This window comes from Emys orbicularis, chromosome 8, assembly GCF_028017835.1.
Source record: "Emys orbicularis isolate rEmyOrb1 chromosome 8, rEmyOrb1.hap1, whole genome shotgun sequence".
Lineage (NCBI taxonomy): Eukaryota > Metazoa > Chordata > Testudines > Emydidae > Emys > Emys orbicularis.
Window position 1 is genome coordinate 65766786 of NC_088690.1, and position 57649 is coordinate 65824434.

The following is a 57649-nucleotide window of genomic DNA, read 5'->3' on the forward strand; positions in this document are numbered from 1 at the left end:
GTAGCTAGAATGCAGGAAGTGGGGAGAACACACATCTATAGCTTTGACAGCAGTAGGGGAGTGGAAGGACAATAGTGAGGGAAACACACAGCTCTTGTATACGGGCTGAGCTCTGCAGGTCCTAGCACCTGCGATGCACAGCCCTTATTGCCTAATCTACCCTTTTCAAATTTACATCCCTATGCATCTTACAGCTGCCCTTTCTCAACAGTGGCACTGGAGAACTAGCATGTTTCCTCTGAGCCCCTCCTACATTCAGCTTTCTATGTACACACTCCTCTGCTATTACACACCCATGTTTAAGATTTTTAGGGAGAGGAGGGGTGGCTGTGATTTTTGCGTCCCTGTACAGATGCCACAGTGGGAAGGTAAATATGCACATTAGCTCTGAGAATCACAGATAGTCGCCTACTGAGCAGTTAAAGAGGCTTCGTGTGTTTCCAAGCAGTGGTGCTGGAACTTTTAGAGTGGGGGTGACGTGTGTTCACGCCCCCCGCTGCTCCCTAGAGCTGGGCCATGGCTCCGGGAGGGGGAAATGTGGACAGTGGTAAGGGGACCAAGGCTGGGGGTGGTTGTGGAGCTCTGGGTGCGAGGCTGGGAGCGGAGCCCTGCGTAAAACCTCGGGGTGTTGCAGTACTGCCCCCCCTCCCCCGCATCTTTAGTTCCCACGCCTATGTTCCCAAGAGGAGGATGTGTTCCTTCAGTCAAGTTAAAAGTAACACAAATGCAGGCACACTTCTAATGCAGTTCTTCAGTCATCAGGGCATCAAACTGATCATATTTAAAAATCATCGATCTAGCTTTGGTGTAATAAGACAGCGGAAAGCTGATCTCCTGTGGATTCCTGATAACCTATGAGCACTTTCAGTACTTAGACCCCCCCACTACAGACAGGAAACCAGCATGTTTTTCAAATATTCTCCTGCCTCCTGTCACGCTCTGGCATTCTGCAAATCAGAAAATGCATTCCCCCCCCCGCCCCGAAAGCCACAAAAGATTCACCAGGAGTTCCACGCTTACAGTCAAAAATAGGTTTAGTGGAATGTCTTTAGTCACAGCTGTAAGCAGCAATACTGAAAACACTTAGCTTGCACATCTCCATGACAGTACAGAAAGTCTCTTGGTTTGTAGAACCTAATTTTTTTTAAAAAAACATGAGACAGTGACATCCTTGCAATTATTCACAGAATGGTTAGATTCCCTTTAACATAATGCTACTTTCCTCCTCCTTCACTTGCATGAAACAACTGAGCTCCTACCTTCGGCAGTTGGCAGTAGGAAACTGTGTTTAAATTATAAATAACCTCATTACTACTTAACTATATATACAAATAAAATGTATTAGCAAGTAGCTAGTTCCAAACGGGGATTCCTGGAATATAGCAAAAAATAGGGTTTGGACATTCAACCTTGTTATAAATCAATGTATATGAAAAAGGGTCATTTGGCAGTTCTCAGAATGCCCTAGTTAGAACTGGCTACTTGCCTCTTTCATCATCTTGAAAAAAATCACCTCAGCTATATACATATGTTTCATTTAAATTACACAGCAGCTTTTATCATCCCAGAGCCGCTTCCACAGAGATCTCCAGCCATCAAGTCAAGTGTGGTATTTCAGGATGATAGGTACTGTAAGAGAGGTAAAAAACAAAACAAGTCTTTAAAACCATACATATACAAACCTAGTATCGATCAGTATCAGAGCTGCAGAAGAGAAAAGGAAAAGGTTACTCGCCTTGTGCAGTGACTGTGGTTCTTCGAGATATGTCCACCTATGGGTGCTCCATTTCTGGTGTGCATGCGCCTTGCAAGGCCTTGATCAGAGATTTTCTGTTAACAATGTCTGTTCAGTCCACATATGCACTCTATACAACCTTGTGCCGCGCTCTGAGTGTGTATAGGGCTGCACGGGCGAACTACCCTCATTTCCTTCTGTATCCGAACGTCCAACAAAAACGGGGAGGAAGGAGGGCAGGAATGGAGCACCGATAGGGAAACGTCTCCAAAAACCACAGTTAATGCACAAGGTGATGAACCTTTTTATCTTCAAGTGGTGTCCCAATGGGTGCTCCATTAGGTGGCTCCCGAGCAGTATCCTCACCAGGAGCAGGGGGCTTCAGAATCCAGTCCAAGACTGAAGACGGTACAGCAGAACCAAGCACTGCATCAGATCTGATGGCATGGACCAAGGCATAGTGTTCAGAAGAGGCATGCACTAGGGTCCACTTAGCAGCTCTGCAAATCTCAGACACAGGAATGTTTCTGAGTAATGCTGTGGAAGTTGCTTGTGATATGGTAGTATTATCCTTTGGCGTGGCAAAACACAAGCCGTATCATAGCAAGCGGTAATACACCCAGAGATCATCTTGAAAGTCTCTGTAAAGAGATCTTGGACCCCTTTGATCTTTCTGCAATGAAGACAAGTATAGGTGATTTCCAAAGTTGCTTGGTTCAATCCAGATAAGAGGCCAATGCTCATTGTACATCTACTGTATGAAGGGAAGTCCCCCGCTCAGATTTATGTGGGTTAGGAAAAGGTACCAGTTGATGAATAGACTGGTTAAGATGGAAATCTAACAGCACCTTAGGTAAGAACTTTGGGTGTGGTTGTAGGGAGACCTTGTCTTTGAAAAATATTGTAAATGCGGGGTCTGCCATCAAGGTTCCAGTTTCTCCAACCCTACGGGCTGATGCAATAGATACTATAAAGGCCATCTTCATAGATAAGTGAAACAAGGAGTAGGTTGCCATAGGTTCAAATGGAGGTCCCATAAGGTATCAGAGTACCAGATTGAGATCCCAAGTCACAGTAGGATCCTAAACCTAGGGATAAAGATTCCCTAGACCTTTAATAAATCTGAAGGACATAGGGTGCGCAAAAATAGAAACCCCTCTGGTGGGGAATGAAATGCTGATATCGCAGTGAGATGAACCTTTGAGATAAATTATAAACCCTATTTTTAAAATCCAGCAAATAATCCAAGATGGTTGACAGTGGAGACGATTCAGTGGAGATGCACAAGGGGAGTGATGGTGACACCAGTGGTTGAAACTTCTTCTGTTTCTGAAGATAAGTAATTCGAGTTGACTCCCTTCTACTGTTCAGAAGTAAAAACAGTAGACTTCTACAGTACAATCAAAAAAGCTAACAGAATGTTAGGAACCATTGGGAGATAGATAATAAGAGAGAAAATATCATAATGCCACTATAGAAATCCATGGTATGCCCAAACCTTGTATACCACATACAGTTCTGGTTGCCCCATCTCAAAAAAAAAGAAAAAAGATACATTAGAATTTAAAAAGTACAGAGAAGGGCAATAAAAATGATTTGGGGTGTGGAACAGCTTCCATACAAGGAGAGATTAAAAAGACTGGGACCGTTCATCTTAGAAAAGAGACAACTCAGAATACCATAGAAGTCTACAAAATCATGAATGGTATGGAGAAAATGAATAAGGAAGTGTTATTTACCCCCTTCACAGAACCCAATGAAATTAATAGGCAGCAGGTTTAAAACAAACAAAAGGAAGTACTTCTTCACACAATGCACAGTCAACCTCTGGAATTCACTGCCAGGGGATGTTGTAAAGGCCAAAAGTATAACTGGATTCAAAAAGATTTAGGTAAGTTCCTGGAGCATAGGTCCATCAGTGGTTATTAGCCAAGATGGTCAGGGACGCAACCTCATGTTCTGGGTGTCCCTAAACCTCCAACTGCCAGAAGCTGAGACTGGACGACAGGAAATGGATCACTCAATAAATTGCCCTGTTCAGCGGGAAGCACCTGGCATTGGTCACTGTCAGAAGACAGGATACAGAGCTAGATGGACCATTAGTCTGATCCAGTATGGCCATTCTTATGTTCTTATAATTAGTAATATGTGTATTCCTGTTCAGCAGGTGAATTCTAATCCCATGAACCATCTAGGAGACATGCTTGTTTACAAGCATCGTCCACCAGGGAATTAGGTGGGGGTTGGAAAACAAAAATTCCCAGTCCTTCGGGAAACATTTTATTTTTTAACCGCCCCCTTACAAGTTGGCAGTATGGTGGCAGGAGTTTGCCACACATTTGCTGGATCCAGGAATGCTTCATTAATGGGTAGCGCAACCCAAGTGAGTGTTGCCAACTGCAGAACTTCCAGGAGCTTGTGATGTGAGTGTAACTTCCTTGAGAGGTATCTAGAGGGTGTCCACCACCCTCTTCACAAGGTTCTGGAATCGACTAACAGCGTCAGTCATCGATGGTGGAGGCACGTCTGTCTCAACAGGAGACAAAGAAAATAGGGGCCTGAGTGGTAGTCTTTTTGTTCGCCCTAGCCTCTTGTCATCAAAGGCCTCCTTGTGTTCGGGGTTTGGTGGAGGAGGCCATGGGACTCTAGTTTTCTGGTGTGGTGGAGCCAGAGATCTGGCAAATTGCTGCTGATACACTGCCCAAGGATCCCAGTATGGCCAGTAGGGAGGCCCATATGGGAGAAGGATTGGTACCCAGGACTGATCCCACCATCCCAGACATGGGCAAGGGGCTTTGTCAAAGTATGGGTTCCAGTAATGGAGACTCCTGCACTGATAAGGAGAAGACTGAATGTCTCCTTCATCCTCTGCAACATCCTCCAGTGGGCCCAGTAGAAAAGGGTAGAGAATCCTGCGGTACCAGGAAGCACTCATCATCCAGAGACTGGCATCTTGGTACCGAGAGTCATTTGGAACCCATAAGCAGCAGGGACTCTGGTTCGTCTAACACTGACATGTCGCTGAAGTAATGGAATTCCTGCGGTACTGAGTGGGTCAGTGCTGATGCAGCAGTTGGCTTGGGCGGTACTGTAGGTTTGTAGCATGTAGGCACCAGGGCTGAAGATGTGTACTTTGATTTTGTCAGTACCAACAGAGCCAAATGGGAATGCACTGCTGGCAAGTTTGAAATAGACAGTGCCGATCTGGAGGCAGACGATACTGGGGCCTTGCCAGTGCCGTGTTTCTCTGAAGTGATCTGGAATGTCCCTGCTCCACTAGTACCACAGGAGGAATCTTTCACCTCCATGGTACTGAGTCGAGAGTCAAGACCTCCGATACTGTAGACCTAGCACAAGATCAGGACTTCTTGGGAGCTGGCTGTTTGGTGGGAGACCAAGCTCCTTCCTCTTCAGAGCCTTCCCTGAATCCCCTGAGATCTTCCCCCTCTTAGGCGAGCCATTAGTTGAAGTCAAAGGGGCACTGGATCTGTCTGGAGACAGATGTACGGGGCAGATGTCTCCAGACCTGACTTGGAAGTGAGTCAAAGGGAGCACTACACCAGTAGCAGCTTCAGTTTGGTTCCCCATTCTTCTGAGCTTTAGATTTTAGAGCCAGGTGACAGTTACACCTTTGGGAGATGTGGGATTCTCCCAAGCAACAGATACATTTAGAGAGGCTGTCGCTGATCGGGATAGCCTACTGACAAGAGAGGCAGTGTTTGAAACCTGGTGAGCCAGGCATGCCCCCAGCCAGGCCAAATAAGTTCCCCAGAAAAAATGGGAGAGGAAAAACTGAAACCTCTCACAGCTATCTAACTAATTCTGTACTAACAGCAACTAACCCTAACTAGGAACACTACATTAACTAAACAACTTCAAAACACGCTGAGACGGGCACGAGGTGGATATGCTAGGGCTCTTTGTCAGGCCAAGGCAGCCAGAGTGGTGCCCCCGCGCAGCCCTATATACCCTTGGCATGCAGCACAAAGTTGTATAGAGTGCATGTGTCGGCCAAACGGACACTGCTAATGGAAAACCTCTGATCCAGGACTAGGGAGGTGCATGTGCACCTCAAGTGTCGTACCCACACAGACAGTACTTGCAGAAGAACCAGATTTCCTTAGTCAACCAAGGGACCGCAAGTAAAAATATATTTCCTTGTTCAAATGGATGAAAATGGCACAGGCTCTTGTCCCTGTAGCATTTGTGCAGGATGCAAATTGAATCCATTTCCAACTCCCCAAACCAAACCTGATGGGATTGTCCATCAGTGTCACTCCAGTCGCTACCATTCCAGCTGTTGGCTCTAACTCTTTCACTTCCTGACTGCATTTCAGCAGGATGAGATAGTCCCTAAGGATATTAGGTTTTTGCTTACTACCAAGGCAGGGCCTTGCATAAAGCTACACCTGTACCACTGCTCCTACATGGATGGGAGAATTTTCTCCCAAGATCAGCAGCAAGGAAGGGCCTTGCTGTTGTGCTGGCCTCCTGGGGTCCCTTGTTAAAACTCGGCCATCCATCTCAAAGGAAGGGTGGAATGACTTCTCTGCCTCAGAGCAGCGCTCTCTCTGGTTATTGTTTATGTCACTGTAGTGCCTAGAGCTCCCATTGCACTAGGTGCTATAGAAAACACACAGGACAGGGAGTTTACACTCTAAATAGACACGACAGGCTAAGAGTGGGAGGGGAAACAAAGGCACGGAGAGGGAAGTGACTTGCCCAAGGTCACACAGCAAGGCTGGTGACAAGGTTTGGAATAGAACCCAGCTCTGAGTCCCAAGCGTATACTCAAGCCACTGGCCCACACTGCCTGCCAGAGATTATTATACAAGCCCCTTTTGAAGGGAGCTTTGTCTCAGAATAGACAAATTGCCATAGATTACAGGTATTTTCAAACATTTTCTGAGAGAAGGTACCTCAGACCCTTTGGGTCTTCAGTCCATCTCCCTTCAGACTTTGCAAGCTGATCACGGTGCTATGCACTGAGTTTCCAGGAATAGGGTATCTCTTTTGTTGAGAAAGTGCAACTCCATCTCCTGCCTTGGTAATGGTTATTAGAAGGTCTTTGTTTAAACAAGAAGAAATTTCCTACACACATGCCTGTAATCCCAGCATGGCAGGGGTTCAGCACAGGCAAGGGGAGCCCTTGGTTAAAATATTGGCTGCATGTGACTGAACATCCCTAAGGAGCAAGACTTGGGGTCACTGGCAATTTCTGTTCAAGTGCTACTGATCAGGTCACATGTGGATGGCAAGGAAGTTCTAAGTGTCAATTTTAACATTATTTACAGCAAACACAATGTTTCAATGTAAAAATAAAATCACCAACCATGCAGGGAAGGGTTGTCAATACTTACTGATGATCACTAGCAAGAGGATGACAGCAACCAAAGCTACAAGGGCCTTCATCTGCCAGAAGAGCGCAAAGAGAGGGAGGAATTACCTTCCTGACATGAGACCACATGTTTGGCTTGTTCTAAATTAAATGAATCACCTCCCTGTTTAGATACAGGACAAGGTATCTGTTCCCCTATCCCAGGATACTGTTGATGCCACTCCACAGACCAGATGGAAGGGAGTGTATTTCAAACAAATCACTTTAGCTGACACCAATTCCTAAACCAGCTCTCTGGTGTCTCTTGGTTTAGAAAGCAGAAAATAGAGGGGAGTTTGGGGTAAGCTGCATACCTGATTTGGAAAAAAACACCCCAATATATCAACACAAGAGTGTGTATAGATGTGATCATATACAACATCTATCAGCACTAGAAAAATGTTCCCTGATACCTCAAACGCCGAGGCCAAAAATTTTCAAGCCTAGGTACCTAAAGTAAGACTCTCCCAAGTAACAGTATCCTGACAGAGCAATGCATGCTGGTACTCATGGTCTCTGCTGGCCTCAGCTCTGGATTCAAGATAAGAGTGGCTGCAATATGCCCCATTTTCATACAAGCTAGATACAAATCTCAGATTCTGGCAATCTTCTCACGTTACTCTTAATAGGACCAAATTTTAAGAACGTGCATTAAGAAATCCACTCCTTCCCCTCTCCATTTACTCACCTTGCACCCTCGCCACCACATCTGTCTTCGAAGCTGTTTGGATCGGTTGCTGAACGCTGTTGCATTGTCTGATAAACTTTCTGCATCACATGGAGAGAGAAAAGAATTAAAGGCATAGCAGCATGGGCACATCTAGAAGCACAAACACACCAGAAAAAAAGGACTCCGGTTCTGCAAATTCACTTATTCTTAAACCATAAACTAGGCAACCAGGGAATATACACAATTGCCAAGTGCTTCTGCATAATTATATTGAAATTCAGCATGCTGTGTTTCATCAACATGCTGAAATTCACTAGCAACACAGTAGAACTTTGCCAACACAAACTAATGACTAGGAGACCGATTATAAATGGTGAATGTATTTTACAAATTGTAAGTGAACAGACAAGAAAAAAAATGGTCTTTGTCAGTTTGCATAAGAGTAGTTTAATTGTGGCAACACCATAAGTATACTAGAAACTATAAAAGTCATGGAAATCAGCATTACAAGACATGATTGTAGTGTTCTGCAATTAAGCCTTTCTCCTGAAACACAAGGTGAAATTCCCAAGAATTTACAGTAATGAGAATTTTCAGCTCTGCAGAATAGCAGAACAAGAATGAGTGAGGTTCCACGGTAACTTGTAAGGGTCCCAAATACATTATAGCATATAAAGTCAAGTCTTTTATAAGTGGACCCTTCAGGTTAAAAACACAATAGGCTGAAAGAGGGAGAATTAAATTTAAGTTGAAATATCCAGTAGGACTACTAAAAAAAAAGCAAAGTGCTGCTGCAAGTGACCAGCTCAAGCCAGCAACAGATGAGGGGTATAGAAATCTAGAAGGTATGTTAAGAGAACAGCCATGACATGATGGAGACTTACCCCTAGCTGGGAATGATACTAACTGGGGAGGTGTTGCAAACATCAGCAAGGTCAGAAAAACTATACAAAGGGACCTACAGAGGTTAAACATCTAGACAGCAAATAAAATGAAGTTTAAGCTGGCAAAATGCAAAGCCAATACATCGGGGGAATACTAATCTGAAATGCAGCTATTCGGGGGAGGGAGGATCTCTTTCAAGACTCCTGCCTCCCTAGAGAAAGGGTAGGGGCAGAGAGCCGGTAAACAAGAACGTACAGTTCCAATTTAAGGACAATGAAAGTCAATGCAGAGGTATCAAGGGCAGATTTACAAAGGTATTTAGGCACCTTGCTGCATCTTTAGGCACCTAAATATCTTAGTAAATCTGGTCCCAAGTCATGACCCAAGTTGATAACAGTGTTTTATATAGGACTCTGGTGAGATCGCATATGGAGCACAGCACACAGGCTGAATACCAGCAGGCTGCCAAGTCTTTACTCCTGGGAGAATTCTGCGCCACTGCGCATGTGCAGAATTCATGTCCCCCACAGATTTCTTTGTTCCCCAGCAGAAAAATGACTTTCTGACGGGTAAGCAAAGGGAAGACACAACAGCGGTCATGTGACCCTCCCCCGGAGTATGTTTTGGGTGCCCAGGACAGCCAGCAGAGAGGTAAATCACTGTGGGGCAGGGGGCGGGACTGGGGAAGGCCTAGCTGGTGGCTCCTACCCTGCGCCAGGCTCAGCTGCTAGTCCTGGCTGGGTGGGGGAGGACAGGACTTTCTCTTTCCCTGCACGGCATCCAGGGCTGGGTCAGACCCACCCCCAGATTTCTCCCCAGGCTGCAGGAAGCTCTGCAAACTCCCTCGCCTCCCCCTCTCCCCCGCTTCCTGCACCCATCACTCCTCAGCTACAGGGGGAGGGATCACTGTACGGGGAACTGCTCCCCCATCCGCCCAACCCCCTGCATCCAGACCCCCTCATACCCAGACCCTCCCACCGAGCCTCAGCCCCCCAGAATCCCACCTGCTGAGCCCCACTCCCCCTGCACCTGGACCACCCTGATGAGTCACCTGCACCCCCAATCCACTGAGCCCCAACCAGCTGCACTTGGATCCCCACCCCACTGAGCCCCACTCCCTCAGCATCTGGACCCCCCCACGGAACTCCCCACACCCAGACCCCCCTGCAGAGCTCTCTCTCTCTCTCTCTCTCTCTCTCTCTCTCTCTCACACACACACACACACACACACACACCCCTGCTGAGCCCCAACCACCTTCACCTGGACCCCCTTGCAGAATCCCATTACCATTGTACCCAGAACCCCCCAACAAACCTCCAGATCCAGATCCCCCCCACACCCAGATCCCCCATTGAGCTTCCCCACACAGAACTCTCACCCTACACCTGGATCCCCCCACACTAAGCCCCTCCACACTTGGAGCCTGCCTGCTCACACCTAGTGCACCTGGCACAGATGGGCAGGGCCCTGGGGTATTTCTGGGGCAGGCCCAGTCCTTGCGCTGTTTCAGGGTCAGGAGCAGCCTCACTGCTGAGTCCGCGTCCCGGGGGGAGCTGCAGAGTGATCTTCTACCTCTGTGCAGCCAATGGCCTGTGCTCCACAATGCCATGCTGGAGCCCCCACATTTATTTGACAAATAAAATTTGCAGAATTTTAAAAAGTGCACAGAATTGTTTATTTTTTGGCGCAAAATCCCCTCAGGAGTAACAAGTGGAGGGAACATAAAGAGCAACTACCCCAAGTAAGGGGATGGAAGGAGCGATGGACGAGGAATATTTAGAGAACTATTCCTGGGCTGTAAAGAGATGAAGTCGGAGGAGGAAAATGATACGCGGCAAGTTATAAGCACCAAGGGAAAGAAAATGTTTAAGGAGGCTCAAGGAAGTACAGGGATGAAAGTGGAAAAGGGGACACTTGGCTTCCCAACAGACAGACAGTAAGATTGGCAGTCTCAGGCTGGAAACAGCCTCCCAATGGAAGTGGTGTATCCATGGAGACACTTCAAATAGACGTTTGTCCAGATTAGGATATTGTAGGAAACAATCATGCCCTGGGCCCATGAGAAAATGTGCTTTAGCAGGCCATCGTCTCGCTCTGATTTCCAGAATCTGCTGTCATGAAATGGAATCAATCTAACACCATTGCCCGGCAGAGAGGGATGAGGTGAACAGCAAAATAGCCACAATCACCAGGGGAAAGAAGAGGACTTTCAATCCCTTCACTAAGGTTATTCACAGTGGTGTTTTAAAGCTGCCTAGAGGAGCATGCTGTTCCCCAGGACTCAACATGAGGGAGGGGAGGCAGGAAGAGAGTTCTAGAATATTATTAAGTATTCCCACCTGATTTATCCTGTAAGTCATCCAGTCTCTCTCCTCTTTCAATCACCTTGGTGATGTTCTCCTGCATGACGTCAATGACTTCATCCACCTGGTTCTGGACACTAGAGGAAAGTAAAGCCATTAGAAATCACACAGGCCTAACAGTAGCGGGTGTTATGGACTCTATATTCCATTACCGGTGCTTTGGTGAAAGCTGTTTGCACTGAAAGAATGAGCAGCAGTTCACCAATGATACAGACAGACCCAATAGCGGAAAGGTCATTGCGACATTTGAGAAAGTCTGTGGTGGGCAGGATTAACCCTGCGTGTGATGCTGTTCCAGGAGATAGGTGGGTTCTCTCCATAGCGTCATTTACTCTACAACACTTTCTCATCCTCACCCCACGCTCAGGCCAACTGCCTGGAAAGTTGGAGCAATATGTTTATAGATGAGGAATAGTCTTGGTCCATGAACTCAAGGGTGATTTTTCCTGGCTAAGGATATTAGCACTTTATTCTCCGAGGAAAAGGAAGGAGCTTTAATAGCATTTTGTTGCTCTTGCAGTTCCTGCCATATTGTGCTGTTTGACTTTTCTAATCCAGCTTCAGATCTCTCAACATCAAGAGTTTGAGCTAGAACCTAGCTCTGGTTTCCCTGCATTAGCCTCCAGGTCTCCTTCAGGACTCACTCCACACTGCAGAGGGGTATGGAAGTGGCTCAGTCTCTTAGATTGGGATTTTTAAAAAGGGGTTTACGGAACTATGTACCCAGCTCGCTGAAAGTCAGTGTGAGTTGAGTGTCCATCTGCCTTTGTCTTCCTATCAAAAGGAGAGCAATGAAATGGAAGATCTGAAAGCATTCTCAATACCAGAGTCACTTTTTCAAACAATGTTGGGAGAATTAATTAAATCTCTTCTATCTTTGCTATTGTTGGGGTGCTGTGATTTGGCAGGGACTGAGGACATCTGTTAGTTAAGTGTGGCCTTTTAAAGATCTTGTCAAAGATGCGGTCACTATGTCCTTTCTGGAGTGCTAAACCTCAACACAGGGTTGTTAAATAGCCTGGGGATGAAAGCATCAGGAGGGTGTTTCCCCAAGGAAGTCTGCAACTGTATTTGAAGAATCAGTTGCATTTGCCCAAAATGTGTTCAAACAAATTTCAAAGGAACAGATGAAGTAAATTAAGATGAACTATCATATCCCAGCTTCTGAATTCCATATCAGAGGTTAGTCAACAATACAGGTAGTTATTTTGCTGCACAGTAACCAGGTTCAAATCCCTAAGGCTACTGCAAATTCAGAAGTTAACGGACAATGCCATAAAATAACACTCAAAAGCCACATATAACAAAAGTACTTGACTACATTTTGGAGATAATGCACGTTTGTCTTTACTGGAGATGGAAATCAGAAACAGCTTAGGGCCCCTGCAATATAATAAGAACGGCTATACTAGGTCAGACCAAAGGTGCATCCAGACCAGTATCCTGTCTACCGACAGTGGCCAATGCCAGGTGCCCCAGAGGGAGTGAACCTAACAGGTAATGATCAAGTGATCTCTCTCCTGCCATCCATCTCCACCCTCTGACAAACAGAGGCTAGGGACACCATTCCTTACCCATCCTGGCTAATAGCCATTAATGGACTTAAACTCCATGAATTTATCTAGTTCTCTTTTAAACCCTGTTATAGTCCTAGCCTTCACAACCTCCTCAGGCAAGGAGTTCCACAGGTTGATTGTGCGCTGTGTGAAGAAGTCATATGAAATGTACTGGCCTCATGGGACAATGGCAAGAACAGTTGTCTCTGAGGCAGTCAAAGCTAAGCATTGGACAAAACCACCGTTTTCTTCAATGCAAGTAGGTTCTAGGCTCTTACTCTGGTAAGATTATTTTGTTCAGTTTCTTCAACTCATAAAATGCATGGATTGAATATATATCAAATGCCTTGCGTATACTGAATCTGCATAGTTTGAAAAGCTGATGTAAACATGAGAAGGAGAAAAACTCTAGCCATTCCCACATATTCTTGGATATACGTGTCATGTACTAATGGAAAAGGTCCAATGCTTTCCCTATGGCAAAAGATATATCAAAGAACATTTCCAATAGCTAATAATTCACGCTTCCTTAGCAACTACAATCTGAGAATCTCAAAACACCTACCACCAATGATTTCATCCCTGAAACACGGCCATGGGATAGGAAAGTATTATCCCTCCCCATTTCACAGATGGAGAAACTCAGAAAAGTGACTTGCCTCAAGTCGCAGAGCCAGGAATAGGCCTAATAATAATGATGCCACCTAGCTAGCACGTATACAGTGCTTTCCATCAGTAGAGCTCAAAAACATTTTACAAAAGAGTTATCATCATCCCCACTTTGCAGATGGGGAAACTGAGGCACAGAGAGGTGAAGTGACATGCCCATGGTCACCCAGAAGACCAGTGGCAGAGCCAAAAAATAGAATCTAGGTCTCCCAAATCCCAATCCAGTGGTCTTTCTGATAGCCCACTCTGCCACTAGTTTACACTCACCTAATTTTTCTGTCTCCTGAGACCATACGTTCCTCTCATCAAAGCAGAAGATATTATGTAGACAGTTATGCATGGGGCACGTATAAGAACTCCTATTATAATAAACCGCAGATTTGAAAAAAAATCAGGGTTCAGAATAAATGAAGAAAGAGCTTTGGGGGTCTGCAGCTCAAGCAGTCTTACAATCTGAAAGGGATTTAAAATATACAGCATACAGATAGAGAAGCTGTCACCAAAACTGCTCCAGATGCGAAAGGCCTAGAGATGCAACTGCAACTATTAAATCAGAAGTTTCAAACATTTCGAGATGAATAGCGAAAGCCAAGCCAGCACCACAACAATTGTAGGGCTGATCTTCAAAGGCACAAATGTCCCTTGGGTGTCACACTTCTGGGGGCTTTCAATAGGAACTGGGCAGCTAACTGCCTTTTGTGCCTTTGAAAATCTCCCCCTACACGTGCTCATTGCTCCAAAACAGAAAAGAGGGAATCCAGTAAAAAACAGAATAGCAGCACTTGGCTTTTCAAACCTCTATTAATAAAAAACTGGAAACACGGCCATGGGTGGTCACTAATTAAATAGAGAGGGCTACGCGTCTGTCTTGGCATTTCATGCCAGGCTTCGCAAACCACTGCAGCCACACTTTTGTAGTTCCCGTCATCAGCAGACCCCTCTGAAGCAAACTGCTGGCTTAACATTGAGCTGGAGAGGCTGTATTTTTATATGGACGAAAACCAGGCACAAAGCATTATTCTACTGTCGCACAAAAAATAAACTAGCCCTTTCCTGCAGCATATCATAAATTCAGCATGAATTGTTCTGCTACAGGTAGAAGCCTGACTCCCCACAGCTGCTTGAAATCTTCCGCTACAGAAGGGCAGGAAGAGCTGCTAAATCTATTGTTTGTCAACCATTCCCTATTTTGATGAAACTGGCCTGGATACTCACCCAGTGTTTCATCAGCTGCCTCTTAAATAAAGAAAACAATATATGACTCATGACCAAGGCAATCTTAACAGACTTTTTTTTTTTTTTTTTAAACTTCACATTCCTAAACGAAACATGGTAGTAGAAGAAGTGCCAGCTATTCCAAACAGACCATCTTCAAATACCGGATCTACTAAACATATCAGAATCACTTCCAGTGAATTCATTTTCTTCCTTTATCATGACGTGCTGAGACTACCCAGGGGCCAGCAGATGCACTCGTTTTACACTGGATGCACACACCCAAATACTCATATAATTAAAACAGTGATTCACGACCAGCACCTAAACAAAAAGGAGTCATGTTGTCACAAAGCATAGGCAGTAGGACTTCTGGTGTCACTATAAGCCCTGGACAAACTTGGGTGACTCACAGGCAATTACTGCTTCCAAGCATAAGATGGGTGATGAGAGAAGAAAAACAATCACTGGAAAATTAAAAATGAAGGGGCCGATCCCGCTAGCCCTCTGTTTACCAAACTCTCACGGTTTCACATGCGGCGGGCGAGCAGACTCAGGGCTAACATTTGAGACACATTTACTTTGCTTCGCAGTATGTGGATGTACTTAAAATTATTCACTGGCTTTAAAGTAATGAAAAGTCCTCCCAATGACAGGTCTGTAACCAAATTCTCTTGGTTCAAACCACCAGCAGGAATGTATATGGGATGCAAGCGATGTTACATTAGAGTCAGAAAGGAGAGGATCCAACGTGAGGGAAGGTGTTCAAGGAAATCCATGCTATGTACAAGACTCAAAGCATCAGTCATACACATCGACCTCTGAAAAAGGTCTGTATTAAATGGCTATGCAGCTCCAGAGGACTAAAAGTTGGACACTTCATATCTCAGCATCCCAGTGTCCTCTGATTGCAGATAAAAGCTATGCATTGGGTGCTCCAGATCATTATTTATTTGTATTATAGTTACGTCTCAAGGCTCCAATCGTCATCAAGCCTCCATTGTGCTAAGCATGGTACACATGCATGGTCAGAGAGAGCCCCTGCCCCAAGGAACAATCTATATAGACAAGACAAAGTGCAGTAGAAAGGAAGGATTATTTATCCCCATTTTACAGACAGGAAATGGAAACACAGATTAAGGGGCTGTCTATGCCACAAGCCAAGGGATGATTGTAGCCCAGGGAGGCATACCCATGCTAGCTTTAATCTAGCTAGCACAGGGAACCGCTGAAGACAACATGGTGGCACTGGCTGGGAACTAGATGACACACCCGCCAGGGACCATGGTTACCTTCTCTGGTTCCTCACCTGTGCTAAAGCCCATGCCACCACATCTTCATTACTATTATTACCTGTACTAGCTAGATTAAAGCTAGCCCAATTATGCCTACATTCATTTGCAGAGTACACCTACCTTAAGTGACTAACCTAAGGTCACAGAGTCTGGGACTGACCCAGGAATTAAACCCAGACCTTGAACCCCACTCCAGTCCCTTAACCACAAGACCAACCTTTCTCACTGCCAGCCAAAGAGGCCTCTCTAGTACGGGAGTTAAAGATCACAAAGGTCTATTCACAGTGCAATTTTGGAGCAAATTTACATTTTCAACTAGTTCTATCTGCTTGAGGTTGGAAATTCAAGCAATATTGAAAACAAAACATTTTTCATTTTATCAGAGTCCACTCCCCTGCCAAGTAAGAAATGTATTTACAGGGAGAGAACTACTGGCTTTTCAATAATTTTGCTCCTGGGTCTGCATCCTGCCAGGTTTCCAAGTGGAAAAAATTGAATTCATCCTTGCCAGGAAAGTGAGTAAAACAAAAGCAGACACATGTCTCCCATGGCCCCACTTTAGACTAATGACTACAAAGATGCTGGTTTTAAGAAGGACAGAACATCACACAAACCAGAACACCAGCAATGAGATCACTCTCAGCTTAATTCCATTTAGTGTCTGCTTTAATGGTCTACCGAGTTCTGAAGGAAAGGAACCTATCTTTCCCTTTTAGATCCACTGGGCTATGAACTGACTAATATTAGGTGCAATTCATACTTCCAGGCTAAAAAAAGGTGCCACATTCTTCAAGTGGCAGAGACGAGTGACAAAGACACCATGCTACCAACGTGACCTGGGCGGCCTCTCCATGCCTGTTTTGGGGAATAGTCAGTTTTCCAGCAGGCAGCATTGGCCACACATCCCCTCCTACTCTCAGTGATGTGTTGTACAGCTGGATGTTATCACTGAGGTCCCATGTACTCTGTGGCACATTAGACCTCTGATGCAGCCACTTGGAAGGCAGGGAATGAATATGAAACAGTTATGCCATTAACAAAGCAGACGTCTTTTATGCATTTTGACATTACGTTATTTCGCACAGCCTCCAATATGGCTCACGTTTTCATATTGACAACGCAAAACTACACTGCAGAAGTCGTTGGGGGCAGAAGGAATATGACTGGAGGGTTTCTAGAGCTAAGAAAGGGGCAGTTGGAACCTTAGAGCACTAGGGGATGGGGGGATGTATGGCCCATTTGGGGTTGCAGGAGAAACATATTTGCTGCATGCTTCTGAAAAAATGATCAGTAGTGAAACAGTTCATGTTGATCATTGAATGGCCATTCTCAGGTTTCAGAATCAACACAACTGCAATCAGTGAGGCAATTTGCACCTCTCTTTAGGCCTGCAGACACTAGAAAGGTTAACACCCATATTACAGCAATGGTGCTTTTGCACAATTGGTTGCAATAACAGAAAGGAATCAAAGAGTCAAGGTGGGAGAGGTAATATCTTTTACTGCACCAACTTCTGTTGGTGAGAGAGACAAGCTTTCCAGCTCTTCTTCAGGTCAAGGGCTCTGTGCAGCTGGAAAGCACGTCTCTCTCACCAACAGAAGTTGGTCCAATAAAAGCTATTACCTCCCCCACCTTGTCTCTCTAATACCCTGAGAGCAACATGGCTACAACATTGCAAACAGAAAAGACTCAGATGATTTTACCCCTGCGTCATAAAAACCTGCCTTGAACAATTTTTTCATGATCCATTGATAAATGACTGAGTCCTCTTTACAGTAGTAGTCAAACACTGGTAGAGCTCTGCTATGGCTGTAATATGAGTGCTAAAGTTCCTACTGAAGATGCACTCTAGGAGCAATTGTTTCGAACTTTGCATATTCAGAAAGACAAATGCTACACTGGTTTCTGTTCGATTTAAATTTTTAAGGTCAGCTTCACAAGGCTAGAATCAGTCATTGTCTCAATGAAAGCCTCGATTCTGGAGCACAATTTGGCAGCAATCTCCAGAGCTGCAGAATCCACTGGGCCGAGCTCATTAGCATAACTAAGAAATCTGCTTAATGTCAACTTCTGTGAGTGAATTGTAGTGAGGTACTGTGAAAGGTGAAACAGCCACAAGTGTGATACATTTATCTCCACTGACTATAAATGTTGTAACACATTGGGGGAGGTTTTCTAAAGTACCTAAGGGATTTAGGATCACACATCTCATTGCCTTAAATGGGACTTCTGCTCCTAACTCCCTTAGGTGCTTTTTAAAATCCCACCCAGCTCGAGTATCTCATGGGCTTACCCTTGGATTATTCCAGTAAACAAAATTCTAAGTAATATTAATAACCCTCCTGCCCCCCAAAATGGTTGGAAGGCTAGCCTTAAACACATATGCTTCCAGCTTGTCTACCATCAAGCGGCAGTAGGTACCTGCAAACAGCTGGTGCATAGGATCCAATACCTAACTGAGACAACTGACTGACATTCCCCCCCCCCCCCCCCCCCGTGTAAACCTGTTTTAATGTTTAATACTGGTGAGAAGTGCCAATCTCAGAGCCCCGGATTCCAGTGCCATTTCTGCAGAATAGGTATGGTACATGGGCACTGGTACATGCTTCCCCACCCGTTCATCAATGCACCTGAAAAGGTGACTTGCAAAAGGGAACACAGCGTTAGGGTTATACCCTTTTTAGCTTCTGTTGATGTAGAAAGGCAACATGAAAAGTCTGGGGGTTGTCCAATTCTGCTCGTTCTCTACAATCAGTGACCGTCTCCTAAAAAAAGAAGTACCAAAAGTGCATTCCAGCACTATCGCTTCTAAGTGATAGTACCCGAAGGACTAAAACACCCAGATAAATGCTGTAAGAGCATTCTGCAACGTTTCAGCATGACTCAAGCCCTGGTTACATTAGATATTCATCCCTTCTCTAGCTAGAAGATGCTCTTATGATTTGAGAGTTAGCACAATGACGATGATGAGGGCCAAGGCCCTAGGGTAAACCACATTTATTTATTGGAACAAATGGTTGTGCAGTGTCTAGCCTTCATAATCGTGTTGTTAACTTGAGTTAAATTAGTGACCAAATAACTCAAGTTAAAGCAGGAGCATAAACTCTAGTCTAGACTCTAAGACTTTCTTTCTAGAGTGAAAGCTAAGCAATGGAGAGGGAAGGGATTTTTAGTCAGACCACTCAAAAGTTTTTTTAAATGCCAATGACTCAACCTTGCTCCTTCAGCTCAGGCATTAAGAGCTCACAGTAGTCACTCCAAGACCACTCAAAAGTCCTCCAAGCAAAACTAGGGAAACTAGACATTCCTGATATTTCTGAGGTTCAAAATACCTTCCAGGCCTCCTTCACAAGTACATCATAAATATTGGCAAAAGGGCACAAACCCAATTTAAAAACAATCCTGTGCCAGTCACCTTGAACCCTGAGCTATGCAAGAGCATAGCTTAGGCTATGCAGCCCATTCCACCTTCACCTTTCTGTTAAAACCACCAGTTAGAGGCAAATGTAAAGTGGACACCCGCCTACTAGCATCAGTCAGATTCACCAACTCACTGAACAGTAGTGAGAAGCCAATGATTTCCATGGAGTTTTTTTCCAGAACTAATAGGAATGTGCTGAATACAAAGGAGCGAACAGTTACGTAAGGAGCAGCAAACCACAGAGGAACAGGAGGAAATTCCTTTGGTCCACCCCACAAACGCAGGCAGATATCCGAGCGAGTGTAAGAGGCCCAACTGGGCTGTTTCCCAGTGTAAAGGGTACGAACTCCCCTTCAGCAAGCTGGAAACTGGGCTGGGAAGAAGTGACTCCACCAGCCGCTTCTTATTGTAAAGCATGACCTCGAACGCGCCCATGCTGCACCTGGGTGAGCAGACGCCCTAAATCTTTCCTTTCCCCTACACCTGACAACATGTTTATGCCTTTGACGTCCCTCACCTCAACTAATAGGACTCTCCTGCCCCTCTGCTCTACCTTACAGGTCACTGCTAGAGTCTCCTTCCCCTCTTTGGGAACCCTCACCAATTCCCCTTACCTCTCACGTTCAAGGCCCTCCACAACTTTTTTCCATCTCTGCTCCGACTCCCCCATTACTCCTCCTTACCTACTCCCTTTGCATCCTTCTATCATCTTCTTTCACTCTGCCCCTTTTATCTCCACAGGCTCTCCCGTGTGCCCAACAACCACCCTCTGTTCATCCTTAAAAACATCTCTCTTGCAGCCTTTCAGCAACAATTGAACACCCACTTCCCTCCCCCACAAAAAAACAACCAAGGGGAAATCTGCACCATTGTAAGCTTGCACCTTCCTCTGGCCAGCAGGTACAATATGCATCTAAACCGTTCTGGTGGAGCAGTGACTGTTCCAAGATCATAGATTCCAAGGCCAGCAGGGATTATTGTGATCATCTCATCTGACCTCCTGTATAACACAGGCCAGAGAACTGCCCCAAAATAATTCCCAGAGCAGGTCTTTCAGAAAAACTTCCAAATTTGATTTTAAATTTGCCAGTAATGGAGAATCCACTACGACCCTTGGCAAATTGTCCCAGTGGTTAATTACTCTCAGTTAAAAATTTACACCTTATTTCCAGTCTGAACTTGGGTAACTTCAACTTCCAGCCACTGGATCACGATATACAATATCTGTTCTCCATGTAGGTACTGTACATATAGAGTATAATCAAGTCACCCCTTAATTCTCCCTTTATGTTCCAGACAGCACCGGCACTTACTAAATAAAACAGTACAAATAGAAATGGTGTTCCACTGGAGAATGAAGGGTGGACTACAGATACACAGCAAGCTGCCTAGTATAAGAATATAGATAGACGCAACAACTAACTTGTCTGTGGGAAGCAACATTGAGAGAGAGAGAGACAGGTTGAGAAGAGACATTATGTTTGCCAAACTAGATCACCCCACTGGGATCACATCTCTGGCACTGGCCAAATCTCAAATCTGATGCATATTGGACATTAGCCATGCCACAGAGGTACAAATGTATTGTTTGATGCACAAACATTACAGACTTTTCCCAGTTTCATTTTTCTTCCCATCACAACCTCTGCCTTTATCCTCCATCTCCCACAGAATGCCTCAAAGGAGACTCCTGCCAGGGAGAACAGACTTGATACCCCCTGGCTCCTGTCTGGCTTAACACCCATTCCTGACCAGCTGTTAAAGATACCAGGAAGAGAACAATTCCTGGTTCCCTTGCCTCTAGAGACTACTGATGATCTGGTGCTACTTCCCTTTGTCACAGAAGCACTCTCTTTACTAACACTTGCCACTTTCCAGACACTAGGACTTTCATGAAAGAGGACAACAGATGATGTTCTTTTAATTTAATAATCAGAGACAGCACTGGCAGAGAAGGTAAGATCTCAGTTATCATATTTAGTGACATTAGCTTGTTGCAGGGACTATAATCTGCTTCTACCCTGGCCATACAAACTTGTCTGCCCAGATGATGGTAACTGAAGACTGGCAATTGGGTGAATCTACCTACTTATTTAGTTCTAATTGACTAGCCCAAAGTAATTAGCACTATGGAACATCATGTCACCTTTCCCAATAGCCTGCAAGTAGAATAGCTCATAAGGAGAATCATTTCAAATGCACAATGGAGCCAACTTCACAGTATCTATCTATCAATCTATAGCTCCTAATCTGAACCATGTCCCATCAAAATTTCTATGCTGTGCAGGTGTATGACTCGGGTCTGGCCAGAACTGCTTTTAACCACATGGGATCAATATAGACTAATCTCAGAGAGGCACTGGCTTTTCCTCACATAAAACTAAAGAATAGAGATTCTGAAGCCACAAACTAGATGATCGAATCTGGTTTACACAAAGCTGATTGCCATCTAGATTTCCCCTGTGAAATTTCTATTCTAGCTCTCAAGAGTGAAATGTACAGGAAACACAAACATATTTCAACAAACCGATGGTCCATTTATGACACACATTCTCCAGCTGCGGCCAACCTTTCCCCTCGGTCACTGTGCAACAAATGCTACCATTATAGAGTCGAATAAGCTGGGACTCGCAGTAAACAGAAGCACTGAAACCATTGCCAGGAAATTACTCTAAGAGAAGGGATCTAGTTTTGTTAGTTTCTTCGCTTTTGTTCTGTATAATTGGTGGTTAGAATCCAAATTTTAATTGTTTCCTGTTTGTTCAGCTGTTTTGATCCTATTAAATCTTTCCAGGTCTCCAAAAGGTCACATGCATCTGCTCCCTGTATGATAAACTGAAGTTCAAAGGACTGCCAGGTGCATGAGAAATCTGGGTAGCACTGTACTCCTGAGCAAAAGGATCTACTTGGAACACCAAGGGGGCGGACAGGAGAGGGATAATAAGGCAAAAGATGTGACAAGATTGGATGGGAAAGGCAACAGCAGTGGAGGTACAATAGTGGCTCAAACTGAAAACACTATCTTTACTATTCTGTAAGGAAGTTTTGTTATGAATGTTAAATGGTTACCCAGCAAATGTAACAACAGTTTTCGATAGCACATCAGGCTATAGTGCTACAAACCAATTTGTGCACCCATGCTAGACCGCGATTAACTGTTTGATAACTTGGGAGATGAATTTCCTCTGCTTGAAGGCAGATGGGCTAGGAAATACTGGTGAGAAAAGATTAAGTAGGAGTTGCATTCCCACTGTAAGACTAAGGAGAAACATGTTGGTAACTAGGGGTGACCAGATGGCAAGTGTGAAAAGTCGGGACACTTTTTCGGGGGGGGTGGAGGGGGAGGTGGGCGGGAGAAATAGTTGCATATATAAGACAAAGCCCCTAATATTGGGACAGTCCCAATAATATCTGGACATCTGGTCACCCTACTGGTAACAAAGCAGCACAATTTAAAAATACACACACAAAATGGTATCTGGACTATGGATCCAAACTCTAAGAAACTTACTGCCTGATCTTGTCATTCCTGGGTCCAAACCTTGGTCCTGCAGGTCCCCTCCTGCCAGCACAGAACAGACAGAGTGTTCATGAATCCAATACACACAGGAAAGTCTATCTGACCCAAATGGTTTGGTCTTTCACAGGGTTCACAAAGAGGTGACATTTCAAATTAGGTCAAAGCACGTGCAACAGGAAATGATCCTCCATCAGCAAGAAACTGAACAAGATCCCAACCAGAGGGCCTCTTCCACCCCTAACTGGTGGGCTGCCCCAATTTTATTTGCTTAATCTTAATTTATATTCATTGCTAGTGCTCCCCCTGATCTCACAGCTGCTGAATCAATCATTCCACAGGAATCAGAAACAGATGGCAATGTTTCATTCCAATCAGTTCTACCCGTTAGTAAGAAGGAGCTGCCTTATATTTTCAATTTCCCCAGTTCTGGTTTGAACAGCGATTTGGCCCATGATATATCGTATCCCCCCCACTTACTCCAACACCCACACAATACCCATATAGCTACTCACAAGAAAAAGTCCTCCTCCTCATCAGAATCTTCTTCTAAAAGGTTTCTCTGCAAACACAGAAAAAATGTTAGCTTCAATCACTTAGAAACCAGAGTTTCTCTCTCTCTCATATCCACCATCCTTCTCACCACCGACTGTACATGACTTTGGAACACATCAATGCTCCTTGTTAAATGACCAGAAGGGGTATTCTTCTCAGCCGCAACCCCACCTCCCAGAGGTCGAACTGGAACTCTCTACACCATTACCAGTAAACAAGAGACATTTGCCAGTTCAGTAAATTACAGAGAACTGCTACTCAGGCACTGGGTCAGCTCTCTTGTGGCCAGTTTTAATGGTGAAAATGAAGTCAGTTACAATGGATTTCTATCAATTCCTGTTTCTCTATGTAACGAACCGTCAAAATTCACTTTAAAATAGGACTAAATAAAACTCCTAGGTACTCCAGTCCTTAAAGCACTGCCATATACAGATTAAATCCCAATCAGTTCCCAAAGGGCCCATCTGTAAAACATTACATTCAAACCACACTACCTACTAAAGTCTTTCGAAATCTTATACCTCATGTAATTACCGTATATACTCGTTCATAAGCCGAATTTTTTTTAGTAAAAAAGGGAAGCACCAGAGAAGGGGGTCGGCTTATGAACGGGTATAGAGAGGGAGAGGTGGGACACTGCCCCTCCCCCCAACAAAGGGAGCAAGGAGAGGCAGCAGAGCCAGAAGGGAAGAGGCGGGGGCCAGAGTCTCTCCACAGCTGCTCTCCCCCCAGCCTCCGAAGCAGCTGCAGCTCTGGGGCTGGCAAGCTGCAGCCCTGCCGCTCAGCCCCACCCCCCAGAGCAGGCTGCGGCCATGCCACCCGGCCCTCCGGAGCACGCTGCAGCCGTGCCGCCCGGCCCAGCCAGCTGGAACATGCGGCGGCAGCACCACCCGGTCTGGCCTGCCGGAGCAGCTCCAGCCAGGCCAGAGGCATCCCCCGCAGATAAGGTGGGAAGGGATGGGATGGGGAGAGTGTGGGGGTCCCGAGCTAGGGGTGGGGTCATGTGGGGGTGGTCACAGGGGTTACTCCCGACTCCCAGCTTCTCACCCCAAAAAAATTCCCAACCAGTTGCTGTCCCGGCCCATCAGGGTAAGCAGCTGGCGCGCCGGGACACTTTGTTTACTTAGGTTTACCTCTGTGCCTGCGGACGCTGGAGGTAAACAAACCATCTCGGCCCACCAGCGGCTTTTCCTGATGGCCCGGGAGCCAAAGTTTGCTGATCCCTGAATTATAGGGTCGGTTTACGAATGGGTTATAAACATTTTCCATTTTTACTTATCCATCTTGGGGGGGGGGGGGGGGGGGGGTGTCGGCTTATAAACGAACCAGCTTATGATCGAGTATATACGGTACTTTGTTTTGTCCTACCCACATGGAAGACCATATGCATTTCCATCTCAGAAGATGCTGTGGTTTTTAAATAAACTGTCACCTGATGATATAAAGAATGGAAATGAGGATTAAAGTTAATGGATCCTCTCTCCCACCCCACCAGCAGAGGGGGTTTGGTTGCTAACAGAGAGGATGAACCTTTCCAATTTTCACATTGGAGTTAAGGTTATTAGTGGGTTTTAGGACTAGAATGCTTTGCACTGAGTGACAAGTTCCTATAGTATCCCATACTGTGACTGCCACAAAGATGCACAGGGTGGAGTTGAATTTGACATCTGGATTTTCCTCTTGTTCAGCAACAGGGTCTTGGAGAAGGGAGTACATTTCTGGTAGTGGGGTTATTTTCACACTCTCTTATGTTACATGTTGCACAGTTACCGCAACACTCTTTAGTAATGCTTTTTGGCCTCCATTACAAATCAGTGGATGATCCTCAGACTGACCTTCTAAGTCAGTCTTGAAAAATTCTACTGTACCGAAAGTTCACTTGACAAGTAAAATATCATTAGATTTTATCATCATAGTAAGGAGAGTCAAGTAGATTGGGCACCTGCACTGAGAATTTTCATGACAATCTTGTAAGGTTACTTTAAATATAAGACATTGGCTTGGTTCTTCTTTTAAATAAATATAAATATCTCCTTTTAGGGGCTGTTGGCATGCTTTATCTCCATAACAGATGCTCCAACTCTTCAAGTCTATATCCTTTTTTAGAGTTAAAAAAATAGTTGAGAAGGAAAAAATTCTTTGGGGTTCTCTGTCCCGCACTGGACTCTCAGGTCTCACCCCATCCTCACGATGCTTAGAGATACTGTTCCCCTTGTGTTTGGTTTTAAATTCCCATATTACTAGCGTTGAGGCCCATCTACACTACAGCTTAAACTGCATTTGCTGAACCAGTTTAAACAGAGTCTAGAAATCGTGTTCTAGCCTAGGTATGGACTTTTGTGGTGCAAAAGCACTTCCCCTTGCAGCCAAGTTGTCAATCATCTCACTAGGAGCTATTATGAGCTAAGATAAGCAGTATTTGAGGCTAGAGCCTGGCTTCCAGACTTGGTTTAAACACTGTTTGACCCCCAGCACTGTGGCTAGACAAATCATGTTCAAATCCACTTAATATGTAATAATGATTTAAACCAGTTCAGCACATATATTTCCAAGCCCAGCATAGAGGGGCCTTCGATACAGAAAGTAAATTCCACTGCGATATATAATACACAAAGTATAACTTTACAGGAACATTTTAGACATCATATTTGGGCATGAGTAATTGCAACACAGCCAGTACAAGGTTTGCCTAAGCAGCGTTTCTCAAATGCAGCCACCGCAGTCGCATGTGGCCACCAGGGGTTTTTCTTGTGGCCACAGCCTCCGGGGCAGTGATTTTTGGGGGGGGGGGGAAGGGCGCAAAGCATTCACCCCCTCCCTGGGGTCACCAGTAGGGGTTGGGCCCTGCCCCCCTCTGGAGCCACAAACACCAGAGGGAGCAGACAGCTAGTGCGGGCCTCCGGCTCACCATCCTACCATTCTAGCCCCCGCCTTCACCAACCCTCCATTGTCCCTGGCCCCCACTGCCTCCCTACCCACCTCTCCATTCAGAGCTTAATTTGTCCTCTGGCTTGCCAAGGCTGAGTAAGTTTGCTGTGAAAGGCAATATTAACAAATATCAGTTTTCACAGGCGCAGACTTACTAGCTAGCAAGTCTTTTATTAAAAAAAAAAAAAAAAAAAACAGCAACCAAAAAAATCAGAAGAAACTACTACAAAAAGAAGAACTTGCAAAGCACCTTATTTTGTTTCTATTCTGTTTAGGTCCAGTAAAGAATAGAGACAACAGTACATTATTTTTATTACTGAGTCTGCAAAAAAACCCTAATGTGTCACTTTTTACAGCCTAGATTAACTGAACAGAGAATGCATAAATTACAAGACTCATTTAAAAACAAAGCTATACCAGAGTCTCTTATCTTAAGGACCTATGCGATTAGGATGCTACAGATAAGAAAGCTGCAATTTACCCTTCCCATGGAATATGTCATTAATTCCCAGCCTAGTTATATCAGTTACCCTAGTGCTCATTTAGAATGTAAGTGCCCAGAATAAAAGAAATCTGCATGCAAATTACAAATAAATTACACAAGAAAATATCAACAGAGGGTCCTGTGGCACCTCTGATACTTGACAAGAAAATATGCAAGTTGAGAATCCTATAATATAGCGATTCCACTGCACACAGAGAAATGTAATAAAAAGCACTGCTGAACACCCTGCCTTGAACTAGTCTAATGCTACACTTCATGGTGAGGGGTCAGGGGTGAAAGTAGAAATAGTGACTTACTGGTACGGGGCTGGGTTGGGGCCAGCTCTGGCCCCCGGAAGGGGTGGGGATTGGGGGGGGGGTCAGAGCCAGCCCCGGCTCGCCCTGCACCGGTAAGTGCCCTCCCCCCGCCCCCAGGGTAGCAGCGGCAGCCAGGGGCTCTGGCAGCAGTTTAAAGGGCCCAGCCGCCGCTACCACCCCGGGCCCTTTAAACCGCTGCCGGAGCCCCCGGCTGCCGCTGCTACCCCAAGCTCCAGCAGCAGGGCTCCGGGGGCTATTTAAAGGGCCCGGGGCTCCCCTGCCTCTACCACCCTGGGCCCTTTAAATAGCCGCTGGAGCCTGCCGGAGCAGCGGCGGGGCTCCGGCAACTATTTAAAGGGCCGTGGCTGTAGAGGCAGCGGGAGCCCGGCCCTTTAAATAACCCCCGGAGCCCCGCTGCCGCTACTCCAGGGTTCTGGGGGCTATTTAAAGGGCCAGGGTTCCCGCTGCCTCTACTGCCCTGGGCCCTTTAAATAGCCCCCGGAGCCCTGGGGTAGCGGCAGCGGGGCTCCGGCAGCTATTTAAAGGGCCCAGGGCAGTAGAGGCAGCGGGAACCCTGGCCCTTTAAATAGCCCCCGGAGCCCCGCTGCCACTACCCCAGGGCTTCGGCAGCGGGGCTCTGGCGGCAATTTAAAGGGCCTGGGGCTCCAGCTGCTGCTGGGAGCCCCAGGCCCTTTAAATTGCTGCCTGGGGAAGCTGGGCCGCCCCGGTACGGCGCACCGGCTCTTGCCGGTACGCCATACCAGCTTACTTTCACCTCTGTGAGGGGTGCAAATACCTTAACTGCTGTATTGCAGCAACACTCTGCACAATCAAATAATCGATGACTGGGACATTCTGATATTAAGCTCTTTTTCCCACTCCCCATCTGTAAATAGTCACTCACACCTATAGCACTATGTAAGTAATAGATGCAGCTAATCTGTTTAAAAGTAAGAACCACCCTACAATCTTTGTTATGTATTATTTATATCTAATATTTCCTCCAAAGTAAGCAGTCTACACCAGGTGACCTGAAAATAAAAATAAATCAAGTTACTTCACCAAGTGTACTGAATGTTCTCCACCTGCCAGGCTAAGAGGAGGTATTCAGCGTATCTAAAAATAATGTCACTTCATTAATTCCCTTTATATCCCACCAGCCAGGTCCATGAAGCTGTGGAGCCCTAGAATATATCATTGTGTTACACCACAGTTACAAGAGAACCCTAATGGAACATGAAACAGCCTTTGAGGTTGGGGAAGAAAATCAAATCAATCCCTTTTCTGTAGACAGTGCAGTTATCAATTTCTGGCATTTAAATCTTTGTTGTGTCTCCTCAACACAAACACTGACACACACATCATTTACAAAATGGAAAATACTTAGCACGCACACACAGCACTCTGTCCCAAGCTGGCTCCATGTTCCAATGGAGTCGTTCAATAGCTGTGAAGTCACGGAGTGATGCATTCTACGGAATTAGGATTGAGTGGAGCTAGACAGAAGAATTCAATGGGTCCTCCCACCATGCTTTTTGAAAAGGTGCCTTTTCAGCTAACACACTGACCGCCCCACTTAGGCTGTTGGTGGGGCTACTCAGCATTGGTGGATTTCATCCATTTGTGGTCCACTTTAAACATGCCCTCCACTGTTTCAATGGCATTGAAGTCATCAGCGATGAAGCTGTGTGGTTAGGCTCACTCAAAGATGGGTCTCAGGCCTCCAGGGAGTGCAGAGTTAGCAAATACTCATCCCTCTTAATTAAGGTAAAACAAGGGGGGCTGGGTACAAAACATTAATAAATGCAAACAAGACTACTGGCTATGAGGCACTCACCCTTTCACTTTTCACCGAGCCGGTGACATCGTCGTCATTTAGGTGACGCTTGAATTTTGGAGGCATGTTTTCTACTCACAAAAATGGTCTTGATCTTCCTATACAAGGAGGTGGCAGAGAAATACACTGCCTAGATGGGAGAGTGGAACAAACATCTCTGAGATCTAATTGTGCTGCATACAATTTTCTATCAGATCATGCAAGGAGTTAGTCACTCTCTCCCCTTCTCCAGTGCCCAGGAAAACACAGACAAGTTAAACAGAATCCACCTACAAATGCCATAGGCAAGAGAATGAAAAATCAATGAACAACCACAGCAATGTTATGCTTTCATGGACCCAAAAACCCTTCTTAACGGAACAGATCATTTAGTTTAGTCTAATTTCTTAGGCCTTGATCCTGGAAACACTTAAAGGTACATGCTTATCTTTGAGCCTGTGACTGAGTGCCACATGTGAGTGTCTGTATGATCACGGCCTTAGCCTTTAAACTCTATGGGGCAGGGACTGTGTTTTTCTACATCTTTGTACAGCACCTGGCACATAGCTGGATGGTTTCAGAAAATCCTTTGGTACAAAACCCAACAGAAACCAATTTTATAAAAAAAAAAAAAAAAAAAAAAAAAAAGAGTAACTAAAACAGGAAAGAAAAGAGCTTTGGCCCAATAACTGAGAGGTCAAAGGTTCTGGATCCAACCAGCAGTAGTTCCCTGAGCCACCCAGCTCCACCCTAAGCTGCTTTCCATCCCAAGTGTGGCTTTGCTGGTTTGACCACCACCACATTCCCCTACCCGGGCAGTCAGTGGAGATTAAGAGTTAAAATCCCAGGGACCCTCCACCCTGGAGAGGGCATGTGGAAAACTGCACAGATACCAATAGGGCTGTGACAATACAACAAATTCAGGAAATTTAGCAAACGGCCCAGCAAAATGAGCATTGTCTGCTCTCCTTAACACAGCCTGTCATAGGGCAACAGGGCAAGACATCTCCTCATTTAGTGATTCACAACCAGAAGGATGGGATTGCTAATACAGGTTAACAATAACATTCCAGACCCAGGAGCACAACAGGAACAAACTACGGATTCTAGGTGAAGTCACCCAGCCAGCTGTCAGGAACCAGTGAGTACAATGGTCATAGGCTGGGGGGAGGTCACCCAGCTGGCTGGGACAGAAGCAGGGACCACAACAGGCACAGGCTGGCTATCAGGGAAGCAAGGAATACCATGGGCCAGGCCAGGGGATATCGGGGGAGTCGTGACCATTATCAGAGGAGAAGCAAGTGCAATGGACACAGACTGGAGGAAGTTACATGTTTGTGGAGATCCCTCAGTGCAAGGAAACTGCTTTCCCCCATGCTTCTCTTGCAGAAACTTGCCCCCCCCCCAGGTTAACCCCACCACCCCCATGTAAAATACAGAGCCTGGGAGCAGAGGAAGGAGCCGCTTCACACAGCAGACCCTAATACCAGCTCCTGTGCAGTGTGAACGTATGCAGCGCCACCAGACTACAGCAGAAAGGGAGAATAGCTCTGCAGCCAAACTTATCTGGGGACCCCTAAAGCCCCTCCCCCACCTAACCTGCTCCCCAAGCCCCCCCGCACAGATCCCCCTCCCCAGGGCCCCCAAACCCTGTCCCCCATAGCCCACCCCACAGAACCCCTCCCCAAGGGCCCCCAAACCCTGTCCCCCATAGCCGCCATCACAGAACCCCTTCCCAGGGCCCCCAAACCCTCTCCCCCATAGCCCTCCCACAGAACCCCTCCCCAAGGGCCCCCAAACCCTGTCCCCCATAGCCCCCATCACAGAACCCCTCCCCAAGGGCCCCCAAACCCTGTCCCCCATAGCCCCCCCACAGAACCCCTCCCCAGGGCCCCCAAACCCTGTCCCCCATAGCCCCCCCACAGAACCCCTCCCCAGGGCCCCCAAACCCTGTCCCCCATAGCCCCCCCCACAGAACCCCTCCCCAAGGGCCCCCAAACCCTGTCCCCCATAGCCCTCCCACAGAACCCCTCCCCAAGGGCCCCCAAACCCTGTCCCCCATAGCCCACCCCACAGAACCCCTCCCCAAGGGCCCCCAAACCCTGTCCCCCATAGCCCCCATCACAGAACCCCTCCCCAAGGGCCCCCAAACCCTGTCCCCCATAGCCCCCCCACAGAACCCCTCCCCAGGGCCCCCAAACCCTGTCCCCCATAGCCCCCCCCACAGAACCCCTCCCCAAGGGCCCCCAAACCCTGTCCCCCATAGCCCTCCCACAGAACCCCTCCCCAAGGGCCCCCAAACCCTGTCCCCCATAGCCCACCCCACAGAACCCCTCCCCAAGGGCCCCCAAACCCTGTCCCCCATAGCCCCCATCACAGAACCCCTCCCCAAGGGCCCCCAAACCCTGTCCCCCATAGCCCCCCCACAGAACCCCTCCCCAGGGCCTCCCGCTCCATGTAGCGGCCCCTCCGCGCGGGGGACGCGCTCTCCCCCGGCCCCGCTCACCGCTCCGGGCCAGCAGGGAAATGGCCGGGGCTGCGCGGAGGGGCCCAGCAGCGAGACAGCTGCTCTATCGAGCACTCGGCGCTTCCAGCAGAGGCGAGGACGAGCGCCGAGTCATCGATTCCCAGCGCGCTGAGTCCTACCGGCTTCCGTCCCAGCTGGCATTGGGAGGGGGAGAGTGAGAGTCCGGGGGCACAGCCCTGGCTGGCTGGAGAGGGGGAGTGGACGGAGCGGATGGGGCGGGGACGGAGGCCTGGGGAGCGAAAGGGTGGATGGGGAGGGGATTTGGCTGAGGAGAGGATGAGATACTTAGGCCTTGGCTACACTTGTGAGTTGCAGCGCTGTAAAGGCTCCCCCAGCGCTGTAACTCACTCCCCGTCCACACTGGAAGGCATTTGCAGCGCTGTAGCTCCGTGGTTGCAGAACTGCATGTAGTCCACCTCTCCGAGAGGAATAGCGAGTATTGCGCTGCTGTTGCAGCGCTGTGGCGCCAGTGTGGCCGCCCAATGCGCTGTGAATGGCCTCCAAAATTATTCGGCAGTATCCCACAATGCCTGTTCTAGCCAGTCTGGTCATCAGTTCAAACTCTACTGCCCTGGCCTCAGGTAACCAACCATGTGACCCACCCTTTACATTCCCTGGGAATTTTAAAAATCCCCTTCCTGTTTGCTCAGCCCGGCGTGGTGTGGAGTGCTATCAGCGAATCTTTCCAGGTGACCATGCCTCCACACGCCAAGTGAGCCCCAGCATGGAGCAGTGGCGAGTTGCTGGACCTCAGCAGTGTTTGGGGGGAGGAAGCTGTACAGTCCCAGCTGCACTCCAGCCGTAGGAATTACGATACCTTCGGAAGGTATCAAAGGACATGATGGAAAGGGGCCATGACCGGGACGCCCTGCAGTGCAGGATTAAAGTGAAGGAGCTGCGGAGTGCCTACCGCAAAGCCCGCGACGCAAACGGCCGCTCGGGTGCTCCCCCAGCGGCCTGCCGATTCTACAAAGAGCTGGATGCGATACTTGGGGTTAACCCCACCTCCACTCCGAGCACCACCATGGACACTTCAGAGCCGGTGTGGGGGGGGGAGAAGGAAGAGGAGGAGGAGGAAAACAGGAGTGATGGTGGTGGGCCGGATGGAGACACCCTGGAATCCCTGGAGCCATGCAGCCAGGAGCTCTTCTCGAGCCAGGAGGAAGGTAGCCAGTTGCAGCGGCCGGTACTTGGTGGAGGACAAACAGAAGAGCAGGTTCCCGGTAAGCGGGTTTTTTTTTCGGGAAGGAATTTTTTCGGTGCGGGCTCTTTGGGAGAGGAGGGTTAGGCATGCATGCCTAGATGCGGAATAGTGCATTGATGTGGTTTATCACATCGCGGTAATCGGCCTCGGTAATCTCCTCGAATGTCTCGTCCAGAACGTGTGCAATGCGCTTGCGCAGGTTTATCGGGAGAGCCACCGTGGACCTTGTCCCAGCCAGGCGAACGTGTCCGCGCCACTGTGCCGCGAGGGGCGGGGGGACCATTGCTGCACACAGGCAAGCTGCATATGGGCCAGGGCAGAAGCCGCATTGCAGTAGAAGACCCTCCCTTGCTTCCCAGGTCACCCTCAGCAGCGAGATATCGTCCAGGACGAACTCCTGTGGAAAATGTTGAGACAGTGTTCAGTATAGGTGCCCCCTGAAGCTGTTGGCTCTCCCCAAGGCACAGAAACCCAGAGGACAGTGCAGCCCTGAAACAATCAGTCCCCCTTACTCAACATTTTGAGGCTCCCGTGTGATATGTGTGCTCTGTTTCGGACGGGAAAATTATGCTATTGTGTAGACCCTGTGTGTTTTCTACTCCTTAAGTGCGGGGGGAATCATTACTCCGTCTGGTATAAACAATGCTGCCTCTGTTAAATGTTGCATTTTGCCTATACAGCTGCATCAACCTTGAGACCTCAGCCGTCCCTCTTATCGCCTGCTCAGAGACTGCAAAGACTCAGGAAGAGACCGCGAAAAAGCAAAGAAGACATGCTGCAAGAAGTGATGCGGCAATCTATTAAAGAGAATGAGAAAGCACAGAACTGGAGGGAGAGAGAAAGCAGGATCCGCCAGGAAAATGCAGCGCACCGGCGGCAAAGCACTGATAGGCTCATAAGCATCCTGGAGCGCCAAGCAGACGCTATCCAGGAGCTGGTAGCCATGCAGAAAGAGGAGCAGTACCGCAAACGCCACCCCCCCCCCTACAGCCCTTGTCCCAAAACTCTTTCCGTTGTGCCCCACTGTCACCTCCAACCCACTTTCCCCAACTTCCGTGTTCTTCACGCCACCCGCTGCCTCCAACACCAGTATCTTCACCACCCAGCCCTGAAAACCACGACCCTTACCCTCTGCACTCAACCCCCATCACCATGCAGTATAGCTATCCTGAAGTGCAGCACTCACTGCACAGCACACCAGACAGGACATATGTGAATCTGTGATTGTACTGTTCCCCACTCCACCCCCTTGTTTCTTTTCAATAAATACTTTTTTTTTCTTTTCAATAAATGGATTTTTTGGCTTTGAAAACATTCTTTATTATTGCATAAAGTAAAAGACTCCTTAGCCCAGGAAATAAACAGGCACTGCAAGTCTGCTTGTCTGCTTAGCAAACACTGCTTCCTAAAGATTGGAACTACTGCACTTCACTCCTGTGCAGGGCACCAGATATCACTGCTGGTTTTCAGCCTCAAATTGCTCCCTCAAGGCATCCCTAATCCTTGCAGCCCCGCGCTGGGCCCCTGTAATAGCCCTGCTCTCTGGCTGTGCAAATTCAGCCTCCAGGTGTTGAACCTCAGAGGTCCATGCCTGAGTGAAGCTTTCACCCTTCCCTTCACAAATATTATGGAGGGCACAGCATGCAGATATAACTGCGGGGATGCTGTTTTCGGCCAAGTCCAGCTTCCCATACAGAGATCACCAGCGGGCCTTTAAACGGCCAAAGGCACACTCCACAGTCATTCGGCACCGGCTCAGCCTGTAGTTGAACCGTTCCTTGCTGCTGTCAAGGCTCCCTGTGTAGGGTTTCATGAGCCACGGCATTAACGGGTAAGCGGGATCTCCAAGGATCACAATGGGCATTTCAACTTCCCCTACCGTGATCTTCTGCTCTGGGAAAAAAGTCCCGGCCTGCATCTTCCTGAACAGCCAAGTGTTCCGAAAGATGCGTGCGTCATGCACCTTTCCGGGCCAGCCTGTGTTAATGTCAATGAAACGCCCACGGTGATCCACAAGCGCCTGGAGAACCATAGAGAAATACCCCTTCCGATTAACGTACTCGGATCCTAGGTGGGGTGGTGCCAGAATAGGAATGTGCGTCCCATCTATCGCCCCTCCACAGTTAGGGAACCCCATTTGTGCAAAGCCATCCACTATTTCCTGCACGTTACCCAGAGTCACGGTTCTTCTGAGTAGGATGCGATTAATGGCCTTGCAAACTTGCATCAACACGGCTCCAGCGGTTGACTTTCCCACTCCAAACTGGTTTGTGACCGACCGGTAGCTGTCTGGAGTTGCCAGCTTCCAGATTGCAATAGCCACCCGCTTCTCCACCAGCAGGGCAGCTCTCAATCTCGTGTCCTTGCGCCGCAGGGTGGGGGCAAGCTCCTCACACAGTCCCATGAAAGTGGCTTTTCTCATCCGAAAGTTCTGCAGCCACTGCTCGTCATCCCAGACTTCCATGACGATGTGATCCCACCACTCGGTGCTTGTTTCCCGAGCCCAAAAGCGGCGTTCCACGGTGCTGAGCATGTCCGTGAATGCCACAAGCAATTTCGTGTCGTACGCGTTACGCGGCTCGATAGCCTCGTCGGACTCCTCACCCTCACTCTCACTGTCACTTTGGATCTTAAGGAATAGTTCAACAGCCAAACGTGACGTGCTGGCGAGACTCGTCAGCATACGCCTCAGCAGTTCGGACTCCATTTCCCGCAGACAGATCGCGCTGCACAGAAACCGTTGAAAGATGGCGCGAAAGGTGGACGGAAACAAAGGGATTTCTGGGATGCGAAGCGATGCATCACGGGGCATTGGGACAGGACCCAGAATCCCCCGCACCCACGCCCCCTTCCCACAACCCACAGCGCCAGAATGGGAAAAGGTGCTCTGTGGGATAGCTGCCCATAATGCACCGCTCCCAATAGCGCTGCAATTGCCGCAAATGTGGCCACGACAGTGCGCTGGGTAGCTGTCAGTGTGGACAGACTGCAGCGCTTTCCCTACTCAGCTGCACGAAGTCAGGTTTAACTCACAGCGCTGTACATCTGCAAGTGTAGCCAAGGCCTTAAGTTAAATACACGTGTAAAAGTTTACAAGCTTGAGGCCTTAGCTTTTATACTGTGGACCCATCAGTGCAGGCCAAACAGAGGCCCCTGCCACCAAGAAGTCTTTTTTACAAGATAATATAGAAGTTGAGTTGCTTTACACCAGAGAAAGCAGTCCTTCTGTTTGAACCCTAAATAGGCCAATAAGCAAGTAGCTACAATCCTGAAGGGTACAAGTGTCTCATATCCTACAGCAAAGACAGAGGAGGTCTGAGACTAGTGTCCTACAGACCAGGCTTTGAATAAAAGTTGGTCATGCATTCCTGATGTCTGATTTGTGTTCATTTATCCTTTTACGCAGAGATTGTCTGGTTTGGCCAATGTACATGGCAGAGGGGCATTACTGGCACATGATGGCATATATCATGTTAGTAGATGTGCAGGTGAATGAGCCTCTGATGGTGTGGTTGGGTCCTATAATGGTGTCGCTAGAGTAGATATGGGGACAGAGAAGGCAACGGGGTTTGTTACAGGGATTGGTTCCTGGGTTAGTGTTTCTGTGGTGTGTAGTTGCTGATGAGTATTTGCTTTAGGTTGGGGGGCTGTCTGTAAGCAAGGATTGGCCTGCCTCCCAAGGCCTGTGAGAGTGGGGGATCGTTTTCCAGGATAGGTTGTAGATTGTTGATGATGCGCTGGAGAGGTTTTAGCTGGGGGCTGTATGTGATGGCCAGTGGTGTTCTGTTATTTTCCTTGTTGGGCCTGTCCTGTAGTAGGTGACTTCTGGGTACCCATCTCGCTCTGTCAATCTGTTTCCTCACTTCCCCAGGTGGGTATTGTAGTTTTAAGAATGCTTGATAGAGATCTTGTAGGTGTTTGTAGGTGAGGGATTAGAGCAAATGCGGTTGTATGTTAGGGCTTGGCTGTAGACAATGGATCGTGTGATGTCTCCTGGATGGAAGCTGGAGGCATGTAGGTAAGTATAGCAGTCAGTAGGTTTCCAGTATAGGGTGGTATTTTTGTGACCATCACTTATTTGCATTGTAGTGTCCAGGAAGTGGATCTCTTGTGTGGACTGGTCCAGGCTGAGGTTGATGGTGGTGTGGAAATTGTTGAAATCCAGGTGGAATTCTTCAAGGGCCTCCTTCCCGTGGGTCCATATGATGAAGATGTCATCAATGTAGCGTAAGTAGAGGAGGGGCGCTAGGGGACGAGAGCTGAGGAAGCGTTGTTCCAAGTCAGCCATAAAAATATTGGCATACTGTGGGGCCATTATTTCAATGTTTTTATTTTCCTTACAGCCAGACACCCTGTTTATGACACCTGACAGTGTTATTAACAGGAAAATAAATTGGATTTGAACAAGCTGAATTTGAAACCATGCTATGTTTTCTACCTACAGTAACAGAATTGTCAAGACTTTTGTTGTTGCAACTACAAGCGGAATCTGTCCTTTTCCCTCTCCAAATTAATTGGAGGATGAACTTTGACATAGAGGAAGAAATTTGTTTCTCTTGCCTGCTTAAACTGAGGAGGACTAACCGGCTGAGTTTTCATTCCAAGCAATGATTTCATGTTTTTAATTTTTATTTTGTGCCTTTGAGACTAAAATATTAAAAGGCTAATCTAACACCCATAGGAGCAATGGGATTCTTCTTATTACTTTCAGTGGTTTTGAATAAGGCTAAAAATGTTTACACAACCACATGCACCATATGGTTTAAAAAAAAAATAAGGGGTGCTACGAGCCAGATTCTGGCCGTGGATACATATACAACTTGCATTGAAATTAATAGAAGGTGGGGGTGTACATGATACATGACGTCCAACAGCAGAATTAAACACTACCAACTTCCTTATGACCCTAGTGGATGTAGCATCACCAAGTGAAGCAAGAGAAAACAGACCACAGTGAGGGCAGGTCTACACTACCCATTTATATCAGTGCGGCTGAGCTGCTGTACACTAAATTGACAGGCGAGAGCTCTCCCATTGGCTTAATAACTCCATGTCCAGGAAAGGCGGTAGCTATGTCAGTGGGAGAAGCTCTTCCGCTGACATAGTGCTGTCTACCCAAGGGGTTACGGTCGGTATAACTATGTTGCTCAGGGCTGTGGATTTTTCACACCCCTGAGTGACTTAGTTATATCAAAGTAAGTATGTAGTGTAGACCAATCCTAAATTTGCACTTCACAGCCTGAAGAAAAAGTAAAAAGCAATTGTTTACATTAAGTGGGTGTTTTGAAATGCCCTGTTATGCTTCTTAGGCCCAGATTCTCAAAGGTATTTAGGTGCTTGACTCCCATTGAAATCAAGGGGAATTAGGTGCCTAAATACCTTTGCAGATCTGGATTTTCAGGCTTTTATCAGTGAGACTCCAATCCATATTAATAGACTCAAAAGATTTTAAGCCCAGAAGCGATCATTAGATCATTCTAGTGTAGGGGTGGGCAAACTTTTTGGCCCTAGGGCCATATTGGGGAATAGAAATTGTATGGCAGGCCATGAATGCTCACAAAATTGAGGTTGGGGTGCGGAAGGGAGTGCAGGCTCTGGGGTGGGGCTGGTGCAGGGGGTTGGGGAGAGGCTCAGGAAGTGCAGGCTCTGAGCGGCGCTTACCTCAAGCAGCTCCCGGAAGCAGTGGCATGTCCCTTCTCCAGCTCCTACGCAGAGGTGTGGCCAGGCAGCTCTGCACGCTGTCCCATCCACAGGCACCGCCCCTGCAGCTCCCATTGGAGCATGTAGGAGCCAGAGCGGGGCCATGCCATGGCTTCCAGGAACCGCGTGGTGTGGCCCCCGACCCTGCACCCTGGCTGGAGTGCCAGAGCAGGGCCGAGCCGCCTGGTGTGGCCCCAACCCTGCACTCCGTCCGGAACGCCGGAGTGGGGCCGAGCCGCTGGTGCGGCCCCCGACTCAGCGCCCCGGCCGGAGCAGGGCCGAGCTGCGTGGTCTGGCCCCTGACCCAGCGCCCCGGCCGGAGTGGGGCCAAGCCACGGGGTGCAGCTTGAAGGCTGGCTTAAAACGGCTCACGGGCCGGATCCAGCCCACGGGCCATAGTTTTCCCACCCCTGTTCTAATGTGACCTGTATAACATGCCAGAGAATTTCATCCAGTTACACCTGTATTGAGCCTACTAACTTGTATCTGACTCTAGTACATCTTCCAGAAAGGCTCCAGTCTTGATCAATAGGCACCGACTCCATGGGTGTTCTGGGGCTGGAGCACCCATGGGGAAAAAATGGTGGGTTCTGAGCACCCACCAGCAGTGCCGCGGATCAGCACCTGTCCCTCCCCACAGCGCCTCCCACCCACTGGCAGACCCGCCAATTAGCGCCTCCCACCCACCACGATCAGCTGTTCCATGGCGTGCAGGAGGTACTGGGGGGGGGGGGGAGGAACAGGGTTGGGAAGAGGCAGGGCGGCGCGAGGGCAGGAAGAGGCAGGGGGCTTGAGGGAAGGGGTGGAGATAGGGCGGGGCCCAGGGAAGAGTGGGGGTTGAGCACCCCCCAGAAACCAAAAAATATTTTTATCTATCCCTTTCTTAATGATTCCCAACATTCTGTTTGCTTTTTTGACATCCGCTGTACATTGGATGTTTTCAGAGAACTATCCACAATGACTCCAAGATCTCTTTCTTGAATGGTAACAGCTAATTTAGACCACATCATTTTATATGTATAGTTGGGATTATGTTTTCCAATGTGCATTACTTTGCATTTATCAACACTGAATTTCACCTGCCATTTTGTTGCCCAGTCACTCAGTTTTGAGAGATGCTTTTGTAGCTCTTCGCAGTCGGCCTGGGACTTAACTACCTTGAGTATCTTGCATATTTTGTATTGTCTGCAAATTTTGCCACCTCACTGTTTACCCCTTTTTCCAGATCATTTATAAATATGTTGAATAGGACTGGTTCCAGAACAGACCCCTGGGGGACACCACTGTTTACCTCTCTCCATTCTGAAAAATAACCATTTATTCCTACCCTTTGTTTCCTATCTTTTAACCAGTTACCAATCTATGAGAGGACCTTCCCTCTTATCTTATGACTGCTTACTTTGCTTAATAACCTTTGGTGTGGGACCTTGTCAAAGGCTTTCTGAAAATCTAAATACACTGGATTCTCCTTGTCCACATGCTTGTTGACCCCCTCAATGAATTCTAGTAGATGGGTGAGGCATGATTTCCCTTTACAAAAACCATGTTGACTATTCCCCGACAAATTATGTTCATCTATGTGTCTGACAATTTTGATCTTTACTATAGTTTCAACCAGTTTGCCTGGTACTAAAGTCAGGGTTACTGGTCTGTAATTGCCAGCATCAGCTCTGGAACCCTTTTTAAAAATTGGCGTCACATTAGCTATCCTCCAGTCATTTGGTACAGAAGCTGATTTAAATAATAGGTTACAGACTACAGTTAGTAGTCCTGCAATTTCACATGTGAGTTCCTTCAGAACTCTTGGGTGAATACCATCTGCTCCTGGTGACTTATTACTCTTTAGTTTATCAATTTCTTCCAAAACCTCCTCTAATGACACCTCAGTCTGGGACAGTTCCTCACCTAAAAAGTGTCACCTAAAAAGAATGGCTCAGGTTTGGGAATCTCCCTCACATCCTCAACCGTGAAGACCGATGCAAAGAATTCATTTAATTTCTCCGCAATGGCCTTATTGTCCTTGAGTGCCCCTTTAGCATCTCGATCGTCCAGTGGCCCCACTGGTTGTTTAGCAGGCTTCCTGCTTCTGATGTACTTAAAAAAATGTTTGCTATTATTTTTTGAGTCTTTGTCTAGCTGTTCTTCACATTCTTTTTTGGCCTTCTTAATTATATTTTTACACTTCATTTGCCAGTGTTTATGCTCCTTTCTATTTTCCTCGCTAGGATTTAACTTCCACTTTTTAAAGGATGCCTTTTTGCATCTCACTGCTTCTTTTACTTTGTTGTTTAGCCACGGTGGCTCTTTTTTGGTTCTCTTACTATGTTTTTTAATTTGGGGAATACATTTAAGTTGAGCCTCTATTATGGTGTCTTTAAAAAGTTTCCATGCAGCTTGCAGGGATTTTACTTTTGGTGCCGTACCTTTTAATTTCTGTTTAACTAACCTCCTCATTTTTGTGTAGTCCCCCGTTTCTGAAATTAAATGCTACAGTGTTGGGCCGCTGTGGTGTTTTCCCCACCACAGGGATGTTAAATTTAATTATATTATGGTCACTATTACCAAGCGGTCCTGCTATATTCATCTCTTGGACCTGATCCTGTGCTCCACTCAGGACTAAATCAAGAATTGCCTCTCCTCTTTGGGTTCCAGGACTAACTGTTCCAAGAAGCAGTCATTTAAGGTGTCAAGAAACTTTATCTCTGCATCCCGTCCTGAGGTGACATGTACCCAGTCAATGTGGGGATAGTTGAAATCTCCCATTATTATTGAGTTTTTTATTTTAATAGCCTCTCTAATCTCCCTGAGCATTTCACAGTCACTATCACCATCCTGGTCAGGTGGTCGGTAATATATCCCTACTGCTATATTCTTATTATTTGAGCATGGACTTACTATCCATAGAGAGTCTATAGTACAGTTTGGTTCATTTAAGATTTTTACTTCATTTGATTCTACACTTTCTTTCACATACCGTGCCACTCCCCCACCAGTACGACCTGTTCTGTCCTTCCGATATATTTTGTACTCTGGTATTACTGTGTCCCATTGATTATCCTCATTCCACCAAGTTTCTGTGATGCCTATTATATCAATATCCTCATTTAACATGAGGCACTCTAGTTCACCAATCTTATTATTTAGACTTCTAGCATTGGTATATAAGCATTTTAAGTGCCAGCAATCTGGTTCCATTTTGGTTTAGGTGGAGCCCATCCTTCCAGTATAGGCTCCCTCTTTCCCAAAAGTTTCCCAAGTTCCTAATAAATCTAACCCCCTTTGTAAGTCTCCCACTATAAGGCCTTTTCTCTAGCCCTTGATCCTGCATTGTGATCTGTGCAGGTGATGTGCTGTGTTTAAATGGAATTCCATGGATTTCAATGGGGATCCACGTTGGCACAGCAGTCCATCTGCATGGGTGGCTATTGTAGGAGGAGGGTTCCAGTAGTTTTTGTTTGTATTTTAACTCTGTAGATCACATTTAAGAAGCCTGTATCTTCTTCCTCACTTACCCACACAGGGCTGTTCTCCAAAAAGTTATCCCGCAGCGTTGTACTGCCACTTCCAGCAATCACTTTATTTGTCTTTAGAAAATGGAGATTGAAGCATTTCCTCTTTGGAGAAAAAATGCACACACATATGACAAATCCATGAACTTTGCAAAATGATACCTGCTAAAAGGAAAGTCCAATTTGGGGCTTCCTGACTTAGAGGGATGTGTTTAAAGTACTGCAGTTTTCAGAGCCAGTTTCAGTCGTGCTGGAAAGCAGGATGCCTTGGGCATACTTACAACAACCTCCCACAATCGATCTGCCTCTAACTGCAGTCATTGTTATAAATCTGCTTTTTGAAAATACGCTTTTGAGATTCTGATTAGTTGGGCTGTTGTTATTGAAGCAGGAAACAAGCCTAACATGAATCTACTGAAAGATTTTTTTTTTTTTGCAGGCAAAGGCATTAATGCCATAAAATAATTCTCCATCTGTTATTTTGTCAAGTATATGAGCTTCTCTCTGATCAGTATATGCTGAGTGTCTGTTTATGCCAATGTAATTATAAAGCACCCTTTCCCTCTGTTTTCAGTAAACTGCAGTTGAACATTTGGCTACTGTCAGAATGTGTGAATAACATGGGCCAGATCCTCAACTGGTGTAAATCCATCAATGGATATGCTGATTCGGATCTGGCCGCATCTCTTCTGAACAGATATTTTTGGCAGAGGCATTAGTGTAGCCTATAGGATGGTTCAGGTTAAGAAATAAGTAGAAGTTAAGTTTGGGGGCTAAGTTAGCCTAAGTGTAGAGGAGGATGGGAAATTGAAGTTGCTAACGTGAGAAAAGCCAAAGAGAAGTTGGAGACAGAGTGTTATGGGAAAGTAGAAGTGAGCAAGGCCGTGACCCAAGGTTATATTACCATTATGTTTCGGTTATAACTGGTTTGAGCAAAGTTTGTAATGGGTGTTTTTGAGAATTGTGAATCTTTTATTAAAATGCTAGCTTGTATTGATAGTATGGGAAGGACATTGGTGCAGACGTTAATTTAAATAATGTGTAATGTAAAGAGCCAACGAGAAGGTGGTGGAAATATAATTATGGTAAAGGTAGTTTAATGTTAATTAGTGTTATAATGGAGCATAAAAGGAGTAGTTTTGCTAAATTGTGAAAGAGCTCCAATAAACATCCAAAGGGTACCGGTAGGTTCCATGATTATAAAGCTCTACTTCACTCTCTTGTCAGTGGACTGATCACCTACTGATACACCATTTCATTTTTGAATGTGAGTATAATAGTAGCATGTATTTAAAAAGCGATTGTATGCTGTTTGCTTAGCTAATCATTTTTCTTTGTAATTACGTTTGGTTGTATAGAAGTGTTGCCTAGTGGTCTTCTACTAAATACATTTTCTGTAACCGACCAAAAGGCTTGAACTAAGTTGGGTTTTATTTTATTGCACCCTTATCTTTAACAACTTAATATTAATTGGGAATATGTCAACAGAAAGGTTACAAAAGATTACACTAACTTCCCTGTGCTTTTATATGTTACAAAACAATTTAAAATCATCATTGAAATATAGCCTCAAGACAACCCATTGTGTAGTGCTTTTAATGGTGTATTTTTGTGTAACTATGCTGACATTTTAATTCCCTGCAATCAGTTTCTTTCACCCTAGTTTCCAAGAGCACTGTATCAATAATGGCAAACCAAGGCGCACAGAGATTAAGTGACTTGCCTAAGGTCACATATCAGATGAGTGTAAGAGTCAGGAACAGATGCCAAGAGTCCTGACTCACAGACCTCTGCTCTAACCACTAGACTGTACTCCCACACTTTCATCAGTGGGAAGCGTTTTCTTTTACTCAATGTAAATAAATATACAACTTAAGCATTGCAGTTCCTGCAAGTGAGATTGTTTCTGAATAACCTGAGTTTGGTGGACCCATAGTATTACCTGAACCTTGTATTTTTGGTCCAGATCCTCAAGGGTATTTAGGTGCCTAGCTCCCAAGAGACCTTTGAGAATCTGAGCCTTGTAAATTTCCAGTCCTTGGAGAGATTTACAAATGTTAGACAAACGAGTCAGGGTTAGTTTAGAGTCTTAGACACAACAAATCCTGCATCTTGGCAGGGGGATGGACTAGATCAGTGGTTCTCAGCCAGGGGTCCAGGCCCACTAGGGGGCCACAAGCAGGTTTCAGGGGGTCCACCAAGCAGGCCAGCATTGGACTTGGCTGGGGCTCAGGACAGAAAGCTGAAGCCCCACCGCATCAGGGCCGGCTCCAGGCACCAGCCTACCAAGCATATGCTTGGGGCGGCACCTGGAGGGGGGCGGCGCTCAGGCCCGAGAGCGGGGCCGCGACTGGGCTCGCCGCCCTCCCCGCGGCGCTCCGGCCGCCGGGGAGAGTGGAGCCGCAGCGGGCTCGCCGCCCTCCCCCGGCGCTCCGGCCGGCCGGGGAGAGCGGGGCTGCGGCCGGGCTCTCCGCCCTCCTCCCGGCGCTCCAGCCGCCGGGGAGAGCGGAGCCGCGGCGGGCTCGCCGCCCTCCTCCCGGCGCTCTGTCCGGCCGGGGAGAGCGGGCCCGCGGCCGGGCTCTCCGCCTTCCTCCCGGTGCTCCGGCCAGTCGGGGAGAGCGGGGCCCGCGGCGGGCTCGCTGCCCTCCCCCCGGCGCTCCTGCCGCTGGGGAGAATGGGCCCGCAGCCGGGCTCTCCGTCCTCCTCCCAGCTTGGGGAGAGCAGGGCCCCAGCCGGGCTCGCCGCCCTCCCCGCGGTGCTCCGGCCGGCCGGGGAGAGCTGGGCCGCGGCCGGGCTCGGCGCCCTCCCCGCCGCGCTTCCCACCGGCGGGCGGGGGGCGGCAGGAGGCTTTTTTGCCTGGGGCGGCAAAAAAGCCAGAGCCGGCCCTGCACCGCATGGGGCTGAAGTCCGGGGCCCTGAGCCCCGAGCCACGCCACCTGGGGCTGAAGCCAAAGCCTGAGCAATGTAGCTTCGTGAGGGACCCCCTGTGGTGTGGGGCCCCAGGCAATTGCCCTGCTTGCTACCCCCTAACGCCAATCCTGTCTTTTATATGCAGAAAATCAGTTATTGTGATACAGGTGACCCATGGAGTTTTTAATAACATGTTGGGGGTGCCTCAAAAAGAAAAACGTTGAGAATCCCTGGACTAGATGACCCTTGTGGTCCCTTCTAACCCTACAGTTCTTTGATTTCTAGGATATTCTTGAGAACCCTCTATTGACACCTTACCTATTAACACACTATTTCCATATATACAGACATCTCTCTTTCACAGGCTAGGTCTACACTGCAGCGGGGGTCCGACCTAAGATACGCAACTTCAGCTACGTGAATACCGTAGCTGAAGTTGCGTATTTTAGGTCGGCTTACCTGGCGGTGAGGATGCGGGAAAGTCGACCGCTGCCGCGCTGCCGCCGACTCCGCTGCCGCCTCCTGCCGAGGTGGATTTCCGGAGTCGACGGCAGAGCGATCAGGGATCGATTTTACCGCGGCTTCACTAGACGCGGTAAGTCGATCCCCGAAAAACCGATTGCTACCCGCCGGATCGGCGGGTAGTGAAGACAAAGCCACAGAGTACTTCCATTAACACTGCTTCTAAGGGCACGTCTTCACTACCCGCCGGATCAGCGGGTAGCGATCGATCTATCGGGGATCGATTTATCATGTCTAGTGTAGACGCGATAAAATCGATCCCCGATCGCTCTGCCGTCGACTCCGGAACTCCACCGCAGCGAGAGGTGGAAGCGGAGTTGGCGGGGGAGCAGCAGCGGTCGACTTACCGCCGTCCTCACAGCCAGGTAAGTCGACCTAAAATACGCTATTCGCGTAGCTGAAGTTGCGTATCTTAGGTCGACCCCCCCCCCCCCGTAGTGTAGACCTAGCCTAAGCCCCATTTTACTCACCCTGAATAGAGTAACCAACACCAAAGGCTACAAATTGAATGGAGCCAGATGATTCCACTAGAGCAGCCTTTTTTTCTCTTTTCCTTTGCTTCCATCTTTCATCCAGAGAAGGCTTTGAAAACAAGCTGTGAGTGTGCAAACTTCCAGAGGCCTGTGCTGTTTTGGTAGGCAATTTCTCCAAATGCCTGAGGTTTTTAAAGATGGGGGAGCTCTGAATTTTCCACTCCTGAGTTCTAAGAAGAATTCATTTTGTTCTAATAATGGGACCCAATACATTGCATATGCCTGCTCAGCAAAGCTGAAAGGAATAAACTTGTGGTTAATTTCCTTCCCATCCCAAATTTAGCATCAGTTTGATTGAACCTTGCTCTGGCCATTTGCACAGGGGTGAATTCCACCCTGTACACCTCCGACCAGTACCATTTGGACAGCTCGGATTCCATCCAGGAAAGGGCAATGAGATGCAGCCAATGCTGCAGATCTAACAAAGGAGGGGGGCCGAGGGGAGGGGGCAACACAAGAGAGGTGTTCATTTCCCACCAACAGTGTGATCCTGGGTGCCTGGGGTAGCCCTCACTGGACATGCCAAGGCAGGATGCAAAAAGGAGAGCAGATTCTCCCAAGACTGGTAAGTAACACTGAAGTTAAACTCCCCAACCCGTCTGATACCCCACACTGGTTATCGAGAAGCAAAAAAAAAAAAAAAAAAAGGAATCACATAGCCCCCTTATTGCATTCCAATTCTCTGACTCCCAGTCAGCATGTAGGTCCAGTATAGTGAGAAGTTATTTAAAAACTCTGCTCACATATACAAAATGTTCTTCTGATCCCAAAGGGCCAGTCACATTACCAGGCCAATATTGGTTTGGATCTTACCCAAAATACCACGCTGCCAGCCAATCCTTTAGTGTCTAAAACTAAAGATTTATTAAAAAGAAAGAACAAGAAGAGAGTTGTCAAATGATAAAACAGTCACATTCATACAGAGACTTCAAAGTCCATATATCAGGTTCTTAGCAGTATTGGTGAGTTTGCTGGCTTGAAAGTCCCTCTGGAACACATTCACAGCTTGGATGGGTCATCCAGTCCTTTGTTCAGAGCTTCAGTTTGTAGCAAAGTTCCTCCAAAGGTAAGAAGCAGGAATGAAGACAAAATGGAGATAATGCTGCAGCTGCCTTTTATATTCCTTTTGCCATGTGGCTTGTACTTTCTTTGTTCCAAACACAAGCTGTCCAGCACACAGCATGGAAAAACCTTAGAGTTCTGTCCATAGGCATGCCCCTGCATGCCTTGCTGACTCATAAGGTGTAGTGGCCCTTTCAATGGATTCATTTTACAGTTGATGTCCCTTGATGGGCCATCAAGCAGGACTAGTGCTGATGCCAATCTGTCTGGGGGTGTCACCCAGAAACACAGCACAAGTTTGGAAATACAGATATACTATACATATCTATAATTCACAATACAAAGGTAATACAAACATATAAACAAGATTATCATACTTGGCAAATAACATTTTCACAGATACTTCACATTGCATATCTGGTCAGATTTCTTGCAGTTTTACAATATTGGTATTCATAATATCATAAAGTGTCTCCCATAGTCCATACAGCATCACAAGCAGTATTGCCAACCTCAAGCTTTCAAAAACCATAAGCCAGGCCTCCAAAAATCATGATATTTGGGGGGTTCATTATATTTGCCTTCTGGTTTCCAAGCCTTTGGGTTACTCTCATAGGCACCAACTCCATGGGAGAAAAATTAACAGGTGCTTAGCACCCACCGGTAGCTAAGTTCCCGCCTCTCTCCCCACCCCCCAGTGCCTCTCCCCCACTGGCGGCCCCGCTGATCACTCCTCTCCCTCCCTCCCTGCCAGCGCCTCCCGCTCGCCATGAACAAATGTTTTGTGGTGTGCATGTCAGCTCTGAGAGGGTGGGAAGGAGGGAGGGAAGGAAGGAGGGGAAGGAGCGGGGATGGAGCGTGCTCAGGAGATGAGTCAGAAAGAGGTGGGGAAGAGGCGGGGTGGAGCAAGGGAGGGAAGAGGTGGGGTGGGGGCTTGGGGAAGGGGTGAAGTGGGGGATGGAACGGGAAGAGGCGGGGCAGGGGTGGGGCCTAGGGGGAAGGGCTGGAATGGGAACGGGGGTGGGAAGAGGCAAGGTGGGGGCTTGGGGGAAGGGGTGGAGTGTGGGCGGGGCCTGGGGCAGAGGGGATGGAGTCGAGCACCCCCTGGGTAGAGGGGAAGTCAGCGCCTATGGTTACTCTTGTTTCATGTTTTCCAGCTTTTCTCAGCAGCCGCGAGAACTAGAAACTTCCTTTTCTTTTAAATGAAAGCGGAGATTTCCATGGAAACTCCTGACTCCAGGAGCTGGAGCTTTAAGAAAAACACCAAATATCATGACTCACGATAAAATTATGAGTTGGTGACTCTCTTGGGAACATTGGTGGAGGTGCGTCAAGAAAAAACAATCCTTTTTCCCCAGTCCTCTTTCTCCCGTTTGTCTCTGTAGATTTGTGAGTTCCCCATCCCATTCTCTGCCAGCTCTTTGTTTTTAATACACTTCCCCTCCAAGGTTGCAGTTGTGCTGTTCTCTTCCCCTAGATATTTATATGGGAAGGAAAATCCAGTGTGTCCCCCCCGTGTGTGTGATCTTTCCCAGATCAACACACAATAGAAAAAGGATGGTACAGTGGTTAGGGCACTGACTAGATGGACACATAGGAGACCTGGGCTCAGTTTGCTGCTCTGCCACAGAGTTCCTGTGTGACCTTGGGCAAGTCACTTAGCCTCTCCATGCCTCCATTTCCCCATCTGTACAATTCCCTACCTCACAGGGGTGTTAGGAGGATAAAGACCTTAAAAATCAGGAGATGCTCAGCTACTACAGTTATGGGAGCCATACAAGTCCCTAAGACTAATACGGTCAGCTCGGTTTTCCTGCAGCTTTGACTTTTATCACCTAAATCTTTGGTTTTGGAAAAGAAACTTCTCTTTTAACAGCGATTTGTTTGAGAATTGAGGCCCACTTCAGAAAAATGTGGCCACTTGCACCATGTCGGTCATCTCAAAAAAGATATATTGGAATTGGAAAAGGTAGAGAAAAGGGCAACAAAAATGATTAGGGGTTTGGTACAGCTTCCATATGAGGAGAAATTAATAAGACTGGAACTTTTCAGCTTGAAAAGAGATGACTAAGGGGGGATATGATTGAGGTCTATAAAATCATGACTGGTGTGGAGAAAGTAAATAAGGAAGCATTATTTACTCCTTCTCATAACACAAGAACTAGGGGTCACCAGATGAAAGTAATGGGCGGCAGGTTTAAAACAAACAAAAGGAAGTATTTCTTCACACAACGCACAGTCAACCTGTGGAACTCCTTGCCAGAGGATGTTGTGAAGGCTAAGACTATAACAGGGTTTAAAAAAGAATTCATGGAGGATAGGTCCATCAATGGCTATTAATCAGGATGGGCAGCGATGCAAAACCAGGCTCTGAATTGTCTCTAGCCTTTGTTTGCCAGAAGCTTAGAATGGGTGACAGGGAATGGGTAACTTGATGACTACCTGTTCTGTTCATTCCCTCTGAAGCACCTGGCATTGGCCACTGTTGGAAGACAGGACACTGGGCTAGATGGACTATTGGTCTGAACCAATATGGCTGTTCTTATGTTCTTTTGCACCTCTTCCCCAAAAAGGAGAATTCCCAGTCCAAAGACTTATGGATAGCCCCATGCTAGCTCTAGTAAAGTACATGTGAGCCTCCAATACATATCCAGAAAGTCCGGGAATTGTGGATTCTTAACAATTTGTCTTCCTGGCATCCTGCTGGAACTTTGAATTCAACCCCTCTCCACTGTAAATCACCACCCTTGAGACCCCGGACTACAGCCATCATCTCTTTGGGCACAAAGGAGTGGATGAGAAAAGCCCTTGGAACCCAGAAAAGGCCCCCTTTAGTCAGTTTTATGTAATGGTGGAGACACTGCTACAGTCTTTCAGCTAGGGATCTGGAATTCATGCCTGATTCACCTCCTCCTGATTCCTGGGCAATGGATGAGCTGAACGTGCACTAGATCTGCAGATCATGTTAGGCCAGGAGATGTTAGGAACCCCAGTAAAGATAGAGAAATAAGATAAAGGGAGTTAGTGAGGTTAGAAATATGAGCTGGAAGTAATTAAATGGGATCTGACCTAGAACAATGCAAGCGGATACATCTGGGGGGATAATTCCCCAAGCTGTGGCACCCAACTGGTGAATGGATTGCCTTGCTCCCCATAATGCTCCTGTATTTTGCAGTAGACTTCACGGGTGCCAACTTTCCAATGTACCAGAGGATGCTTGAACTTCGGCTGTGCCCCAGGCCCTGCCCCCACTCCACCCCTTCCTCCAAGGCCCCACCCTGCCCTGCCTCTTCCCACCCCCGCTCCACCCCCACCCCTCCTCTTCCCGCCCCATTCCGCCTCCTTCCCCCAGCACACCACGTCCTCGCTCCTCCCTCTCCCTCCCCCTCCTCCCAAAGCTTCCCACATGCTGCAAAATGGCTGATCACAACGGGCGGGAGGCCCTGGGAGGGAGGGGGAGGCGCTGATCAGCGGGGCTTGCTGGCAGGTGGCAAACACTGGGGGTCAGGGGGGAACTGACAGGGGGACTGCCGGTGGGTGCTCATCACCCACCCTTTTCCCCCTGTGGGTGCTCCAGCCTATGGTAGACTTGAATGTTTTAAGTGGGTTCCTCTGAGTGTGCATTTCAAACAGCTCAGCTCTCCAAGGCTGCATGAGATTAGAATCTCTGCCAGGCTTTCAAAAGAGTCAGTCTCCGAAACTAGTCTAGCATCATTGTTTCCATGGGGAAGCAGTAATGCATGACACATAGTACAATGATGAGCACCCACATGCTTCCTTGTCTCTGGCACTACTCTATTTCCAGGGAGGAGCTGAGGTACCAAGGCACAGAAAGCAGGCCGGGTCCTTGGGCAGCTCTCAACCACCTAACACAGGGGTTCTAACCCCCCCCACCCCGAGAGAGTCGCTAGGTTATTACATGGGGGGGTCGCAAGCTGTCAGCCTCCACCCCAAACCCCGCTTTGCCTTAGCATTTATAATGGTGTTAAATATATAAAAAAAGGGGGGGGGGGTGTCACACTCAGAGGCTTGCTGTGTGAAACAGGTCACCAGTACAAAAGTTTGTGAACCACTGACCTAACAGAATACGCCTAAAAGCCACAGGGATATGTCACCACTTCCTGGGAGACACCTGAGGTGAGCGCCACCCAGAACCCACACCCTAACCCTCCTCCCTGCCTGGACTTTTAACGGCCCAGTCAGCAGTGCTGACCGGAGCCACCAGGGTCCCTTTTCAAATGGATGTTCTAGTCGAAAAACGGACACCTGGCAACCCTACCCACCTATGCTGCAAGCAAAAAGGATGCTCAGAAGACTGAAGACTCCAACAGAGGAGACTGGCCCAGGTTTCAAGGGTGAAACCCGTGTACTATGAACTGCATATCCAGTGGGGTGAGAAAAACTGCTTAATCTAGATGTTGCCCAGTTTCATAGGGTTGAGAGTTTAGACTGTGTGCTTATATTTTCTTTTCTTTTGGTAACTAACTCTGACTTTTTGCCTATTACTTAAAAATCTATCTTTTGTAGTCAATAAACTTGTTTTACTGTTTATCTTTACCATTGAGTTTGCCTGAAGTGTTTGGTAAATCTGCTCAGGTTAGCAAAGGCTGGTGTATGTCCACTTTCCATTGATGAAGTGGTGAACCAATTAATAAACTTGCCTGCTCATGTTGAGCAGTGCAAGACAGTGTATTCCTGAGGTACAAGGCTGGGAGCTGGGGGGATTTGGCTCTGGTGCCTTTCTCTCTGTAATTCATGAGTTGCTCTGGGAGCATTCATGCAATATAGCTGGGTGTGGGGCTCAACATGCTGTTGTGCTGAGTGATAACAGTGCCTGGAGGGGTTTACTGCTTGTCACTAGCAAAGCATTGTGAGAGACAGCCCAGGCTGGAGAGTTAAGGGGGCACAGCGGTCCCACAGTCCCAGGCTGCACCCCATCACATATAAAAATCCCACTTGAGCAGACAACCTGTCTTGAATCAATTTACAGCCATAAAAGCATCATCCTCTACCACTTGAACTAAAGGGGTAAATCCATTAGCTGGCCATTATAGTAGACACTTATCCTTTTATGTAGACCAACCACTAGTGGGGGACATCCCCTCCCTCCCCCACACGTATAGCATGGGTTATATAAATGCCCAGGAGGGAGAGAAATTATTCAGAGTGCCAAGTCAGGTGGTATGGACTGGGAGCAATCGCATGAAATTGAACAAGGGAAAATGTGAGCTGGAAGTCAGGAAACATTTCCCAGTGGTAAGATCTATTAACCTGTGGAATCATCTCGTAAATGAAAAGGTAGAAATCTCCATCACTTGAATCCTTTATAAAACAGAACTAGGCAAAGTACTGGACTCTATACTGTAGGGAAGTATATGTTCAAATAGATCTTACCAGCTTGATTGATGCTATGAAAGAGCCGCCAGCCTGTCCAGTGCTTCTGCAAGTTTAGGATAAAACTCCTAGCCCCACTGAAGTCAATGGGAGTTTTGTCACTGACTTCACTGGGGCCAGGATTTCACTCTTGAGGTCCAATGATCCAACTCCCAGGGAAATCAATGGAAGTTTTCCTATTGACTTCAACAGAAGCAGGATTAGGTTCCAGCTAGCTAATGATTTTACATTAAGACAGAGCCAGGGAAGCCATACATTGGGAAGGGATTCTAACTACCATACAGCTGTTGTCAGACACAGCAACACAGGCAGTGCAGATGCCATTTTCTCTGTGATCATGTAGCCTATACTTCATGTGGTCCAGAAACCTGCATTTTCCTGGCTGTGCTGAAATTGACTGACACCTCCGCCCATCCCTGGGTTGTTGGAGTGTAACTGACCATAGGAACAGATTCCTTTTTCAAACTGTCCAAAATTAGCCTTTGCCTTTTTTCAGGCTCCCTTGCCACACCTTCATCCTGTGCATGAGCAATGAACAGAACCAGCCTCCGGCACAGGCAAACATGAGTGACAGACAGCTGGGGCCTGTCCCCATCAGTCCTGTTCCAACTCAGCAACTCATAGAATCAGACTCATTGCCTAATCCAGGAGTGGGACCCAACAAGAGGAAATTTACAGGGTTTATCACCACCCTTCCCTTCTTATGCTTGGAGACCCCACAAATCAGAAGACCCCTCCTGTCACTGAGACCACTGGGGACATGGCATAGTCAGTGCTGGGTGACATAAGGAGGATGCAAAAGTAACTGCAGGAGGTTACTGTAACCAGTGATCCTTCTTGGCTTGAGCAGGTACAGTATTGATTTGCACTAGTTGCTTTAAACAGCTCTCTCACAGGTTCTTAGTATACATAGGAGAGGGCCTCATAAAGGGAGTCATCATTGGCTAAGGAACAAATGCATCCAGCAAAGCCACACTGTTCTCTACAAAAACAACTTCCAAACAACTATAATGAGGAATGGCCTCTTGGTGAAGTGAAAAATGGGATAGGAATGAATAACACAGAAACCATCCTTGGCCAAGGGAATTGTTTGTATTAACAAATCTAAAGCAGAGCTCATTTCTCTCACAACAGGACTGCAGGTGGTTTCCTTTGCAAATTCCTAATTACTTTGCAGTACATCTACTTGGGCTCTCTTGTAAATAACATTCCTCCAGGAGTCCCAGTACAATTTATAAAAACAACGAGGAGTCCGGTGGCACCTTAAAGACTAACAGATTTATTTGGGCATAAGCTTTTGTGGGTAAAAAACCCACTTCTTCAGATGCATGGAGTGAAAATTATGAAGAAGTGGGGTTTTTTACCCACGAAAACTTATGCCCAAATAAATCTGTTAGTCTTTAAGGTGCCACCGGACTCCTCATTGTTTTTGTGGATACAGACTAACACGGCTACCCCTCTGATACTTAGTACAATTTATGGCTCTGAAGTTTCTCAATCCACTATCTAGACTTCACAGAGCATAACTTGATACACTTTAGTCACACTTACCATATGACTCAATACAGGAATATTGGGCTCAATACAGGAATAACTGGATGAAATTCTAGGGTCTATGATGCAGGAGGTCAGAGTAGATGGTTTAATGGTCCTTTCTGGCCTTAAAATCTGTGAAACTGAACACTGACTAAATAAAAATGATTACCATTAATATTACCCAGTGTTGTTTTGTTATTCACCAACAACTTAATTACCCAGAAATTGCTATCTCTTGGTTCACTGATTATGTCTTTACCCAGACCCTATTGGGATTTTGTCTATTCAAGGTCTATTTTTTCAAGACCTTAATCTAAAACCTTTAGCCACATATTCTTTACAAAATAGAAAGAATAGCTGAAGTCAAGTTATTTCTATCCTAACCTTCGGCACTGGGAAGATTTCTCTGCAATGCATGTCAGATTCTGTTTGCATCTTGGATAGCCTAGGGGCTTATTTCAAAAATGCCTCTTGTCCCTGTGCCTAAATCAGATATCTTCCTTCAAAAAGGACTCGACTTTAGTAGGAAAATGGACAATAAAATCCAGTGGTTACTCAAGAAGTTTCATTATAAAAGGCTTTTCAAGCGGAGGTGAAATAGATGAATCCAGTTGCCTTTGTTTGCTGAAGCATGGTGCAGTGGGTAGAACAGGGGACTGGGAATCAGATATGGGTTTTATTCTTGGTTTTACCAGAGGCTTCCTATGTGAACTTGGCAGGTTACTTAACCGCACTCTGCATCAGTTTTCCCATCTGTAAAACATGGAGAAGGAAGTGGCCCCTTGATTTTTGAGCAAGGTGGACTGGTGACAGCATATTCCCCAGTACTCTGCACTGGCAGCCAGTCAACTCCCAGGTGCTACTCAACCTGCATCTACAAAGCCCTGTGGGACCTAGAGCTCAGCTACCTCAGGATCACCTCTGTCATCATGTCACCTGACTCAAGCTAATTGTCCCGTGGGTGAGATCCAAGTTCCTGGTGACTTGCAATTTGCTCCTGTCTGAAATACATCTAAGCCTGAGCCTGGCCACACTGAGAAATGCTGTGGGATCCTCCCCTTTGCCCAGGTTTTTCACTAACTGATGGCTCCATCCTTAGCAGTTAGTCCACCAGCAAGGTTTTCCTCATCACTACCATCTCAGATCACGACGTAGAGGATTTGGGGATATTGCCTTTTATCTACGCTAGAGGCTCCCAAATTGTGAGTCAAAGCCTGTAGCAATCACTGCAGCTGCCTTTACATTCCAAGGATTAAGCTGTATACCAGTGTGTGTGAGGGGCAGCTGTGAAGGTCTGCCAGCTCGCTGTTCAGAAGGGGGATAGGCTGCTCCAAAATTTGAGCCCCTCCTACATTGGCAGGGAAATGACAGTAGATGGCACTATTAGCTCTCCTGATCCCTGATCCCCATCTCCTTTCACTAGGGTGAGAACAGGGAGGCCAGCAGTGGCAACTGCCATGTTTGCAGGCACCTGGGCCACACTAAGTTGAGCGCCTCCACTGACTCTCCTGGTCTTAGAGCAGTGGGTGACCTCTGGGGTTCCCAGGTTGATGGCCCCTGCTGGCTACCTCCTCCAACATGCTTGACCCACCCATCCCTGTTGCTTCCTTCACGTTTCCTCTCAGTTTACCCATTTATTTATGGCTCTCTCCATTCTGTCTGAGTGATGGTCTGGGCCATTGACAACTCTTGGACAAAGTCACCTCCAGAGGGGTCCTGCAAACAGAAATCCCTAGGAACAGCCAAGCTCAGAAGGGAGCGTAGGTTGAAGTTTGCTTGTTACTTGGTTAAAAGGAAATGCAAGGAAGAAGGTAATTTGAACTATAGTCTGTGAGTGTGCTGTCAGGAGCAGAGGGGGAATACCAGTTACTTTCAGTAAAGTAGAGAGATGACGCACCCAGTCTGATTAATTCTATAGAAATGTCATGCACATGCTGGCAAAATGCAGTAGCCATGAAGAAAAATCAATATGCCCCTCTCTTCTAACCTCCCTCTGTCCCACTCCTCCTTATAATAGCAATGACAGTTGGGGTGCATGACATCTCCAGAGGATTAATTACTGGTTACACCTCAGCCCTGTGCTCTTCCCAGGCATTAACCCTTTGTTCTGACTGTTTTTGCTTCAAGTGGCACTATGAACTTGAAATCTAGTCAAAAATGAGTTAAGAAGTGCCCTGACTCCCCCACCAATCATTGTGGCATTATGGACATATTTTCCTGCCATTTAAAATGCTTTCCTCTCCTCTGTTGTTGTGGGAAGGACCCATCCAAATATCAGAGGAAACTAAGGCTATGTCTACACTACGGACCTTACAGCAGCACGGCTGTCCTGCTGCAGCTTCACTGCTGCAAGGTCTCCTGTGTAGCCGCTCTATGCCGACCGGAGGGAGCTCTCCCACCTGCATAATTAAACCACCCCCAACAAGTGGCAGTAGCTATGTTGGCAGAAAAGCATCTCCCACTGACATAGCGCTGTCCACACTAGTGCTTTTGTCAGTGAAACTTATGTTGGTCAGGGTGTGTTTTTTCACCAACAAAGTTGAGTGTGTGCCTCTAACTATTACCTTACACGTGTTTCAGTAATGCAATTTAGAAGAATCAATATGTCAAAATGCATGGGTGAGAGGGACTATATTTTAAGATGTATTTACACAATCATTTGCACATACAGACCCTGAATTCCTTATGATGTAGTGTGATATAAAGATTTTATCAGCTAGTGTTTAGGAGGGGCACATTGCATACAAAGTCATGAGAGTTATGAAAGTCATCCCAAGAAAATGCCAGATGAACCTTTATTCCATGCCATAGCATCATACATATTGTCCCTGTCATATACACCACAAAAAGAACTATTTGAGAGGTTCAAAGATGTTGTTGAAATTCTTTTATCCCTTTGCCTGAGAAACCGGTTCCTTAGTTACCTTGAGTCCAACTGTACGGGGTTCAGAGAGAGGAATAAAAATCCTCTCAAAATGATTTTTGCGGGTTGAGGTGGTGAAGTTAGAGGGTGGAAGAGGGAGGGGTATTTCCCAGAGAATGCCTTGCTGCTAAATGATGAACTAGCACTTAACTGAGCCCTCAAGGGTTAACACGTTGTTGTTAATGTAGTCTCTCACACAAGGCAGCACGAACACGAGGGAGGGGAGACAGCATAGCAGACAGAGACAGACACACACCTTGTGTGTGGGAGAGAGAGAGAGATGCACACTGCCCCTTTAAGTAAGCTGACCCACTCTTAAGTGCATTGTCTTTTTAAGTGGATCAGGAAGTTGAGACAGCAGCTGCTGCCCCAAGCTCTCTCTGTCTCTATCCGTCGTGTCCCCTCCCTGCTCTATATGGAGAAGGGGTAAGCGGGGTGCAGGAGTAGGGGGGAGGGGGACACCCTGACATTATACCCCTCCCTTCCCCCCCTGCACAGCAAGCAGGAGTCTCTGAGAACAGCTCCAAGGCAGAGGGCAGGAGCAGCACATGGCAGTGGGGGGGGGGAGGGACAGCTGAACTGCCGATTGATAGCCTGCTGGGTGGCTGCAGCACAGGGAACTTAGGGAAGCGGGGCGCTGATAGGGGGGCTGCCGGTCCACCCTGGTTCCAAGCCCCCACCAGCTAGCTGCAACGGGCTGCTCTTCCTGCAAGCAGTAGACAAAGCAGGCAGCTGCCAAATGACGTTAGAAGGGAGCATTGCACAACTTTAAACAAGCAGGTTCCCTAATTGATCAGCAACGTAACAACGAAACAACGTTAACCGGGACGACTTTAAGTGAGGAGTTACTATAGTAGAAAATGCCTTGCCCCATTTTCCAGATAGGAAAATTAGGTCACCAAGAGGTTAAGTAACTTGCCCAAGGTCACAAGATAAGTCAGTGACAGAGCTGGGAACAGACTCCAGGGGCCCTTCAGGTTACAATTCCAACTGACTTCCAGGAAGAAGAGGCGTAACTCCCAGTC

General features: G+C 47.1%; 1 protein-coding gene across 3 annotated transcripts; it reads right to left on the bottom strand.

Annotated features, from left to right (window-relative positions):
* Window positions 1–1016: 1016 nt before the first annotated feature.
* Window positions 1017–31397, bottom strand: VAMP4 (vesicle associated membrane protein 4). 3 transcript variants are annotated; one of them, XM_065409607.1, is made up of 8 exons: window positions 31311–31397; window positions 28826–28955; window positions 23220–23266; window positions 22699–22749; window positions 11008–11108; window positions 7801–7880; window positions 7096–7147; window positions 1017–1629 (listed from the first exon to the last, which is right to left on the bottom strand). In XM_065409607.1, exons 2-8 carry the CDS (start codon window positions 28889–28891, stop codon window positions 1601–1603), a joined length of 426 nt encoding a protein of 141 aa, XP_065265679.1. In that variant the 5' UTR covers window positions 28892–28955; window positions 31311–31397; the 3' UTR covers window positions 1017–1600. The 3 variants fall into 3 exon arrangements, with proteins under 3 accessions (XP_065265679.1, XP_065265680.1, XP_065265681.1); XM_065409608.1 differs by lacking the exon at window positions 22699–22749; XM_065409609.1 differs by lacking the exon at window positions 7096–7147.
* Window positions 31398–57649: the final 26252 nt, after the last annotated feature.

Coding starts and splice junctions, on each gene's coding strand:
- VAMP4 (XM_065409607.1), bottom strand. CDS start 28,891: ATGCCTCCAAAATTCAAGCGTCACCTAAATGACGACGATGTCACCGGC. Junction 23,267..28,825: donor GCTCGGTGAAAAGTGAAAGG/GTGAGTGCCTCA, acceptor CTGTGTTTGCAG/AGAAACCTTTTAGAAGAAGA. Junction 22,750..23,219: donor GAGGAGGAGGACTTTTTCTT/GTGAGTAGCTAT, acceptor CTGTGCTGGCAG/GAGGGGACCTGCAGGACCAA.